Source organism: Eriocheir sinensis, unplaced genomic scaffold (assembly GCF_024679095.1).
Source record: "Eriocheir sinensis breed Jianghai 21 unplaced genomic scaffold, ASM2467909v1 Scaffold1011, whole genome shotgun sequence".
NCBI lineage: Eukaryota > Metazoa > Arthropoda > Malacostraca > Decapoda > Varunidae > Eriocheir > Eriocheir sinensis.
Window position 1 is genome coordinate 52,831 of NW_026110310.1, and position 72,089 is coordinate 124,919.

The window sequence follows — 72,089 nt, forward strand, 5'->3', positions numbered from 1 at the left end:
AGGGGGTTTGGAAAGGGCCCATTATGGTTCATCTTAATTATTAAAACTGCCACTGCTGCTGCTTTACACACACACACACACACACACACACACACACACACAATAGCGTGTGGTCAGGTCAGCCACAGTCGGATCCTAACACACTGGGCACTAATGATCCTGTTTGAAGCTCCGAAAAGTTCTGACTTCCTTGTTGCTTCATGTGCCCCGAAGCCTCGCCTCTGTGTTCGAATCCGGTTCATAGGGAGTTGGATCCAATTACTGCCTCTCGTCTGCTTTCGCGGCTCACTTAAGTTTTTTTTTTAAGCGTAACGAGTAAAATGATTATAATAGTAAAATGTAGGAGTGAAATTGTTATTATTGTAAGAGATTAATCAGGTAGAGATTGAGGAGTGTGGACACCATAAGCCGCCTGTCCTGCAGCCCCCAGACACCTGAGACGCCGAGGAGAAAGTGAAAGTGACGTGAGAGGAGGAGAAAGAGCACGAAAAAATATAGATTATAGAAACAGAGGGACAGAGGTAGTTTAGTGTAAATAGTAGTAGACAGTATAGTGATAGTAGTGACCTCAATGGTGTTACTATTACAGTACCGTACTGTTATTAGTAGTGTTTAGCGTTCTTTTTTATTTTCATATATTTTTGCATTTGAGTTGCTTCTTTTAACGCAAAAAAAACTTACTCCTATTGTTACTGTTTCGTTCATGATGCTGTTACCACGTGTTGTATTTCTTTTACTATCGTTACTATAATTGTGCTTGTTATTGCACCTTCCACGTATTAGCTTTATTAGCCTGCTGCTGTGAATGTGGCAGAATGAAATATTATACTTGAGCGTTTCTTTGTACTGAACCGACTAGATAATATTTAATTTATTGTATATGTAATTTTTAGAGATTGAAAGAAAGGTGTGACGAGATGAGGACAGGAAGAGAAACAGTACGATGAAGAGGTGAAGGAGGAGGAAGAGGAGAGAGAGGAGGAGGAGGAGGAAGGGGAAATGAAATATACAAAGTAGGTCGCTAAAATGGCACCGTAGAGAGAGAGAGAGAGAGAGAGAGAGAGAGAGAGCCGTCGCCCACTGGAGGTATTTGTATCATTGCCACGCCCACCGCCTCAGGTCTCTCTCTCTCTCTCTCTCTCTCTCTCTCTCTCATATAACAATGAGAGAACACAGAAAAAAAGGGAAAGTGGATGCCGCGCCAAAACATTCGGCCGGCAAACGCAGCCTTTGCGCCGTCACGGTGTTTACAATTAATTTAATATTCCCGTCTGGAGTTGTTCTGCAGTTGTCTGGAGTCCTTGCCCTCCCCCGCCTCGGCGGTGCTGGGGAGCGTCAGGGAGCCCACGGTCTCCCTGGCGAGCGTCGCGGGGCTCAGGGGCTCCGGCAGGGCCTCTCGGCTCCCTCGGGGCGTCCATGGCGGTGCCGTAGATCCCGAGTGTCCAGGGGCGGGGGGAGGGGAGTGCGTTTGGTGTTGTGTGTTGGTATGGGCGGGTCTTTTCTGGGGTGAAGGAGGTTCATTCGTATCAGCACACAGCACCAAGGAAAGGCGATTTCAGAACAACTCCACGACAGGGATATTACAGATAAAAACACCGAAAAAAAGGAAAATAAACAAAAAAAACATCAGAAATAGGATAATACAGGAGAGGAATTCCAGGAAATAGATAAGATAGAAGCACAGATGAGAAAAAGGAAAAAAAATAAAACAAAAACACAAAAATCCAGCATGAAGGCCTTTGGAGTGGTATATTTGTATGGGTGAGCCTTCTCTGGGGTGAAGGAGACTCAGCTGTAGCAAGATACGGCACCAGGTAGAGGCGATGTAGGTACTCTACACAACACTGTCACACGACAAATAAAGAAAAATAACACCGGAGACAGGATAATTCAGAAAAGGAATGCCAGAAAAAAGAAATCAGATACAAAACACAACATTTGCAAAACAAACAACTAGGATTAAGGACTTTGGTGTGGTATGTTGGTACGGGCGAGGCTTCTCTGGGGTGAGGGAGATTCGTCTGTAGCAGGATACGGCACCAAGAAAAGCCGATATACAGTAGAAATAACACCAGAAAAAGGAAAAAGAAGAAAGAGAAAACCAGCATAAGGAAAATACAGAAAAAAGAACACCAGCAAAAAGAATACGATAGAAACACAACATCTTAAAAAGGAAAAAGTCATACTCAACATTTTCGGCTCTCTATGGGATGCTGACCCTGACTTAACTGTCGGGGTGGGATGCTGGCCCTGACTTAACTGTCGGGGTGGGATGCTGACCCTGACTTAACTGTCGGGGTGGGATGCTGGCCCTGACTTAACTGTTGGGGTGGGATGCTGACCCTGACTTAATTGTCGGGGTGGGATGCTGACCCTGACTTAACTGTCGGGGTGGGATGCTGACCCCAGCTTGAATGTTGGGGTGGGATGCTGACCCCAGCTTGAATGTTGGGGTGTGATGCTGACCCTGACGTAAATGTCGGGGTGGGATGCTGACCCTGACGTAAATGTCGGGGTGGGATGCTGACCCCAGCTTGAATGTCGGGGTGGGATGCTGACCCTGACGTAAATGTCGGGGTGGGATGCTGACCCTGACGTAAATGTCGGGGGTGGGATGCTGACCCTGACGTAAATGTCGGGGTGGGATACTGACCTTTAAAGGAAGGAAAATGAGTTGTTGCGATGTCTTAGTTTTATCGACAAAGGAATCGACTTTTTGAGAACAAAGAAAGGATAACGAGTTATTGCGACGTGTTTTTTATCGACAAAGGAATCAACGTTTTGGAAACAAAGAAAGGAGAATATGTTTTTGAGTTGGTTTAGTTTATCAGTCCGTCATATAGTTAGTCGTCTCAAAGGCAGACAATATAAGTCCGCTAATATTCAGTCAGTCCGTCAGTCAGTCAGTCATTCCATTAGTATATTAGTTTGTCAGTCCAGCAGCTAGTCAGTCAGTCACAGAGTCATGGGCATTATCAGTTTGTCATATAGTTAGTCAGTCAGTCTGCCAGTAGGTCATTCTGTCAGTCAAATAGTTACTAGATTATTCGGTTTGTTTACCAATGATATTTTTTTCTTTTTTCTCTCCTCGTTTCCTTTCATTCTTGTTTATTGATTATATACTTTGTTTCATTTGTTTGTTGTTACTGTCGTTTCATATTTACTCTTTTTTTCTGCTATCTTCACCAACATCATCATCTATTTTTTCTCTCTTCTCATTCTTTTGTCTAGAAGACCATCGCTTTATCTTCTTTCCTCATCTTAAGCCTCTTCCTGTTCTCTTCCTTTATTCTTGTTATGTTTCAATGTTTCTTCTTCTCTTCTTCCTCCTCCTCCTCCTCCTCCTCGTCCTCCTCCTTATTGTAGTTTTTCTATACTATTGTAGTTTTTCTATACTACATGGTATTTTTTCTTTTCATGCCAGCCTCGGCTGGAGGGACTGGTGGGAGGGGAGGAGCCTTCGCCTTTGCTGTCGTGTGTCTCTGACTCGTAGACTACGTAGAGTAGATGGTAGAAACAACAAACAGCCTAGTTAGGACCAGGAGGTCTGTTGTTGTTTGCTTTTCCTTTGTACTCCTTTGTACTCGTCCTCCTCCGTGCACTGTAATCCTCACACTAATCATTTTTTCCTTATTTTCCTCTTTACCTTATTTTCCTTCACTTCCAATCTTTATCAGCGTCTCTCATCGCTTCTCTTCTATCATAACGTTTTCCTTTCTCATGTTTGCCTCGCAGAGATTAGCTTTTCATTATCCTCTTCCTCATTGTTATCAGAGTTTCCCTTGTACATTATCTTCCGTTATCCTGTTTACCTTGTTTAGCCACCCTCTCTCTCCCTCTGTTCTCTCCTTTGCATCGTTTTCTCATTATCCTCCTTCCCTCCTTCCTTCCCTCCTTTTCTTAATTCCCTTCCCCTTGTTTAGCCATCACAGTATCACCCTCTTGCTCACGTCCTCTTTCTTTCCCTCTCTCTTCCCCTCTTCATCACCTTTCCCTTTCCTCTCTTCCCCTCTCGCTGCCTTCCTTCTCTCCCTTCCCTCCCTCTTTCTTCTTCTTCTTCCTTTGGTGTTTGATTTCAGTTTTCAGTCAGATATATTCCCTTGCCTATTTTGCTTCTATTTCTGCTCTGTCTATCTATCAATCTTCATCTTTTATCCTACATTTCCCTCTTCCATATCCGACCTTTATTTCCCATTTCTTTCTTACGCTATTTTTTTTTTGTTCCTCCTTCCTTCCTTAACTCCTTCCTTCATTCATTAATTATTTTTCTAATTCTTTTTCCTTCATTCATTCAGTTCTTCATTCACTATTTTCTTTCATTATTTTTTTTCATTTCTTCCTCTCCCCCCCTCCCTCCCTCCCTTCCTTCCTGTCTTCCTCTCTTCCCCCTCCCCCCCCTCTCTCCCCTCCTCCCTCCCTCCCTTCCTTCCTTCCTTCCTTCCTTCCTTTCTCCCTCCCTCCCTCCCTTCCTTTCTTCCTTTCTTCCTTCCTTCCTTCCTTCCTTCTTTCCTTTCTTCCTTCCTTCCTTCCTTCCTTTCTTCCTCCCTCGTCCCTCCCTGCCGCACTTGTTACCTGTGCATGAGCCGCCTTAATTACTGCACCTGGCATTACCTGTTCTCCTCATCCGCATTAATCTATTGAAGCAGAAGTTTATTTTCTGTGAGTTTTTGTTTTGTTTTTCCTCATTCAGCTTTTTTGTTTTCTTTTTCTCATAATATTTTTTACGTTGCCTTTTCATATATTTCATCCTCTTATTGTTACTTCATTTTGCTCTCCCTCAGCTTGGTCTTCGATCTTTTTTTTTTTTTGCGTTACATTTTTCATTATTTTTACTCAAATTTCTTGGGTCACTGTCTCCTCTTTTTCTATGTTATAATTCATCTCTGTCTGGAGGATGATGATGAGGAGGAGGAGGGAGGGAGGGAGGGGCACCAAGCGAAATGAGAAAAAGAAGATAGCGTTGGAAACCACATTAAGATACCCCGTAACATTATAACGGTGCTCTCTCTCTCTCTCTCTCTCTCTCTCTCTCTCTCTCTCTCTCTCTCTCTCTCTCTCTCTCTCTCTCTCTCTCTCTCTCTCTCTCTCTCTCTCTCTCTCTCTCTCTCTCTCTCTCTCTCTCTCTCTCTCTCTCTCTCTCTCTCTCTCTCTCTCTCTCTCTCTCTCTCTCTCTCTCTCTCTCTCTCTCTCTCTCTCTCTCTCTCTCTCTCTCTCTCTGAAATAAATTTAAGTGAAAAAGACAGCAGATCATTATAACGAGAGAGAGAGAGAGAGAGAGAGAGAGAGAGAGAGAGAGAGAGATGAGACAGCGTGGCTTAACTTTTCTTTTTCCTTTTAAGGCGAAAGTAGAAGCAGGAGGAGGAGGAGGAGGAGGGGAAAGAAGTCGGAAGGATAAAAGAGAAAAAAATAGCAAAAGAATAAGGTGAAGGAGGCAGAGGAGGAGGCAGAGAGGGAGGAGGAGGAGGAGGAGGAGGAGGAGGAGAAAGAAGTAGGAAAAATAAAAGATGAAAAAATAGCAAAAGAATAAGGAGGAGCCAGAGGAGGAGGAGGAGGAGAAAGAAGTAGGAAAAATAAAAGATGAAAAAATAGCAAAAGAATAAGGAGGAGGAGCCAGGAGAGGAGGAGGAGGAGGAAACGGAGGAGGAGGAATACATAGGAGGAACAGACACCAGAAGACCTATCGGTCTATGGCGAGGGTGTCTGTTTACTACCGCTACTACTAGTAAGCTACGTGTGGTAGGACAGGACAGAAAAGATGAAGGCTCCTCCCCACCCACCTCTCCCTCCGGCAACGTGCCGGCAGAAAATAGTTAGAAGATAACACCATGTACCTTTAAGGAAGAAAGGGCCATGGAAATTTTACAGTAAAGAGAGAAATAAGAGGAAATTACTACCCTTAACTTACACTACTAGTAACCTAAGCTGTGGGGGAAAGTGACTTAATTACACAAGAACATAAGAACATAGAAATACAGGGAGGCTGGAAGAGGCCGAGTGGCCTACACAGGGCAGCCCCAGAATCCCCCCTAATACTCACGATGGGTGAGGTGTAGTTTCAGGGGCACAGATAGAGGCTTGATCCTCGTTTTACCGGCGGTACTAGGCACGCACCAGTACCCTGTCACCTTACTGCACCCACACCTCACTCCACCTGTCATGCGGACATTAACTGTTGCTTTACTCTATCGTTAACTTACGCTACTTGCAATCTAGGTTGTGGGGGAGAATAATATGGATTTAGGTTGAGGTCTTGCTGCAATCTGTCTGAAAACATGCGAAGAAGGGTCCGTATAATCTTATATCCCTAAAGTACTTATCCAATGAAGACTTGAAGCTATTGATACTCTGTGCCCTAACTACTGACGGTGGGAGTCTATTCCAGTGATCGACGACTCTATTATTGAGAAAACTTCTGCGCACCAATGTGTCACATCGGTTTCCCTTTAACTCCATACCGTTGCTGCGTGTTATTGTGTTGGTGTCTCTCTGAAATAGACTATCTGGGTTAATGTTGTCGAATCCATTAAGTCCCCTCTTACCCTTCGCTTTTTTAGGGAAAACATATCTAAACGCTTTAAACGCTCGTCATATTGCAAGTTTCGGAGCGCTGGAATTTGTTTGGTTGCTCGTCGCTGTATCTTTTCTAGCAAAACTTGATATTTGATATAGTTCGGTGACTAGAACTGAACGGCGTATTCTAGGTGTGGTCTTACAAATGCTAAATATAATCTCTTCATAAGTTCGGGTGATTTATAATCAAAGTTTCTTGAGATTAATCCCAACATCATATTGGCTTTTTTACTCGCTGCAGAACATTGATCACTCATTTTAAGAGTGTTACTGATCACCAAGATCTTTTTCTTGTTTTACTTCACTGAGCTCATGTCCTTGAATCTGATATTTAAAGTTAGGATTTTTTTCACCTGTGTGCATTACTTTACATTTATCTACGTTAAAACTCATTTGCCATTTTTCGCTCCAGTCGGCAAGTCTTATTAAGTCTGATTGAATGTTCTCGCATCTTTGACTGTTCATTACCATACCTCTTAATTTGGTGTCGTCGGCGAATTTGGCTACATTTGATAGGATATCAGTTTCTAAGTCGTTCACGTAAATTATGAATAGTGTTGGCCCCAGGACCGAACTTTTGGCCACGCCACTGGTGACGGGTTGCCAATCCGATGCTTCACCGTTAAGAACTACACGCTGTTCTCTGTCGGTGAGCCAGTCATGAATCCACGCACATAGATGGTCGTTAATACCGTGGGAACGCTGTTCAGAAATAAGCCTAACGTGAGGAACTTTATCAAACGTTTTCTGAAAATCTAAGTAAATTACATCATATGGGCTTCGGGCGTCCCAACATCTATAAACATCGTTGAAAAAGGTTAATAGGTTGGTAAGGCAAGACCGATTACTACGAAATCCATGCTGACTATCAGTTATCAAATCATTTGTTTTAAGGAAAGTGATCATTTTATCCCTGTTTAGTTTTTCGAATAGTTTAATTAGGCCAGACGTAAGGCTGATGGGACGATAATTACTGGCTTGTTTTTTATCTCCTTTTTTAAAGATCGGGGTAATATTGGCCTTTTTCCACTCGAGAGGCACACTGGCCTGTGCTAATGACTTGTTGAATATTAATGTTATGGGTAATTCTAGCTGTTGACTACTTTCTCTCAACACGCGAGGAGATAAATTGTCGGAGCCCGGAGATTTATTTGGATCTATTTTCTGCAGGTTCGCACGCACTTCGCTGATATCAATTTCGGTCAATACAAGCTTATGTTCTTCAGGGCCTTGACAATTTTTCTTTGGGGCTGGAATCGATGTCATGTTTTCTTTTGTAAATACGCTACTAAAGGTTGAATTTAGGATCGACGCCATGCCTTTATCATCACTAATCGTATTTCCACTTAAATAGTAGTGGGCCGATATTATTTTTAACAGTTTTCTTGTTTCTTATGTAACTGAAAAATAACCTGGGATTTTTCTTAGCATCGAGTGATATTTTCATCTCATATTCGCGTTTCTGTTTTCTGATTTTCCTTTCGCACTCTCTCTTGACATTGATGTAATTAGTATGATCCTGTGAATTATGTGTCAGTTTATATTTCTTATACAGTTTTCTTTTTTCGACGATGATTTTTTGTAGGTAATTATTCAGCCACAACGGTTTTTGATTATCAGTCCTTCGTGGCTTGAGTGGAATGAATTTATATACACTCGCTGTGATTTGTGCAGTAAAACGATTATACATTTCTGGAACACCGACGTTGTTGAGCAAATGATTCCAATTTACTGAAGCCAGTTCTCTTTTAAGTCCATAAAATTTGCCTTACTATAATTAGGAATTAAGAGTGAGTTTGCTCGTGCTTTTGTTTCAATATTCAAAGTACATCTTATTATGTTGTGGTCGCTGCTTGCAAATTGCTCGCCTACCTCACAGGCAGTTATGAGATGACTATCGGTCGCGAAGATTAAATCAAGAATATTATTTCCGCGTGTCGGCAAGGTAACAGTTTGATTAAAAAGTGAATTTTGTGCAAAGTTAATTAATCGCTCGTCTTCTCTGTCGCCAGAAAGTGCATTCCAGTTAACGGAGGGGTTATTGAAGTCACCGCATATTATTGCATTTTTATTTCTGATAACTCTATTTATCTCTGCGTAGAGATTTCCATCAATGTCTTCATTTGATTTAGGAGGTCGGTAAACTACGCCCAGAACATACTTTTCATTATTGATCGTTGCTTGTACATACAATGAATCATAAGCCTCTGTTTCGGCTATGTTTAGCTGAATGACTTCTAAATTATTTTTTACGGATATTATTACACCTCCTCCTTTTTTGTGTAAACGACACTTAGCAAACGCATTGTAACCATTTATAGCTACTTCACCTAAGTGATGTTTATCGCGCATATTTAGCCATGTTTCCGTGATCAAAATGAAGTCGGGTTTTTCAGTAATTGCATGTATTATCAAGTGGCTACGCTTCTGAATGATGCTACGGGCATTTACAAAAAAGATGTTTAATTTATTCGTCGAGTGTGCGCCATCTATCAACTGTCGTTTCACTGGAATAGCGCGTCAGACCTGACTATCCTCAATTACCCCTACCTCATCAACCACCTGCGTGGCTGTTGATCTCACTGCTACCTCAGTACCCCTCACCTGTGGGTCTGGTGACCTGACATCCTGCGCAGTACTGTACACCTGCGGCTTGACCTCACTATCAGGGTGTGGTTTCCTCCCGGCTAAGCCGGTAACTACCTCACCACGTTGCTGCACCTGTCTTAGCTCTTTCGAAATTTCCTCATCTAAAACTCTGCCTAGCCTCGCCTTGCCCACACAATTTAGATGAAGGCCATCGTTAGCAAACAGGCTTCTGTCCACAAACATGACTCCCTTACTACTACACAAATCCCTAACACGTTCGTTAATCCCCAGCATTCTACTGAGAATGAGGGAGTTAACATCATGGCGGGGGAGCAAACCACACACAACAGAACGTCTCCTGGTTTCTTTTAGTTTTCCGAGAAATTTCTTATATTTGTCTACAATTTCCTCTGATCTACCTTTCGCTACATTGTTTGTTCCTACCACGTAGACAAACATTGTCTCCTCTGAGGTAGTAGCGACTAAGTCGTCAACCCTCTCAGCTACGTCCTCAATTCTGGTTCCTGGGAAAACAACATGGCGACGCCTCGCTCCCTTCCTACAAAACTGACGGTCCTGCTGTTTAACTAAGCTGTCCCCGACAAGAACGATGCTAGGATTATTCCTAATTTGGTCTCCTAACACCTGAAACCTGTTTCTCGTCACGACCCGACTGTAACTAACATCTACTGCTACAGCCTTTTCCCCTTTTCTAACAGGCTGGAAGGAGTTTAATGTATCTACCTTCTTCTCTACTTCACCTACTCTGTCTTCCAATCTCTCTACCTTTTCAACAACCTTGAACTCTCCCTCCCCGACACTCGCACCATCTAAACCTAGCACCCCCTCCAGAAACTGTAATTTACTATCTAACGCTTCTAACTTAACACTTACCTTGTGTTCAGTTTCACAGAAGAAACACACAGTATACTCATCGTTCTCCTTGTTGACGAAGTCCTTCGTGAACTCCCATTCTGCAGGAGTGGCACGCATGACGAGTGGCGTAGGGCATCGTGACCTGCCTGCGAAACCTTGTAGGAGCGAAGAGCGATACACCTCTGTTCAGCAAGGCAACTGAGAGCGGAATGAGGAGGAGGAGGAGGAGGAGGAGGGGAAGAAAAAGAAGTCTTGAAGAAAGGACGAAAGCAGTGGTTGTCAGGGAGGGAGAAAGATACAGAAGACTAAGCAGCAGCAGTAGGAGGAGGAAGAGAGGAAGGAAATAAGGAGGAAAAAAAATCAATACAGGAAAGGATCAAGGAAGAGACGAAGAAAGAAAAGAAAAAAAATGACAGTGAAGCGCTTCATACGAAAGAAAATAATGGAAAGAGATGACATGGCAAGAAATATATAAAGAAGGAAAAGGCTGAAGAAAGTCCGATACAGGAGAAAGGGAAGAATAATGCGAAATAAGAAGAGGAAGAAATGATAGGAAAAGATGATAAGGTAGAAGGAAAAAATACAGAAAATATAAGTGCAAGAATCTTGTTGACATGGAAAAGAGACTGGGAAAGGAAAAGGGTAATGTGATAGTAAACATAAGCATCATAATGAAAATAATATGTAATAAATAAACGATAGTAGTAATGATGGATAAGGGAGACAGAAATAATTTAAGGGCCTATTATTTTCCCTATTTTCTTTCTCATTACATCTTTTTCATATTTCTCAGGAACGTTTCAGTTTCGTCTTATTTATCTTTTTTTTTTTTTTTTACTTTGTCTTTTATTCCTCGTTGTTCTCTCTCTTTTCATATACTTACTGTTGTTTTCTATTCTAAAGTCTAAAAGTCCTCTCTCATTCTCTCTCTCTCTCTCTCTCTCTCTCTCTCTCTCTCTCTCTCTCTCTCTCTCTCTCTCTCTCTCTCTCTCTCTCTCTCTCTCTCTCTCTCTCTCTCTCTCTCTCTCTCTCTCTCTCTCTCTCTCTCTCTCTCTCTCTCTCTCTCTCTCTCTCTCTCTCTCTCTCTCTCTCTCTCTCTTCATTTTATCAGTTTATCTTATATTTTCGCTCTTTCTGCCCTCCTCTCATAGTGTTTGTGGTCTTTCTCCTCCTCCTCCTCCATACGAACGATGAAAATGAAATGGCTACAATCTTAAATAACTTTTTCACATCCGCATTAACCGACGAAGATGACATGCTCATCGTAGAAAGTGACACTTTAAATACACTTGAAAAGATTAAAGTAAGCAAAGCTCCTGGTCAAGACAAAACTACACCTAGAATTTTAAAAGAAGTCCAACATCAAATTTGTAAACAATCCGCTCTCTATCTTTTTTAAAATCCATATTGAGCTGCACAAAAATAGTAACTTAATGATTTTTTTTTTTGTTGTGGGTCGCGATACGCTGGCGGGGAATAAATGGATGAAATAAAAAAAATCCCCCGAAGTATAAATAGAATGAAAATCGATGTATTTTAACTGAGCTGTTTCTTGTTTTTTTCCTTTTATATGTAATTTTTTTTTTCATTCGTTCATTATCACTTTCATTATTATTTCTTCCTTTTTCTTCCTTTTTTTCATTTGCTCACGAGGTCATTAACATTACGATCGTAGATGCAGTTGACGAATACAAATAAATATATTAGTTAATTAATAGATGGATATAAACCAGAGTAAAGAGTATACATGTACACATAAACAAACGCTAAATTAAAAATAAACCAAAAATATATAAATAAATAATGAACGGGCATATATGTTGCAAAAGTAATTTCCTTGATTACTCTCTCTCTCTCTCTCTCTCTCTCTCTCTCTCTCTCTCTCTCTCTCTCTCTCTCTCTCTCTCTCTCTCTCTCTCTCTCTCTCTCTCTCTCTCTCTCTCTCTCTCTCTCTCTCTCTCTCTCTCTCTCGATGACTGTTTCCATTCTCAGTATCGTCCGGTTTGTCTATCGAGGCATCGAGAGAGAGAGAAGTGGTGCGTTGGTAATGAGAAAAAAAGAAGAAAGGAGATCAACAGGATTTAAGTAGCGGGAAAGAAGAGGTGGAATAATAACGGAGAGGAAGAAGAGAGGAAAGAGGAGAAGCGGAAAGAAAAGAAAGACCAACTGAATGGACAGAAAGGTAGAGGTGCTGGAGAAGGAGGAGAAGGCGAAGGAGGGAGAGAGAGAAAACGTGGAGGAGAAATGAGGAGAGGTAGGTAGAGGCAAATTTGTATGGAGAGAAGATAGGGAGGAGGTGGAGAGAAAAAGGGAGAACATGCGTAAGGAAAAGGAATGGAATGTGGAGAGACGGAATGGAAGGAAGGAAAGGAGGAGGAAAGGGTTAAAGGGTGAATCTTACTGTTTTTTTTTCTTTCTTTAGTTTTGTTTTTAACTTTGTTTTGTATGTCTGTTCTTCCTCCCCTTCCTATTTTCTTCCTCTTCCCTTCTTTCCCATATTTTCCCATATCCCTTTTCTTCCCATACCGTTATTCACAGTATCCCCTCCATCCCTCCTCTCCGCCCCTCACTCCACACACCTCCCCTTCTTTTCCTCCCCTCTCTCCTCCCTCCCCGCTCCGTTCTTTATCCTCCCATAACTTGCATAACCTTTTCTCACACTTCCCCTTCCTTACCTTCTCTTCCCTTGTTCATCCCCTCTCCATTCTCCTTCTCCATCCATCATTTTCTTTCTCCTCTTTTCCCCTTTTCTTCTTCTCTTCTCCTTCTCTTTCCATTTCCCTATCCATCTCCCTATCCTCTCCCCTTCCATCCACTGCACTCCCATTATCTCCCATCCATTCCATTATTCTCTTTCCTCTCCTCCCCGTTTACTCCTCTTCCCCTTTTTCCTCTCCCACTCCTCCCCCTTTCTTCTCCTCTCCTAGCCCTCATCCTCATTCCCCCTCTTCCTTTCTCGGTTTTCTTCCTTTATATTTCCCTCTTCTCCCTTCGCCTCCGTTTACCTTCATTCCCCTTTTTTTCCCCACGTTATTCTCCCCTCTTTCGTCTTCCCTTCTTCCCCTCCTCCATTTGTTTCTTATTTTTCCCTCACACGTGCGGCTCTCTCTCCATTTCTCCTTCTCTCCCTCCTCCCTTCTCTTTACCTCCCCTTCATCCATCTCCTGTCTACTCTGCCACGCCTTATCATCCATCTCTCCCATTCCACCCTTTCCCGCCCCTGTCCTCCCCTCCCCTCCCGTCCCCGCCCCTAATCCGTCTCCCCTCCAGGTGCATAGCCATTACCTGAAGTGAATCACAAGTGGCCAGGCCGGGGCGATACTCAACTCCCCTCACCTGCACCCCATCACCTCCCCGCCACCCGCATCCCCATCACTTTCCCTCACCCACTCGTCCTACCCATCACTTCCCCTCACTCTCTCCTTCCCATCACTTTTTTCTCACCCGCTCGTCTTCCCCACCACTTCCCATCACCCGCTCCTCTTCCCCATCCCATCCCATCACCCTTTCTTCTTCCCATCACCCCCCTCACCTGCTCTCTTTCCCATCACTTCCCTTCACCCTCTCCTCTTCCCCTCACCCTATTCTCTTCCCCTCACTTCCCCTCTTCTCCATCCATATCACTTTCCTTCACCATCTCTTCCCATCATATCCCCTTACCTGCCTCCCATCCCATCCCATCACCCTTTCTTCTTCCATCACCCCTCACCTGCTCTCTTTCCCATCACTTCCCGTCACCCTCTCCTCTTCCCCTCACCCTATTCTCTTCCCCTCACTCCCCCTCATCTCCATCCCTGTCACTTCCATTCATCTTCTCTTCCCTTCACATCCCCTCACCTGCCTCCCATCACTTACCCTCACCTGCCTCCCATCACTTCCCATCAACCATTCTTCTCCTCATCACTTCCGATGATTTGTTTTTATGATGATTTTTTCGTTATGACTTTAATTTTCTCTCATTCTTTGCCGTTTCCTCTACTCTCCTCCAATTTCTTCCATTTTATCCTTCATTTCCTTCTGCGTTCTCTTCTGCCCCTATCTGTGACACATTATCCTTCTTCTCTTTTCCCTCATTCATTTGTTCTTATTTTTTCTTCCTCCTTCCCTCCTCCTCTTCTTCCCATTCCCCTTCCACAGTGAATTCTGTGACCAGTTTCAGGCTGAACACAAAAGGGAAAGGGGAAGAGAGGAAAAGGGGAAGGGAGAGAAAGGGAAAGGGAGGGAAAGAGGGAGGGAGGGAAAAGGAGAGGAAGGAAAGAGGGGAGAGAAGGGGATGGGGGGAAGAAAGAGGGCAAGAGAGGAAAGAGGGAAGGGAAAGGGAGGAAAGAGTGGAAGGACGCCTAAAGAGGGAGGAAGGTATTGCTGCCTATTGTTGGCACGAGAGAGAGAGAGAGAGAGAGAGAGAGAGAGAGAGAGAATTCAGATGCTGTCTCCTGAAGCAGGCTGGGTAATAAGTATCTCCCTTCTCTTCCTCCTCCTTCTCCTCCTCTGCCTCCTCCTCCTACTTTTCCTCCTTCTCCTCCTCCTCCTTCTCCTCCTCTGCCTCCTCCTCCTACTTTTCCTCCTTCTCCTCCTCCTCCTTTTCCTCCTCTGCCTCCTCCTTCTACTCCTCCTCTGCCTCCTCCTTCTTCTCCTCCTCTGCCTCCTCTTCTTCCTCCTCGTCCTCTTTATTAGGAAGATAATTACCGTTCATTTCCGTCCGCTTCACTATACATACAGGAGGAGGAGGAGGAGAAAGAGGAGGAGAAGGAGGAAGAGGAGGAAATGAAAGAGAAAACGAAAGAGGAAGTGTAAGGAAGAGAGAGAACCAGAAACAGGAGGAAGAGGAAGAAAAATAAGGAGGAGGAGGGAAATTAATGATTGGATAGTATGAGGAAACAAAATTGAAAACGAAGAAGAATACAATACCGAAAGAGAGAGAGAGAGAGAGCTTTCATTCGTCAAAGGGATAACCGAAACCTGTTGGGCAATAACAAGACTATCAGCCGACGGGAAGTGATGGCTTGAGAGAGAGAGAGAGAGAGAGAGAGAGAGAGAGAGAGAGAGAGAGAGAGAGAGAGAGCAAATACAGACAAAGGCAGATACAAAGAACATTAAAGAAAGTCGGAAAAATACAAATAAAAAATGCATCATTAAGAGAAATAATATAATAGCCACGAGTAACCTTCCCTGAATATCTTGTTTTTATCTTTGAACGAAGTAATTAATCAAATAAGTTATTTTCAATAAATGCAATATTTTCAACAAAACAACACTAAGGATACAAAACAACAATGAGGAAAAAAAATATTACCACCAGAAATCTTCCTATAAACTGTAAGCACTGCGAAAAGCAGATGATAACATTAATTAAACACCAAAACAATCACTGTAATGAAACTACAATGAAGTACACACACACACACACACACACACACACACACACACACACACACACGCAAATACACACATAAAAAAAATCCAATATCACCCGTAACTTCCCACAATCTTCCTTTTTTTCCCACGATCTAAGTCCTTACATAAAAAAAATAATTATATCCACCAATAATTTTCCCTCATCTCCCTCTATTCCCAACACTGCATCACCCTATGGGAAAAAATTCTAGAAGCACCGATAACTTTCCCATAGTCACCCTTTTTTTCCCACGCCTCTTCAAATCCGCGCGTGAAAAACAAAACAAAAAACATAAATCCTCCAATTTAAAAAAAAAAAGAATATCGCCTTCCCTAAGCTTCCAACGAGCGCTTTTTTGTAGCCTTCATCCCAGCGTCACGTCCTGGGTCGGCGGTGGGTGCGGGTCCGGGTTCGGCTCCCGCCTCTCCTCGTACACAGGAAAGGCGGCGGGAATGTGATGGCCACTTGTGCTCCCTTGAAATATTGATCTTCCTGGGGCGAGGACGGAAAGGGGAGATAGTGGGGGTGAGGGGAAGGAAGGGGAGGAAGTAGGAAGGGTAAGATTGTGGTGGTGGTGCGGTGCAAGAGGAGGAAAAGTAGTTAGAGGAGTAAGATGATGCAGAAAGGAGGAAGAGGGGAGGTGAAGAGGAGATAGGAAGGAGAAGAAAGAGAAGGAGGAGGAGTACAAGAAGTTTAGGGTTAAGTGGGAGGAGAAGGAAGGGGAGGAGAGCTTGGAGACTGAAGAGAAGAAGAGGAGGAGAAGAAAGAAGAAATATACGGTTAAAGGAAATTAGATTAAAAAGAAACGTTTAAAAAGAAAAGGAGGAGGAGGAGGAGGAGGAGGAGGAGGAGGAGGAGGAGGAGGAGGAGAGGCGAAAGAACATGACCATAAACAAGAGCAAGAGCCCAGAGGAAAACAATAACGAAAATCGAAGAGAGAAAGAGGAAAACAGTTGGAAGATCAGCAGGAAAGAAAAAATAGTAGAAAATGAAAAAGGAATAAAAGGAAGAATAAGGGGAAAAAAACAGTACTTCTATCTCTTTCTATTTCTTTCCTTTTTTGTCCCACTCTCTCCCTTCCTTATTCTGGTTCGCCCTGTTCTCTTCTCGCCTCCCTCCTCCCCTGATAGCTCCAGCGTGCTCCCTTCACCTTCCCCTCCCCACACCTGCTCCCTCCCCACCTGTGTCCGTCGCCCACCCTCCGCCTCGCCTCACCTCAGAAGCATTACAGGGACATGAAGGCTACTCGTGGAATTTTTTTCTTTGTATTAATTTTTTTTTCAGTCGGGTGGTTTTGTGGTTTATATTTTAACTTTTTTTGTATCGTATTTCCTTTTGGCCTTGATTATGATTGTTTTTTTTTATTTATTTTCTTGTTTTGATGTCTATATTTCTTTCCTTATTTTATTTTTTTCAATATTTTTAGTTTTTTTCTATGCATTCTTTTTTAATGTGTTGATACTTTTTTTTTTTGTGTGTGTATTTTTTGTTTGTTTCCGTTTAGCGTGACTGCTTTCATATATTACTGTGTTGTCTTTACTTATTACCCGCTTTGTTTTCTTCCTTCATCCACACAGTGCCATCGATACATAAACGCGTCGTTGCATACTTCTTTCTTTTCGGTTCCGTCTGCTTTGTCTGTTCCTTTTTTCTCTTGTTCTCTATCTTTCTCTCCTTGCATCTGTCTCTTGTATCGTATGTGCTGCATCCCTCCCTCGTGTGTGTTGGTCGTGTTGTCATTATTGGATCATCACCGGCCCGTTACCTTACTACGTTATCGTTATATTGCCCTTCATTGCGTCAACTTATAGTCTCATTATCTTATTTCTTCCATCATCCTTTGCCCGTTTACCTGATAATTGTACCGCCTTGATGTCCTTTCCCGTTTTTTTTGTTTGTATGAATATGAGGTTAAAAGTGACTGGCCAAAACAGGCGGAGAAATAAATATCAAAGCAGTACTGAAGATAAAAAATATATACTCGTAATTAGAGAAAATCGAATGCTATAGAAAAGATAATAAATGAGATAAATCAGAATACACTCAACAAACTTAAGGAAAATGTTGAAAAAAAGAAATTGGCAACTGAGCTTAGAAACTATTGGAAAATGTGGTAAACTAAAAGAAAGGCCAACAAAAGAAAATGGTACAGACGAACAGAAAACGGAGATAAAAGGGGAAAGTTGATGTCTAAATTTATGTTGGCGGCGCTTTGTGTGGCTGGCCTCCGTGGTGCAGCAGCAGGAGTAGTATCAGTATAGTAGTAATAGTAGTAGTAGTAGTAGTAGATTGTTATCTAGGTAGCATTGAAGATTGTAATAGTTGTGGTTAGAATAATCACCAACACAACACCTCCCTAACTTAATAATAACACCGGCACATATAAGTAGTAGTAGTAGTAGTAGTAGTAGTAGTAGTAAATGTTGTGATAGTTGCAATATGGATGCTCTTCCCTCCCTAAGACACCTCCCACCTAACCTCCCACTAACACCTCCACACCCTTAGCTCGTTACGCCCCCGCGCGGGTTTAGCGGAGACAAAATATGTAACTAATCCAAGTCGCCGCCGCCTCCCGCGAAAGATTAAACCCGGTGAGTAATGACCAAATAAACCACGGCGGCCGCGGTGCGCCATCAGTAAGTGGCGGGATATTAAATCAGCGGCCCGGCGGCGAGGAATAGCAGTGATAACAGCAACGAGAACGCGAGGGATATTGAAACCCCAAGTCTTGAAAGAGCAAACATCAAAAAGAGTAGCAGCAGCAAACACACGAACAAACAACAAACAAGCTACAAACAAGCAGAGCAACGAACATCAAGAAAACGGCAAACAACAAATAACATACAAAGACAAGCAGCAGCAGCAGCAGCATCAATAACATCAACGAGAAAAACAGTGAGACTGAATCCTTAAGTCTTTAAACAGCAAACAACAAGAAGAAAAGCAGCAGTGACAGGAGTACGAGACATCAGCAGAGAGAAACAACAGCAGCAGCACTACCAAGCAGGAGATAATAATACCAGCAAAAAAATAGGTCGTTAATATTATTTCTACAATCACATAACAAAGTAACATTTTGGTTCCACACACTTAATTAATTAACCAGTTTTTGCTCCCTTTGCACAAAGTATCATTGTAACCATTTATGTTTCCCCTACACAAAATAAGGTACCCATTATCTCATCCCCTTACACTAATAATTAACCGTTTCTACTCTCTTTTCCCGTGCCCAAATCATGTAGCCATTTTTTGCTCTCCTTAAAAAAAATTAATTCAACATTTCTGTCCCACTACATATATTCAGATACTCATCATTCATCCCCTTATAGATCACCAAATAACCATTTCTATCCCCCTTATTCAAAACAGGTACCTATTATTTTATCCCAGTACACAAAACCAACTAACCATTTCATCCCCTTTTCTTTCGGCAGGATCAAGGATGAAGGAGGGCGACTAAATGAAGGAAAAATGAGAGAGTAAAAAGCTCTTTACTGGAGCGTCTTAAGGGAAGCGTGTCTACAGGTCTTCGGCGTCACCAGCTCAGCGAGGTGAGTGACTATTAATTTTGTCTGCGTTGGGGGGGGGGGGGGGGGGGAAGGAAAGGAAAAGGGAGCGGAAGAGGAAGTGGTAGGGGTGGGTGAAGGTGAAGGGGGAGGGGGAGGAGGAGTTGCGTAATAATGGGAAAAAAATTAACAGGAGGAGGATGAGGGGGAGGAGATGGAGGAGGAATTGCGTGATAATAAAAAAAAAAATGAACAGAGGGAGCAGAAGGAGGAGGAGGAGGAGGAGGAGGAGAAAAAAAAACGATTATAAGAAGAGGAAGAAGTGAAGGTGAAGGAGAAAGAGAGATAAGAAGAATAAAGGCTAGAATAATTCATTAGGAAAGAACAGAAATAAAAAAAAGAGAAGAACAATAAAAAATAAAGAAAAGAAAGTGGTTCCCCCTTCCCCCCTGATGCTTGGGGGGGGGGGGGGGGAAGCGTATCAACCCTCGGCTCAATACTCGTCCACTTAGCACCGTCGTGTCTGGCGGCGAGGAGGCAACTTTCCACGGCCTTGCTTCTGCCTCTCTCCACACTTGCTCCGCCTCGCCGCCCCCAGTGCCTTAGGGCCATATCATTAAACATTGCGTCGGCCAAGCGCACACATTCGACATGGGCTTCCCAGGAGTTGTGAGCGGTTCCAGGGGTAGTTTTATGACCATGGTGGGAGTTTGACATGGCTTCTGTACCATGGACTCTAAATACACTCATGAGAACGCATTTTACCTCTTTTTTTTTTTTTTTTTGGATTTTATAGATAATAATTTTTGTGTATCGAGAGCGTCTATGAATACCGACCTTGGTTACAAATCTGGAGCAGTTCGCGCATGACGTCACATGGTTTTGCTCCGAGGATTCTGCCTCAACGCTCCTTGTTTCCGTTGCCTTTAACTTGCGGCCTATTTGTCACACATGAAACTCCCCTCTCCGCTTTGTCTTTCTGCCTCTTTCTTACCACTCTGTTCCTCTTCACTGTGTCTCCTTGGTGTTTGTTTCCTTCTCCACTTCCTCTCCTCTCTTCCTTTCCTTGCTTTTCTCTTCTTCTTTCATGTTTCTACTTCCTCCTCCCCACCCCACCTCCTTCCCTTTTCCTGCTTGCTCCCTCCCTTTTTGGTACTTATTTTTATCTTTCCTATAATTATTTTTCCCTTGCAGCTTTTGGCACACATCTTGTTTGCTTTTAGTTTTGTGGGATAACTGTGCCCCCCCTGTCCACGCCAGGCACCAGGTTTTGCTGTGTTGCCCATCTCGGTGCGGAGTCCAGTGTTGTCAGAAGCAAAGTAATTTTAATGCTGCCCCACTGACCGTCTTCTTGTATGTTCTCCAGTACCTCGTCTGATGGTCTGTGGCGGGTCTGTTGGTGCTGGGCTTTCTTTGTCTCCTCGCCTCACTCCGTCGTTGAATGTCGCTCCCTTACTGCTTCTGTTTCCTGCTCCCTTTCTTTCTCTACCTCATCTTTGCCCCCTCTCTTGCCTCTTTTTGTCTCTCTCCAATTCCTCCTCGCCTTAATGTTGTCTCTCCTCTCCCAAACTGTATTGGTCAGCATTAACCAGACCTCATCTCTATTATGCGGCTCAGTTCTGTCCCCTTTACTACGGAATGGACACCAGTATGTTAGAATATTTGCAGAGGAAGATGACAAGGGACTCACGAGCTGGAAATATTAAATGTGCATTCTCCGGAAAGGCGAAGGGCGCGTGGAGGCTTGTTCGGAGTTTATAAATGGGTGAAGGGCTGCAATGAGGGTGATGTCAATAAGTTTCTGGTGGTAAGAGATAAAGGTAAGACACTTAGTGATATGTTTAAATTGGATCAATTCATAATCAACAAGGATGTGGACTAGTACTGGTTTACCAACTGAGTGGTGGATGAGTGGAACAAGTGTGGCAGTCACGTGGTGAGTGCCAACAGGACCTTTAAAAAGAGGCCAGATACATTCTTAGATAGTGTGGACTTTATATCCTCTTGCGGACTCCTTACGTTCCTATAATCTCACGTTCTTATATCTGTGTTACATATCCTCTCCCCCAGTCCGAGCCTTTCCTCTCCATCCACTCCTTCCACCCACAAGAACTACCCGGCCCTCGTCTGTAAGTGCCAGATCCGTCCTCAAACACATGTAGCTCTCCCTTACACGGCTTTGTATCCCACGGGTCTGTGTCTCACGGCTTTCTCTCACGCGTTTGTCGCAGCAGTCCAGAAGTTCCCGTTGACATGTTATATGGCCAGAGAGTGAGGGAGGGAGGGGGAGAGAGAGAGAGAGAGAGAGAGAGAGAGAGAGAGAGAGAGAGAGAGAGAGAGAGAGAGAGAGACTGTGTCATATGAATTCCAGGTATGGTGCGTGGTGAGTAAGAGGAAATGCGTGTGTGTGTGTGTGTGTGTGTGTGTGTGTGTGTGTGTGTGTGTGGCTGCCTGCGTGCCTTTGTGCGTGCGTGCGCGTGTCTGCTTCTCTCTCTCTCTCTCTCTCTCTCTCTCTCACACACACACACACACACACACACACACACACACACACACACACACACACACACACACACACACACACACACACACACACACACACCTTGACCTTGACTTCTGCTCTTGACCTTGACAGCGCCACGCCCCTCTCCCCTAGCAACAAACCCTCACCACACCTCGTTCCCCTTTCCTTCCTACCCTTCGCCCTCTTCCTCCTCCTTCATTTTCCTTCCCTCCCTTCACAATCCTTTCTATCCCCGCCCCTCCTAGCCATTTCCTCTCATTTCCTCAACTTCCTCTTCATTCCATCCATAGTAAATTTGTTGTCCCCTCTTCCTCCCTCTCATCTTTCTTCTCCCCTTGCCCGCTTCTTCCCCTCTTTCCTCTGACCCTCGTTCTTGCCCTTTATTTAATCTCAATCAGTCACTAAAACAAGACATTTTTCAAGTATGTATATGTATTTTTTGTAGCCATATTTCCTCGTAAACCGTCTTTTAGCTTTTGACATTTTTGTTTAAGATCAGAAGACTTTGTGTTACATGTATTTTTTTAAATATTTCTTTTCGTCTTTTATATAAGTATATAGGAAGAAAACGAGGATATCGAGAAGAAGAAGAAGAAGAAGAAGAAGAAGTAGAGGAGTGAAAAAGTAAGATAAAAAGAAAATGAGCAAGAGGGTGACAACAGGGACCAGAAAGATGACGGAGATGAATAAGGAAAAAGAAAAAAAAGGTTTAAGAAGAAGAAGAGGAGGCATGAACAAGTTACGATAAACTTACACCCTTCCCGTACTTCAATCTGCTCCGCCGGTCACCAAATTGCCAGACGAATTGAGTAAATCACCACAACAGACAGCCTCGTTATAAGCCAATTTGCTCCCTGGTGCCTGCTCTTACATGTGTCCGTGTTTCCTCCTCCTCCTCCTCCTCCTCCTAAGACTTGGGTCAGTGTGTTGAATCTAAAAAAAAAAAAAAAAAAAAAAAAAAAATCCATTTTTTTCGATGTCATTCAAGATATGACGAGGAGGAGCAGAAGAAGGAAAGGAAGACGAAAGAAAAATGAGAAAGAGAACAAGAATAATAAAAATATACGAATAAAAAGAAAAAACGGAATACAACTCAAAAAAAAAGAAAGAAAATAAGAAATAAAACGAAAGAAGGAATCAATAAAAGTAAGAGAAAATGAAGCAAAAAAAAAAAAAGACGATGAGTAGGAGGACAAGAATACGTGTAAGAGGAGGAGGAGGAAGAGGTGGAGGAAGAGGAGGAGGAAGAGGAGGAGGAGAACGTCAATGAAACCGTTGTCAGTTATGGGAAGTGAACCATCTTGCACTGTGTGACGAGAGAGAGAGAGAGAGAGAGAGAGAGAGAGAGAGAGAGAGAGAGAGAGAGAGAGAGAGAGAGAGAGAGAGAGAGAGAGAGAGAGAGAGAGATAGAGAGAGAGAGAATAGGAGAGATGGAGAAATGAGGATGAACAATGAGAATAAAAAAAAAAGGAGGAGAAGAGAAAGCAGAAAAAGAAGAAAAACTAGAAAATGTGAAGGAGGAGAGAGAGAGAGAGAGAGAGAGAGAGAGAGAGAGAGAGAGAGAGAGAGAGAGAGAGAGAGAGAGAGAGAGAGAGAGAGAGAGAGAGAGAGAGAGAGAGAGAGAGAGAGAGAGAGAGAAGATGAGGCAGAGGGAGAGAGGAGTGCGGGCAATTGGGGAGAAAAAAAAGAAGTGTAGAGGAGTATAAATGTGCAGATGGAAGGAAAGAAATGAGATAGAGGAGAAATGGAGAGGAAAAGCATTAGAGAAGAAGAAGAGAGGAGGAGAAGGAAGAATAGTCAAAGAAGGAAGGTGAAAAACGAAAGAAGGGAAGGAGATAGAAGAAAAATCGAGAGGAAAAACAAAGATAAAGAAGATCAGTGCAGAAGGAAAGAAGGGAATAAGGTAGGAGGAAAATGGAGAGAGGAAGCACTGGAGAAGATGGTAAGAGGAGAGGGGAGAAGAGTAAAAGAATGTAGGAATGGGTGGTAGAAAAATAGTGAAAAGCATTGGAGAGGAAAGAAAGAGGAAGAAAAAAAAGATGGGAAAGGAGGGCTGAAGGTTGTCACGGGAATGGCTGCTGCTGTAAATAGGAATGTGTTTTTTGTTCTTTTTTTTTTTTTTCTTTCCGTCGCTTCATCACTTCTCCCTGACGCGAGTGTTGCGCCCTGATTGATCACCGCTTGAATGTGCCGCCGGAACATTTTGAAATTACCTTCGCCACCACCACCACCACCACCACCTTCACTTTCATCACCACCACCACCACTATTTTCACCATCAACAACAACCACAGCACAACCACCACCACTACCAGCAATACCCCATTCACTGCTACAAATATCATCACCTAAATTCCTTTCATCACCATTTTTCTTCACTTTGCATACCTCCATCGACGATATCTATCTCATTATCATTATCAATATAATTACCATTTGTATCACCCCACCATTATCATAATTATCACCACCACCACCTCTGCTCCACCTCCATCACGACCCCTGTCAACACCACCACCGCCACCAGTATCATCATCACCTCTAATAATATTGTCTATCATAATCGTCATCACCATCATTATCACCTGCACCAACCCACCCACCACCACCATCACCTTCATCATCACCTACAGTCCTACACCAACCCACCTACCACCACCATCACCAAAATTATCCCCTACACCAACCCACCTACCACCACCATCACCAAAATTATCCCCTACACCAACCCACCCACCACCACCATCACCATCATCATCACCTACACCAACCCACCCACCACCACCATCACCATCATCATCACCTACACCAACCCACCCACCACCACCATCACCATCATCATCACCTACACCAACCCACCTACCATCACCATCACCATCATCATCACCTACACCAACCCACCCACCACCACCATCACCATCATCATCACCTACACCAACCCACCTACCATCACCATCACCATCATCATCACCTACACCAACCCACCCACCACCACCATCACCATCATCATCACCAACACCAACCCACCCACCACCACCATCACCATCATCATCACCTACACCAACCCACCTACCATCACCATCACCATCATCATCACCTACACCAACCCACCCACCACCACCATCACCAAAATTATCACCAACACCAACCCACCCACCACCACCATCACCATCATCATCACCTACACCAACCCACCTACCACCACCATCACCATCATCATCACCTACACCAACCCACCCACCACCACCATCACCATCATCATCACCTACACCAACCCACCTACCATCACCATCACCATCATCATCACCTACACCAACCCACCCACCACCACCATCACCATCATCATCACCTACACCAACCCACCCACCACCACCATCACCATCATCATCACCTACACCAACCCACCTACCATCACCATCATTATCACCTTCACCAACCCACCCACCACCACCATCACCATCATCATCACCTACACCAACCCACCCACCACCACCATCATTATCACCTTCACCAACCCACCCACCACCACCATCACCTTCGTCATCACCTACACCAACCCACCTACCACCACCATCACCAAAATTATCCCCTACACCAACCCACCCACCACCACCATCACCATCATCATCACCTACACCAACCCACCTACCATCACCATCATTATCACCTTCACCAACCCACCCACCACCACCATCACCATCATCATCACCTACACCAACCCACCTACCATCACCATCATTATCACCTTCACCAACCCACCCACCACCACCATCACCATCATTATCACCTTCACCAACCCACCCACCGCCACCATCACCATCATCATCACCTACACCAACCCACCCACCACCACCATCACCATCATTATCACCTTCACCAACCCACCCACCACCACCATCACCATCATTATCACCTTCACCAACCCACCCACCGCCACCATCACCATCATCATCACCTACACCAACCCACCCACCACCACCATCACCATCATTATCACCTACACCAACCCACCCACCAACACCATCACCATCATTTTCACTACCACTATTACTGTCACTACAATTACTACTACTACTACTACTAGTACTACTACTACCACCACCACCTCACAGTATAATACAAAACGGAAGATCGTCTGATGAAATGAACACACACACAAAAAAAAACATGCACACAGTCCAATCCAATGCACAGTGGCGGACACATGAAACAGAAACACCTGAGCCACCCGCGCGGAGGTGTGGTGCTCTCTGGACATGGTGCCACTGATGAGTATGAAGCTTCACCAGGTTTGCTTCGATCAGTCGCTGGGACGAATCGAACGCGGTTATTATTGCTGCTTCTGTGTAGGGTCGTTGGTGGTGTGTAAGCCATGTCCCGCCTGACAGTGCAACAGCATTTGGTGACTATATCAAGAAAATGTCTTATATTCCACAATATATTCGTAATTTATTCACATGAAACACATGCTTCGTAATCGTGACTCGACAACCCTCACGAACCATGATATTTTCCGACGGCCAGGATAACAACCATTATAACATTATCATCGCCTATGATAACAATCAAAGAATTGCCGTGACCACCTTCTACCTGACGGTGAGTCTGAAAACGGCAGAACTCTCCCACTGACGCAATAATATGAGAGATGTTGCTACAGGAGGAGGCAGAGCGGGGCCTCGGGGTGACAAGCAGGAGGGTGTTGGGAAGGGGAGGAGTGAAGGAGCAAGGGACGGTGGACTTGGTAGGCGACAGGAGCTACGTTGGGAGGGATAGATTATAAGTGATAACAAGGCTGAATTATTGTTTCATGGAAATACTGAATTTTCGTCAGACCCGAATCATTATATATTATAATTTACTAGCATGGTTTATATGAATTCGTAATACTTTCTACTTCAGAATGAATACTTCATGTGCTAATACTTATGGCTCCTTTAGTTTGACAGACATTACACCTGTTGTCATAGGCGCTACGAAATAGTTAGGCAGGCAAGCCTAGCAGGCATATAACTGGTTGAGTGTGACCACCCTGAGAAAGAGAGAGTGGTAGGGAAAAGTGAATCATACATGTGGAGAGGATACTACAACAATATGAATAATTACTACTACTACTACTACTACTACTACTACTACTACTACTACTATTATATAATACACCCTTGTTACAGTGGAGAGAACGGCGCACGACATGAATTGATTTTCTTCTTGTTCGTTTCCCTAAACTCTTGAGGTGACGTGTTTGCAGGAAGGGAAAGGTTGCGACACAAACGTTTGCCGAGTCTGGCGTGAGTACTTCAACAGCCCGTCATCGTCATCCATGTTGCCAGGAACTTGGACATTTCATACATACAAACCAATCACAGGGAAGCATTGCAAGGCGAAATTGCTGCGTGGAAGGAAGCAGTGCAGGGACAAGCAGGAAAAACGTGAGCCCCATGGCGGCAGGGTTCCCGCTTTCCACACCATCTTTCATTCACATCTCACTTTCACAAACTGTGACAACGGCTTTCACCGAGTAGTTAAAATATTTTAATATACGTTCCCAACGCCTCCAAAAGTTCTTAACCCGAACCTTGAGGCGGACGGGAATGTTTCTTGCGCGGGGTCCGAAGAGGAGGAGGCTGCCGGCCCCGGCCCAGTCGAGGAGCAGGCCGGCGACACCTTCGCGGAAGGGGCCTCCTCCACTGCCCCCTCGTCCCGAGACATTCCGTTACTTAGACGCCCGCGAACAATGCGCCCGTAAACGATGCGAAACACGTACACAATGCGCCCGTAAACGATACGAAACACGTAAATAATGCGAAAAACGTACACAATGCGCCCGTAAACGATGCGAAACACGTACACAATGCGCCCGTAAACGATGCGAAACACGTAAATAATGCGAAAAACGTACACAATGCGCCCGTAAACGATGCGAAAAACGTACACAATGCGAAACACGTAAACAATGCGAAAAACGTAAACGATGCGAAACACGTAAACGATGCGAAACACGTAAACAATGCGAAACACGTAAACGATGCGAAACACGTAAACGATGCGAAAAACGTAAACGATGCGAAACACGTAAACGATGCGAAACACGTAAACGATGCGAAACACGTAAACGATGCGAAACACGTAAACGATGCGAAACACGTAAACGATACGAAACACGTAAACGATGCGAAACACGTAAACGATGCGAAACACGTAAACGATGCGAAACACGTAAACGATGCGAAACACGTAAACGATACGAAACACGTAAACGATGCGAAACACATAAACGATGCGAAACACATAAACGATGCGAAACACGTAAACGATGCGAAACACGTAAACGATACGAAACACGTAAACGATACGAAACACGTAAACGATACGAAACACGTAAACGATACGAAACACGTAAACGATACGAAACACGTAAACGATACGAAACACGTAAACGATACGAAACACGTAAACGATACGAAACACATAAACGATGCGAAACACGTAAGCGATGCGAAACACATAAGCGATGCGAAACACGTACACGATGCGCCCATAAACGAGACGAAACTCGTAAAGTAGAGGACTCGGCCAAAAAGAAACACGACTCAGCACAAGAAACACAAGACTCAGCACACAAAACCCTAGACTCAGTCACCTCAAATAACCCAAAACGAGGTGGGTGGGTGAGTGGGTTGGTGGGCGGGTGTGAAGGGGGAGGGGAGGGGGGATAGGTGGGTGGGTGTATTGGTGGGTATAGGTAAGGAGGGCAGGAGGAGGGGAGGGGCACGGAGGTTCGCAGTGGGGTAGGTGTATGCTAGCTACCTTCCCGCTCACCTCCCTGCCTACCTACCTCCCTACCTACCAGCCTGCCTACCACCCTCCCTCGCTCCCTGGCTCTCTCCCATCACGCCTGCCTGCCATCCTACCCGCCCACTTGCGAACCTGCAACATACCTCCCTCAAAACACACTGGTTGGCACACAAAAACACAGCCCAAACGAGGTGGGTGGGTGAGTGGGTTCGTGGGGGTGTGGAAGGAGAGGGGAGGGAGGGGAGGGATATCGGTGGGTGGGTATAGGTAAGGAGGGCAGGAGGAGGGGAGGGGCATGGAGGTTCGCAGCGGGGTAGGTCTATGCTAGTTACCTTCCCGCTCACCTCCCTCCCTCCCATCCTTCCTACCTACTTACTTCCCTACCTACCAGCCTGCCTACCACCTTCCCTCGCTCCCTGCCTCTCTCCCACCACGCCTACTTACCATCCTACCCACCCACTTGCGAACCTGCAACACACCTCCCTCAAAACACACTGACTGGCACACAAAAACACAAGACTGAGTCCCTCAAAACACACTGACTGTCACACAAAAACACAAGACTGAGTCCATTAAAAACACACTGACTGGCACTAAAAACGAGCGGGGTCCGAAGAGGAGGAGGCTGCCGGCCCTGGCCCAGTCGAGGAGCAGGCCGGCGACACCTTCGCGGAAGGGGCCTCCACCACTGCCCCCTCGTTCCGAGACATTCCGTTACTTGGACGCCCGTGAACAATGCGCCCGTAAACGATACGATACACGTAAACGATGCGTCCGTAAACGATGCGAAAAACGTAAACAATGCGACCGTAAACGATGCGAAAAACGTAAACAATGCGACCGTAAACGATGCGAAAAACGTAAACAATGCGACCGTAAACGATGCGAAAAACGTAAACAATGCGACCGTAAACGATGCGAAAAACGTAAACAATGCGTATTTATGATATTCGTTGTTATTATTATTATTATATGTGTTCCATGTGGTTCACAGTTGTAAATATGGCACCTATGTGAAATGTTTTCCTCGTTTTCTTCATAGTTTCTGAAGGCCGTGTTAAAGAAAACGGGACACTGGCCGTGGCTTGCTGCGCTCACTCAAGGTCAGGTCAAGCGTAAACACACACACACACACACACACACACACACACACACACACACACACACACACCTCTTTCCACATGCAAACTCTTTCACTATGTAAGCACTTTTTCATATTTTTCCTTACCATCATACACTAAACCTTCCACTTCCTCCTCCTGCTCCTCCTCCTCGGCTGTGCTTTTGTGTAAACTCGGCTAAACTCTTTTTCTCGACTCTTTCTAATTCCAAAGTTTATCTCGCGGCTTTGAAACTTTTATTGAAGGCGAAGTCGGGATAGTGGTGTGGCGAGACGCGCGGAAGGCTGCATGCAAACACTTAGGGCAGGAGGAGGAGAAGGAGGAGGAGGAGGAAGAAAAGGAGGATATCTAGTAAGGGGAAAAAGAGAAGAAAAAGGATAAGCAGCAGAATGAATGAGAAAGAAGTAGTAGGCTTAAGGAGGAGAAGGGGGAATAAAGGAAGAACAGGGGAAAGAAAAGTGAATGAAAACAGAAGTAAAAGAAAGAAAAGGAAGAACAGGCAGAGTAGGACAAAAACGAGGAGGTGTAGGAGGGATTAAAATCGAAAACTAATGAAGAAAGGAGAAAGGAAGGAAAAGTAAAGAAGCGCAAAAACAGAAACCCAAAATCAAAAGCAAAGGAAAACGTCATAAAGGAGGAACAGGAGGAAGAGGAAAACAAAAGAAAAGACGCAGGAGGAGGAGGAGGAGGAGGAGGAGGAGTTGGTGGTAACGAAGTATATAAGGATTAACACGAGGACCATTTTCTTTACGGTTATTGAGGCGAGAGAAAGAGAGAGAGAGAGAGAGAGAGAGAGAGAGAGAGAGAGAGAGAGAGAGAGAGAGAGAGAGAGAGAGAGAGAGAGGAGAGAGAGAGAGAGAGAGAGAGGAGAGAGAGAGAGAGAGAGAGAGAGAGAGAGAGAGAGAGAGAGATGATTTTTAAGTTTGACCTGATACAAAATTTGTTGCCCTTCTCGCCGCGCTGAATCGAAAGTTGTGAAAGAGAGAGAGAGAGAGAGAGAGAGAGAGAGAGAGAGAGAGAGAGAGAGAGAGAGAGAGAGAGAGAGAGAGAGAGAGAGAGAGAGAGAGAGAGAGAGAGGAGAGAGAGAGAGAGAGAGAGAGAGAGAGAGGAGAGAGAGAGAATTTTGACAAAATGCTTTTTGGAGGTATTTCTTTATAAATTCTCGTCACTTTTCCGAAACTCAATAATGATTCATCTCGATAACCGATGCCGCGCTTGCTCATTACGCGGTGCCTGGCGGGGCTGACGCGGTACTGGCGCAGAAAATGAACGCTGAACTGTGAACCAAGGGATGACTCTTATTAATTAAGAAAATATATATATATATATATATATATATATATATATATATATATATATATATATATATATATATATATATATATATATATATATATATATATATATATATATATATGAATAATATGCCCACATGCGTTTCATAATTTTTTTACGTGTTTGTTATTTTGCACAAACCTGCTGACAGACAGAAAAACAAGCAGACAAACAGACAAACAAACAGCACCGAAAACAAACTTCTTGTTATATTGGGAAAAAAATACATCAGTGAATTTAATGTGATTTTGATTATTTATAGCTCATTTAACTCCGTTATAGAAATGGTATAACAAGTTCGCAATAACGAAAAAAATAATTTGATCTTCAAAAGTCCGCTATACTGTCTTCATCATTCTAAAGAAAATTAATATTAGATAAAAGATATTGAATTCCTCATGTGCTTGTCGCTAATACTCGTGTCAAGGTGTTGTGTTACCTTCCTGCCAGACGTGTAATGGCGAGCATGGAAAAGCTGCAGCAACATGTCGAATGGAGCATAACAAAAGGTGATACAGAGTGTGAGAAATTGCTGTGTGGCTGTGTATTACTTTGCTCTTCTTCGCTTCCAAAACATGAAGGATAATTACGGTAAAAGAGTGGACCGCTCGGCGACAACGGGGAACAGGATTGGATAATGTTATGAGAAAAGACGGTACATTAAAGTGCAGCCTGGCGATGCCCCAGTCAGTTAATCAGTTTGTCAATCAGTTCCACTTCATTTCCGGAATATGAACGATCATTTTGTTAACTGTACACTCATAGCAGCAACAGTTGGTGAGTTAATGAGAAATGAGCTAATGGACAGGTGAGAAAGTATGACTAGCGTAAGCACAGTTACCTTTCCTTAATGACTACCTCAGGGTGTCATCTCGCGGCTTACCTGGAAAAGGAGAACGGACATATGTAAGTGTTATAAAGGTCACTTTCCTTATATATATATATATATATATATATATATATATATATATATATATATATATATATATATATATATATATATATATATATATATATATATATATATATATATATATATATATATATATATATATATATATATATATATATATATATATATATATATATATATATATATATATATATATATACATACATATATATACAAAAATATATATACATACATATATATATATACATATATATATATATATATATACATATATATATATACATATATATATACATATATATATATATATATATATATATATATATATATATATATTACGTAGGGAAGTAGAGCAGGAAAAAGTACAAAAAAAAAATAAAGCGAAAATAAGTGAAATAAAAAGAATAGTAAAGGAAAACGAGAAAGAAAAAAATAGCCTGATAAAAAGTAGAAGTACTGAAAGAGATGATGAAGGAGACAGGAAGAAAAGAACAGGAAGAAGGAAGAGTAGTTGGCGGTAGAGAAAGAAGAGATGATAAAATAAATGTGTGAAACTTATGAGATGGGGAAATATAATATATCAAGGTGGTGGAAGATTGTGAGAGTGGCAAGTACTGATTTATTAGTAGGAGGAGGAAGGAGGAGGAGGAGGAGGAAGAAAGAAAGGATGATAGGAGTAGAGTGAAGGAAGATAGATAGAGAGAGGACGGGAAGGGAGAGTAAGAGAATGGAAGAAATGAAGGGAGGGTGGAGAGGATGAAATAGGGAAAGATAGGATGAAAAAAAGGAAGGGAGAGAAGTAAGAGGGGAGATAAAGGAAAGGAAGATGAAGGAGGTGGGAGATAGTGAATGGAGGAGAAGGCAATGTGGGAGAAAACTAGATAGGAACGGAGGAGAAGCAAGGAAGTACCAAAGGTGAAGAGGAGAGAGGATAAAAGGAAGGAAGGGAAGGAGGTATGGGAGAAAGAAATGACAGGGAAAAGGAGACTGTGTGAGAAGGGAAAGAGGAAAGAGGTGAGAGGACACCAAAGCATAAGGAAAGAAAGAGATATAGATAGAGAACAAATGGAGAAAAGAGGAAAAAAGAAGAAGATTGGATGAAAGGAAGACGATACGAGGAAGAGTATGGATGAAGTAAGAACAGAAAGAGAAGGGGGGAGAAGATCGGGTAAGATGAAAATGGAAGCGAATGGAGGACGAGGAGGAGAATGAGGAAGGGAATCAGAGCGAAGGAGAAGTGAAAAAATAAATGAGATAAATGAAAGTGAAAAAAAGTAAAATGTAGGAAAGAATAAAAGAAGAGTAAAAGAAACAAACAGAAGGAAGAGGGAAAAATGGAACAGGAGGAAGAGGAGGAGGAGGAGGAGGAGGAGGAGGAGGAGGAGGAGGAGGAGAGAAGAAGAAGAATACGTCAATAAAGTCAAAGTCAAGTCAAGCAGGAGTGGAAAAAGTAAGAACTGAAGAGCAAAAAGAAAGTGGAAAAATATAGTGAAAGAGGAAGAGAAGCAGAGAGAAAAAGGAAGAGGAGGAGAAAAAGAGAAGAGGAAGAGGAAGAGAAAAATATAGTGAAAGAGGAAGAGAAGCAGAGAGAAAAAGGAAGAGGAGGAGAAAAAGAGAAGAGGAAGAGGAAGAGAAGCAGAGAGAAAAAGGAAGAGGAGGAGAAAAAGAGAAGAGGAAGAGGAAGAGAAAAATATAGTGAAAGAGGATGAGAAGCAGAGAGAAAAAGGAAGAGGAGGAGCAAAAGAGAAGAGGAAGAGGAAGAGAAAAATATAGTGAAAGAGGAAGAGAAGCACAGAGAAAAAGGAAGAGGAGGAGAAAAAGAGAAGAGGAAGAGAAAAATATAGTGAAAGAGGAAGAGAAGCAGAGAGAAAAAGGAGGAGGAGCAGAAAAAGAGAAGAGGAAGAGGAAGAGAAAAATCAAACGGAAGTAAAAATATTAAAATGAAGAGTAAAATAGTGAAAAAATGTAAGACTGTAGGGAAGAGGAAGGAAAGCAGAGCGTAAAAGAAAGGAGGAGGAGGAAGAAATAAACAAGAGGAAGAGGAGATAAAGAAAGGAATAGAAGAGATTAAGAAAAGAGTAAGGGTTATATAAAGGAGGAGGAGAAAAAAGTGGAGGAAGAATGAAAAAAAAAGAGGAAGATGAAACTAAAAAAGGGAGGGAGGAGAGTAAAAGAAACAAGAAAGAGGAGGAGAAGTGGAAGAGAAGGATGGAAAAAGGAGAGGAAGGAGAGAGAAGAGGAAAACGTCGATATTGTCACTCCAGCCGCCGGGAAGGTGACGTGGCGGGGAGGGAACGTGAAGGGAAGTCGCTGCTCAGGCTTTATCGAGGCGCCGCGGAAGGTCGGTTATTATTATGACTACCATTATTATTATTATTATTATTATTATTATTATTATTATTATTATTATTATTACTATCACCTAACTCTTCCCTTCCCCTTCCACTTTCTCTTCCTCGTGTTCGTCTTCCTTTCATTTACTTTTTGTTTTGTTTTCTTTCTCATTTTTATCATCATATTCCCTTTGCTTTGCTGTGGTTGTAGTATTAGTATTATTATTATTAGTAGTAGTAGTCGTAGTAGTAGTAGTGGTAGTGGTAGTGGTAGTAGTAGTAGTTGTAGTGGTGTTGGTGGTGGTAGCAGTATGATCATTATCACTATCATCATTATTATGTTCGCGTCATTAGATAATGTGCCATCATGATATTTCTGCACCAGTGGGAGGATTCGGAGCACAGCAAAGCCATTAATTAATATTTAGCGTCGACGCCATATTTATCAATTTACTTTATCCGTATTTATTATTACTATTAGTTTTAAGAGTTCAGAAGCTTATCAAATGTCGAGGATCGTCGTGTTTATAATGAATTTCCTTCCTCTCTCTTCCTTCGCTTCCCTTCCCTTCCTTCCCTTCAGTTCACTTTATTTTTTTATCTTTCTTTTACTTCCTTTCCCCTCCCTTCTCCTTTCCTCTCCCCTCGTCACTATTAGTCTCCTCCCTTCTCCCACTTCTCAAGGATCCCATTCATAACCCTCCATCTTTAATTTCCCATATCTTTCTTTCTTCCCACCCCCCTCTTCCTCCTGCTCCTCCTCTTCGCCTCCTCCTCTTCACCTCACTTCTTTCTTCTCACATCGAAACCGATCATTATTGTACTGGCTCCTTCCTCCACTATTGTCTCGTCTTGTGCCTCTTCTTTGTTTTCTCCTGCCCCTTCACTTTCTCCTCCTCCTTAACATCATTATCGTCATCATCGTCATCATCGTTTCTCGTCTTTCTCCTACTCTTGTTCTTCAGCCTCCTCCTGTTCTTTCACCCATTTTGTTCATATATATTTCTTCTTCGTCTTCATCCTTATCTACCTCCTCCTCTACCTCCTCCTCCTCCTCCTCCTCCTCCTCGAATACCCTTTGAAGGAGATACCCTCATTATGAACTAAAATTTGCCCGTCTTTATCTTCTTATCATTGTCCTTCTTCCTGTTCTTCTTCGTCATCTTCTTCTTCTTCTTCTTCTTCTTCTTCTTCTTCTTTCTTTCTTTCTTTCTTTCTTTCTCTTTCTTTTTTTCTTTCTTTCTTTCTTTCTTTCTTTCTTTCTTTCTTCTTATTATTATTATTAAAATTTCTCCTCCTCTTTTCTTCCTCCTTTCATCATAACCGCAATCACTACCTTCTGTCAATCCTACGGTTCTTCAATAAACTCCTCTTCCTCCTCCTCCTCCTCCTCCTTCTCCTCCTCCTCCTCCTCCTTTTCTCTCTCCATCTTATCTCTCCCTTTGTAAGATAACTAAACAAACAAAACAATCGGGAAAAACGAAAAGCGATGAAAAAGGAAGTCAAGGAAATCGAAAGAAACAGAGTGGAAAGGAGAACAAAAGGAAATGAAAAAAAAGAAGAAAGAAAGGGAGATGAGAATGGGGGTAAAAGAGGTCAGGAACACAGGCCCAATTCACCTCCCCGTGTGACTCCCGCCGCAAAGGGATCCAAAGTTGACAAAACCCGACCAACGCGACACGACCCACCGGCGGAAGAACGGCACGAACCCGCCAGGAAGAGGACAGGGAATTTCTCTCTCTCACCAATTTAATAAACGTGAGGGCGAAGACAGTCATTGGATCTTGGAAATTCCTTGAGAGAGAGAGAGAGAGAGAGAGAGAGAGAGAGAGAGAGAGAGAGAGAGAGAGAGAGAGAGAGAGAGAGAGAGAGAGAGAGAGAGAGAGAGAGAGAGAGAGAGAGAGAGAGAGAGAGAGAGAGAGAGAGAGAAGAGAAGAGAAGAGAAGAGAAGAGAAGAAAAAGAGAGAGAGGAAAGGGGGGGCAAGCCACCACACATTAAAACGTCATTCAGTATTTTGATGTCTAGAGATGGTGTGCTAATCATCGTCAGCACTGATTAACAAGGGACGGGGAATGGGGCCGAGGAGGGTAAAGGGGGGAAGGAAGAGGAGGAGGACGGATAAAAAGTTAGTATGCAAAACAGTCTTGTGTCTCGATAATTCGACTTTTATCTCTTTTAGCTTTTTTTCATTATTTTCCTTTTCTTTCTTTGTCATGGAAGAAAGTCGTTGCGAGTCAGTCATGGCGAGAGATTTACCGTTGTTGTTTTTGTTATCGTTGTTGTTGGGTGTTATTGTTCTTCTTGCTCTTGTTAGTGTTACTCTTGTTTATGCCTATGTAATGATACTAGTAGTAGTAGTAGTAGTAGTAAGTGTATCTTTTATCTTTCTGTCTATATCTCACTTACCTTCCTTTATATTTTCCATTACACTTTTAAACCCGCGCACGCGCACACACACACACACACACACACACACACACACACACACACACACACACACACACACACACACACACACACACACACACACACTTCCTCCCTGAAATACAAAACACTAAAAATCCATCTTTGCATCGTGTATCCCAGGCTTTTTTTCCTTCATTATATGACCTCATTAATCATTCCTCTCCCTCCGCCTCGCTTCGTTATAATTATTCCCGGATTTGTTTTTTATTTATTTTTATCTCAGTTCATCTACTTTTTTTTCTTTTACGTTGATCATCATTTTTGCCTCGTCGCATTTGCATTTATCATTGTAATAATTATGTTGTCAGGGGTTTTGTATTAATTATATTTATATAGTACTGTTTGTGCCGAGAGAATGAGGTCAGTAAAGCGGAAGGTTCGTTTAGTGGTGCGGGAGATAACGGAAATGTAGTGGTGATGTTGATGCTGCTACTACTGCCACTACTACTACTACTACTACTACTACTAATAATAATAATAATAATATTACTACTACATAAATGATACCTCCACCCATGTTTATTTTCCCGACACATAATCATGGAGGGCTCCATAGCTTGGAGGTCATTAGCCCCAACTCTGTTCACTAATGACTGTGGCATCCAACCATATCACTAATACTACCTGACACTAAATCACCTATCATCTATTACGTCCAGATCCCCCTTTCCTTCCCTACTCAAGTCACTCCCGACCCACCCTAATGTCACTCTCCACCACTGTGGCTTCATAGTCCATATTGGAGATGTTGGTGGCTTTTGGGCCAGAGTGTCTGGTGCCCCTGAGACATAGGATGGCCGACCTGAGCAGGGAGAACGAGAGGCGACACCTCATCCAGGCGACAACGTGACTCCTTGGCTGATGCTTCTTTTCTGAGATTAGTTCCGCGAGGCGTGCGTAGAAGCATTGGGCCCTGGGACCCATCCCGCCGGATGTGGTGAAGACGAGGGGGGTGAAGCTGCCCTGATCCACATGTTGGATTCTTTCACCGTATGCCCTTGTCTTCTGCTCGTTCCTGTGGTGGGCGGCTTGGAGGGGCAGCTCACGGTGACAGGCAGCCATCGGGTCGAATATGCGGATGTCCATGAACGCCCGCTGTCCGCGCACCCAGAATCCGCGGGCACTTACATCAACCCGTGCCTCCTGTGAGGTATTGGCTGTCCTGTACCGAAGGTGTTCGCCGTCCAGGGGAAGCAGTGCCGGCTCGGTAGTGACGTCTTGGCATACCTCCCCGAGCATGCTGGCTGTCAGATCCCTCACTTCATCGTGTCGAATGCAGACGAAGCCTCCTTTTTTACATGTCACGGTGTGGGTGACATCATTTGGTGATCCACATCCACAGAGATCAGGCAGTCCCTCAATCGGCCAGCCATATCTCAGAGCAATGGCGTCGACAAATTCTTGTTTGTTGAGGCTGAAGCCCTTTGCTCTGATTGGTAATGACGTTAGCCAGTTAGAGGCGCCTGCCTCCCGTGCTGTGTGTATTTTTCTACCCATTTCTGTGGACAGGTGGTGTGTAAGACGGTCCAGCTCGTCTTTTTGAGCCTGTTGCCTTTCTTCTGAGATTTTTCTTTTAATTTCTCTTATTTCTGTTTGGTCTATCTCGCCCTCTGCCTCCTGAGCGATGATCCTGTTGATGAGTGACCTGGTAATGCTGATGGAGTTTTGGTTCTCCTTATCTGCCAGCTTCTCAGGGTTGGTGATCCCCATCCCACCCAGTCTTGGGGGAAGTGCTAGATATCCCTCTCCTCCTCCCCCAAAGCATGAGATTTCACCAGCGCCGGCAAGAATACATTCTTGACGGCATTTTCCAGTGGTCGGAGGAGTGGACTGATGCCGGGGATGGTGCGCATCAGGAACGTCCACCGATGTTGGATGCCGTGGGTGTACACTGAATAGGCAGCGTGTGGCTCAGTCTTGGCAATGGCAGACAAAGCTTGTATTTCCTTCACCCATTCAGCTACTTTGTCTCCCACGTACTCCTTCTTATATACCTCTGTCCCGATCACTGCACCTAAGTGTCGTTGTCCGTCTTTTGTCACAATGACGCCACTTCCTCTAAAAGTTTCTGCGGCATGGTCATAATGTTCAGGTTTGACAATAAGGACAGACTTGGTGGCGTTAGGGATGTATCCTATCTCAGGGCCGGCGGTGTTCACAGTGTCCCACCACCCTTTTAAGTCTGAGATTTTACCAGCACCTGAGAGGTCATCCGCATAAGCCACCTGTTTCACCCGTGTTTCTGCGAACGCGATTTCATTTTGGAGGACTGATAGGCCCAGGGCGTACATAGCCATGGCTATTGGGTCACCTTGTGTTGTTCCCTCAGATGATTTTAACACTTTCACTTTTCCACTTTGGCTATTTATGTATAAGTCGGTCGGGTATGTATAGGTATTTTCGACATACATAACTAAGCTAGGGCACTTGGTTTTAATGTTGTGTATCATAGTCTTTCTATAGTCTACTATTACTACTACTACTACGGCCACTACTACTGCTACTACTACTACTACTACTGCTACTACTGCTACTACTACTACTACTACTACTACTACTACTACTACTACTACTACTACTACTACTACTACTACTACTACTACTACTACTACTACTACTACTACTACTACTGCCACTACTGCTATTACTACTACTACTGCTGCTATTACTACTACTACTACTACTACTGATTATAATAACGATACTACTACTACTACTGATTATAATAACAATAATAATAGTAATAATAATAATAATAATAATAATAATAATAATGATAATAATAATAATAATAATAATAATAATAATAATAGTAATAATAATAATAATAATAATAATAATAATAGTAAAAATAATTCGTAATCATTTTATCAGTGCCAAGAAAGAAAAATATTAGATACATTGGTTGCATCACTGACTTCATGAGAGAGAGAGAGAGAGAGAGAGAGAGAGAGAGAGAGAGAGAGAGAGAGAGAGAGAGAGAGAGAGAGAGAGAGAGAGAGAGAGAGAGAGAGAGAGAGAGAGAGAGAGAGAGAGAGAGAGAGAGAGAGAGAGAGAGAGAGAGAGAGAGAGAGAGAGAGAGAGAGAGAGAGATGGCCGGAAGTTAAGCGCCTTAGAGAGCATAAAAAGAGAGAAAGAAAAGATTTGGAATAAAAGAAAAGAGACAAAACAATGAAGTGAGTGGGAGGAAGAGAGAATATGAAATGAAATAAAAGGCAGATTTCTCTTCCCTTTACCTCCATCCCTCCCTCCCCTTCCCTTCCCTTCCCTTCCCCTTCACACACTTACCTTGCTCCCCTTCCTCACTCATAATCCCCCTTCGCCTTCTTTCACCCCACGAATCTTCCCCTCCCATCTGCTATCCGCTCCTCCCTTTTCTGTTATCAAACTCTTTTATTACATTCCTTTCTTTCCTCTCTCCTTCTCACTCCCTTTTTCCCTCCGCATTCCTTTCCTCTTTTCCCTATCCTCTTTCCCTCCCTGTCTCTCCTCTCGTCACTTCCCTCCCCCCTCTTCCTCCTTTTCTTTTCTTTCCTCTTCCCCCTATCCACATCTTTCTCTCCCCTTTTTTCCTCCCACATTTACTCCTTATCTTTCTTTTTCTTTTCTCCTTTCCTCTCTTCTTGTCCACATCCCTTATTTTCCTCCCTTTCTTTCCTCTCTCCTTCCCATCATACCTACCCCTCATATCCTCCCCTTCTTCCCTCTCCCCTTTCCCTCATACCTACCCCTCTGTTCCTCCCCTTCTTTCCTCTCCTCTTTCCCTCCAACCCGTTCCTCTTTTCCTCCCCTTCTTTCCCCTCCCTTTCCCCTCTATCCTACCCCTCTTTCCCTCTTCTTTCCTCGCCCAGTCTTCTTTGCGTCCTCCCTTTCCTTCCCTTCTTTCCCCTCTCCATTCCCCTCCCACCTCCCTCCTTCCCTCCCATCCCTTCCTCCTTGGCTTGATGGGAACAGAGATTCCTGGAGACCGTGAAGGGGCAGCCGCTGCGTTATTTAGTTCGGAGGGAAAAAAGGGGAGATGTTTCATCGTCTTTTTATTACCTCCCAGTATTTTACCGCCGCGTGGATTTATTTTATTGGTTTATTTTAGAAATGTGTAGGGGGTGGGGGCAGTGGGGCTCCGGAGATGTGTGGTGTCTGTATGTGTGTGTGTGTGTGTGTGTGTGTGTGTGTGTGTGTGTGTGTGTGTGTGTGTTTCGTTATTTTATTTGTTTATTTATTTATATTTTGGTGGGAAAGAAGGTGTGGAAGAGTGTGAAAAGTGATGGAGATTGAAGGTGGTGAATAATTATGATTTATGAGGAGGAGGAGGAGGAGGAGGAGGAGGAGGAGGACGAAAAAGAAGAGGAGGAGACAGAAGGAGAGGAGTTGGTGGAGGAGCAGTGGGAAAGGAAAGAAGAAAAAGAAGAAGAAAAAGGAAATTACACAAGCTTAGAATAAAGAGGAGATATAAAGAACACCACAAACTAAAGATGACAAGCAGAGGACAAGAAGATAGAAACAAGATGAGAAATAATAGATGAGCGTGAAGGAAGACGAACATATACATTGGATTACGCGAGAGGCTTACGGAATCTCTCTCTCTCTCTCTCTCTCTCTCTCTCTCTCTCTCTCTCTCTCTCTCTCTCTCTCTCTCTCTCTCTCTCTCTCTCTCTCCGGTGGTTCATTGTGTTGTTGAGTTGCGGGTCGCTGCTTCCCACGGCTTTTCATTTCCTCCATTGTGTTGCTTTATTTTAGTGTGTGTGTGTGTGTGTGTGTGTGTGTGTGTGTGTGTGTGTGTGTGAACCTTCATATATATTTTCTGCTCTGACCTACTTTATCCTATTTTATTTTCCGCTTTCTCTACAATTTTCCACAATTAATTATACCTCAACTAGTTTTATCGTTTTTCCCTTCAGTATTTATTTTTGTTTTGTTTTTTATACTTTTACTTCACTTGTCTCATTTTTTTCCTAAGTGACTGGTGAAAAGGTTTTCGGTGGTTCGCGGTCTGAATTACCAATGCGGGTTCTGTACCCGGCCCTTCTATAATACCCGTTGTCTGTTCTAATTTTTTTGTTAGTCTGTCAGTTTTTCTCTCTGCGTTTCCTTGGTGTTTGTTATGGGGAATTTTATGAGAATGGAGGACGGTAGTTATAATGTAGATTTTATCCTGCCTGCTGCTGCTGTGCCATCGCCTAGGAAGGTTGGTTGGCTGGAGGAAGAGCAGCCGGCACTCGTGCATTGCTATCAAGGGTGTTTATGAGCTAACAACATATTGCTCGGTATCATCAGACGCTTCTGCCTCACATCAACTATCTCCAAAAACTAAACAGCGGATTATTTGGGTTCTCATGAGTTTCTTTTTCATGTTCATGGTGAAGAAGCCTTCTCAGACTACCACCAGGGTCATAAATCTAGCTGTGGAAATGCCCTAAACTCTTACGAAAGCCTTGCCTAATGTGTGTGCTTGGGCGGCGAAATGTTTTACGAATATGACCCTTTGATACTTTTTGCCGTGTGAGGGTCTTGTACATTTATGAAGGCTGTATCATGTCTTACTTTCCTTCTGTTTCGGCTGCTTTCGTGTTCTTCGTCTTCTTATTCTGGTGTTATGTGTTTTCTGCTATTCATTTTTATTATTTCCTTTTTCTTCTTTTTTCTTCTTTCTCTTTTTGCTTGTTCTTGTTCTTATTCTTCTTTTACTCCTCATCCCCATCTCCATTTTCATCCTTTTTTTCATTTTTATCGTCCTCCTTATCTTTCCCTTCCTTCTCCTGTTTCTTCCTTTTCTTATTCCTTTTCTTATTCTCCTCCTCCTCCTCCTCCTCCTCCTCCTCCTCCTCCTCCTTTTCCTCCTCCTCCTTTTCCTTCTTCTTCTCCTCTTTCTCCTTCTCCTCCTCCCCCTCCTCCTCCTCCTCCTCTTCCTCCTAAACGTATGAGCTTGTCAATAGATATGAGTTATCACCTCGATAAAATGTGTATATGAGGTGTGTGTGTGTGTGTGTGTGTGTGTGTGTGTGTGTGAGTGTGTGAAGCAAATGGTCATACACACATATAGAGAGAAATTATCGCTTCCTACACACACAAACACACACACAAACACACACACACACACACACACGCGCGCACTACTTTATTAAGATTATATTGAAAATTACTCTTGTTTTTTGTTCCTCTAAATCTTTCTCTCCCTTCCTCCTCCTCCATCTTCGGAATACGAGCATTTGAATCTTTCGTCTTAATATTTTTATCTTGTTTTTTTTTTTATCACTGAAGTTATAATCATCCATAATCTCTCTCTCTCTCTCTCTCTCTCTCTCTCTCTCTCTCTCTCTCTCAGTTAGGAGGGGGTCGAGAGAGAGAGAGAGAGAGAGAGAGAGAGAGAGAGAGAGAGAGAGAGAGAGAGAGAGAGAGAGAGAGAGAGAGAGAGAGAGAGAGAGAGAGAGAGAGAGAGAGAGAGAGCTTTGTTGACATCGTTAAAAGTACATAAATCTTTATGCCAGAGATGGAAGCCAGACAGTGTCTTCTTTTATGTCTATTGTAAATACGAGAGGCGTGTATATGCAGGCAGACAAACAGAGAGGTCTGTCTAATGTGGCATTGTTGCATTCTAATGTGCTGGGAATTTCTTCCAACACAAAAAATTCCCAAAATTGAACTCCTTTGCTATAATGTTGATTTTTTTTCCTAGGAGTGATTTTCCTTAAGTAAATCCATCTTATTCCTGAGACTTCTCAGGCTGATGCAGTAACCTTCAGTCCAGCCTCCTGTACACGACTATGATTGCGACGCCGCTGCCCGGCTGTGTTGTGTAATGCCTGGCCTCATGTATCACACAGACAGACAGACATTAAGAAAGACAGGAAGACAGGCGGGCAGACAACCGGACAGACAGACATACAAAAGTTAAGCACAGGTCACGCGTGTTTTGCTGTCATTTTTGTTCCCAAAGTTTTGAGTCTTCATTGACAAGTTGCTCATCACTTTTTTTTCTATTTTTTTTGTGTGTATGTGTGTGTGTGTGTGTGTGTGTGTGTGTGTGTGTGTGTGTGTGTGTGTGTGTGTGTGTGTGTGTGTGTGTGTGTGTGTGTGTGTGTGTGTGTGTGTGTGTGTGTGTGTGTGTGTGTGTGTGTGTGTGTGTGTGTGTGTGTGTGTGTGTGTGTGAAGAGGGGAGTGTGTGTGTGTGTGTGTGTGTGTGTGTGTGTGTGTGTGTGTGTGTGTGTGTGTGTGTGTGTGTGTGCCAAAGCTTTACACTTCTTGACAAGGGACTCAGAAGCAAGAACAGAAAAGCTTCCAAATGTTTTCGTCCGAGCTGTACTTTCCTTGCCCTTATTGTTTCATCGTGTTTCATCGTGTTATATCGCGTTTCATCGTGTTTCGTTTTGTTCGGAATCTGAAGTCGCACACGGGGGCCGCAGAGGCATTTCGTCAGGTGATAAAATGTGTTGATACAGAAAAAAAGAAAATTGTATGAAGCAAAAGTGTTACTCGATTTCATTTCGTTCATCGCAAATTCAACTATGGTAAAAATATTATTCACGAGTGGCTTAAAAGGCAGCCAAGAGAACATCTGTGTTGCCACTGCTAAATATAAAACCAAATAGAACAATAATAATAACGTTCCATATACTAAACAGACAAAGCAATTAAATCCCAGACTCATCTTGATTATGTTTGTTGATTTTTTGTTTGTTGATTGTGTTTGCCGTCCACTCACCAGAGGACGGACTGGAATGGGGAATTTTTCGCTGTAATGAATTATTTTGTTTTGTCGTTTCATTGCACGGTTGATCGTCACTCAGTTTGTCATTTTTTACATGACGTGAACCATTCGTTCGTTTCATATAAATTGCATTGGTGATTATTGCTTTAGCTGTAATTACCTTTATATATAATTTTCTTTTCCTTTTTATCCTTCCTTCGTTTCTTTCTCCTTCGTTTTCTTTTTAATCTCCTTAATTTTCTTTGTTTTGCATCCTATTCTATTTTTGTCACCTTTTCATCTACAACTCTACATTTTTAATATGACGAGCATTTCTAGGGATCAACAAGGAAAACACAATTCCCCCCACCCCCCCACCCACCCACACCCACACACACGCAAATCACGGCACACTTCCCATTCCATGACAACTTGACATTTGGCCGCGGGACTTTACACTGATCTTGGTATTGACGCGTCCAACAGAGGATGGCTGATCCCCTAAAGACTGAGGGCAGGGGTGGGGGAAGGAGGGAGGGGAGGCAGATAATGGCGGACCAAATTAGATCACCACCTGGACGCTTCAAGTCTTGGAAGGCGAGGAGGCAATTCACCCGAACAGGAGAATCCAGGAGTCTAAAAATTGCTCCGCGCGTTCCAACTCCAATACAACTCCTGGACTTAGGTTATTGCGCTCCTGACCTGCTTCTTCATTTTTTTTCTTCTATATTTAATGCCTTCAGGATAGGCCTGGAAATAAAGAGAGACGGACAGGTAACATTTACTTGTTTTACGGGTGGGGACAGGTAATATAATGAGTATACTAACATGGCCTCAGAACAGGTGGAAGGAACGAAAGCTAGAAAGGCCGGTAATGGATATCAGAGGTGAGTTTAGTAGTAAGTTTAGTCATATTTCTATGTTATTAGTAAGGGTATTAGTAAGATTAAAGGGTAAGTTAATTAGACGAAATACAATCAAAATTATCAGATAGAAATAGGTGTAGGATTTAAACACGCAAATTGGTAGATAGACAGGTAGGTAAGCAAGGTGTGGTAAGGTGTAGCAAGACGGACTGGTGAACAGACAGGCGGATAGAGAGGCGGGAAGACAGACAGAGACAGACAGAGAGGCATTTAGATAAGCCCCATACATACATACATACATACATACATACAGGAAAGCCATTCACACACGGAGAAGCGAAATTAAAACAAATAAACCCTCATAGCTATTCCATATTCAGCATTCAAACATACATTCATACGAACATACATACATACATACATACATATATACATTACTGAGGTTTGGCTATTGGAAGCACATCGCTTTTGGCAGTACACACACACACACACACACACACACACACACACACACACACACACACACACACACACACACACACACACACACACACACACACACACACACACACACACACACACACACACACACACACACACACACACACACACCAGGACTGCTTAACGTTCCAGGAATGCTGTGACAGAGAAACAGAAGAAAAAGAAAGAAGGAAGGGATGAAGGGAATGACGCGGATAAGGGGAGGAAAGAGGGGAAGAAAAAAAGAGAGAGGGAGAGAGAGCGAGAGAAAGAAAAAAAAAACATGCTGGAGTTGGGAAGATTATGATCAGCAAAGCAAACATATGAAAAAGAAAAGTGTGTGTGTGTGTGTGTGTGTGTGTGTGTGTGTGTGTGTGTGTGTGTGTGTGTGTGTGTGTGTGTGTGTGTGTGTGTGTGTGTGTGTGTGTGTGTGTGTGTGTGTGTGTGTGTTTCTTAAAATTTGGTATTAACAAACAACCGAAAAAAATGTTAAAGCTGGAAAGCAACAAACGGGGTCATGTATTTTATCTTTTAGTCTCTCTCTCTCTCTCTCTCTCTCTCTCTCTCTCTCTCTCTCTCTCTCTCTTAATCAAGGGTATAGCACGAAGAGGAAGTGGGTTAGTGGTGAGGTACAGGTGGGGAATAGGAAAGACAGTAGGAGTGTACAGTTGTATGGTGTAGGTTCGTTAGTTGTTCTGGTGTAGTTATTGTTTATCGGGCACCTTATTTGTATACCCCCGGCGTGCTGTCGGGGGGGGGGGGGTTGATTTGTGTGTGTGTAGAGAGCTAAGCTAAGCTATGGTGTCACTTGTGTGAAGTGATGTGTGGGCGGCTGTTCTCGTAGTTACTTCAAGCTGCGCGGAAACCAGGGGTAGACCAAGTTCGTGCTACCGTCAAGCTCCTTGACGTGGGTGTAGTTCACGTCGTCTTGCTGGTCTAGTTTCTCCCATATCCTGCCGGCGGCCTCCCGTAGCCTTATGCTGACTAGTTGTACTCTGACTCTGCGGCGTTGCGCTGCTGTGTTTTCCGTGTACGGGTATTTCTGTCCGGTGGCAAATCTCAGGGCTTTGTTCTGCAGCCTCTGAAGCTGTAACATCTTGGTGTGGGAGACCTTGTGTGTCGGGGTGGGTGAGTAGTCTTGTATAGGAAGTATCTTAGTCTTTATTAGATATAGATTGAGCCGCTCTGTGAAGAGACAAAATTTGTTTAGAGATGTGAGGGCTGTTTTAACTTTCTTAGTTTTACCGTTGATATGTTTAACGATCAGGCCGGTGGATGTCACTTTGTGGCCTAATATCTGGCATTGTTTTTGATGGGAGATGGTGTTGCCCTGTATTTGTATGTCATTTAATTTTTTCCTGCCGAGTGCGACCACAGCGAATTTGTCTGTTTTCTTTTTCTTTTTTTTTCTTCTTTTTTTTACAGCTAAGGAGACAGTTCAAGGGCATACAGAAAAAACACCCCACTACTTACTGCTCCTAAATAGAGGTCAAAGGAGTGTCCATAAGGAGAGGTCAAATTCGGGAGGAGATGTATCCTGATACCCTCCTCTTGAGAGAATTCAAGTCGTAGGCAGGAGGAAATACAGATGAAGGAAGATTGTTCCAAAGTTTACCAGCGTGAGGGATGAAAGAGTGAAGATGCTGGTTGACTCTTGCATAAGGGGTTTGGACAGTATAGGGATGAGCATGCGTAGAAAGTCGTGTGCAGCGGGGCCGCGGGAGGGGGGGAGGCATGCAGTTAGCAAGTTCAGAAAAGCAGTCGGCATGAAAATATCGATAGAAGATAGAAAGAGAGGCAACATGGCGGCGGAATTTGAGAGGTAGAAGACTATTAGTATGAGGAGGAGAGCTGATGAGACGAAGAGCCTTTGACTCCACTCTGTCAAGGAGAGCTGTGTGAGTGGAGCCCCCCCCACACACGAGATGCATACTCCATACGCGGGCGGACATGACCCCTGTAAATGGATAGCAACTGTGCGGGGGAGAAGAACTGGCGGAGACGGTACAGAACGCCCAGCCTCGAGGAAGCTGATTTAGTAAGAGATTAGATATAAAGTTTCCAGTTGAGATTTTGAGTTAAGGATAGACCGAGGATGTTTGGTGTTGAAGAAGGTGATAGCTGAGTTTTGTCAAAGAATTGGGAATAATTGTTTGGAAGATTGTATTTGTTTTGATCTTCCACTTTTTTTCGAATGTGTTGAGTCTGTTCGCCTCCTGCACGACCAGGGCGTCATGGTGGTCTAGGGTACCGTTGGAGGTCACTATTTGTGTCGCGTTGTCAGCATAATATATATCCATACAGCTTCTATTACCAGGCCGGGGCATGTCAGAGGTGTAGGTGATGAAGAGCGCTGGTGATAACACGCTGCCCTGTGGCTCCCCGCTGTGCAGGGGGAATGGGGAGGATATTGCTGACTTGACCCGAATGGAAGCTGAGCGCTGATCAAGGAAGCTACATAACAGTTTTTCCGTTAGCTCTGGCAGTCGGAGTTGAAGTATTTTGTATTGCAGGCCCTGTAGCCAGACTTTATCAAACGCTTTGCTGATGTCGCGTTGGATAATAGTGCAGTTTACTCCTTGTCCTTTAGTGAGTGTTACTTTTTCGCTGACGATGGAGATGGATGACGTAGTGCTCCTCCCTGCCCTGAAGCCATACTGGGACGGGTTATTAAGGTTATTTTCCTCCAGGTGACACCTGAGTCGTAGGTTGATTATTCTTTCGAAGATTTTCACACACACACACACACACACACACACACACACACACACACACACACACACACACACACACACACACACACACACACACACACACACACACCTGTACACGTGCCTCCAGGTGTCGCCTCTGCCTGGGAGTGTTACTGTCATGGCCGCTGGAATACTGTCGCAGCTGTCCCGCGCCGTGACGGACGCGACACGACGTCGAGTGGCGGGCTAGGGAGGGCTTGAAATATGACATAATGGAAAGGTTGAAAGAATATAAGGCAAAAATTGGTTTACTAACAGGGTTGTGGATGAGTGGAATAGGCTTAGCAGTCATGTGGTGAGTGCCATTACAATTGTCACATTAAAAAATAGATAAATTAATGGACAGCGATATTAGGTGGGGTTAGATACACGGGAGCTTAGGTTCAAAGGAGCTGCCTTGTACAGGCCTACCGGCCTCTTGCAGACTCCTACGTTCTTATGTTTTTATGTTCTTATGTTCTTATAAACAAGGAGGGAAGGCAATGATGGACGTGATAACATAACATGGACTGCTGCAGGACGTAGAGGAGAAAGCTCAAGGGCAAAAAAGTCTAAAAAAGGTAGAGTAATGATAATGTGATTCTGAATGGAAGAATTTGTCGTTAAGATGACCCGCCCAAGACGAAAAATTAATAGAATGAAGAAAGTACGAAAAGAAGAAAGTAAAAAAAGGTGTGCAGAGTGGCGCGCTCAGTCCTTCATTTTTTTTTACTTTCAACAACGAAAATACTGAAAAAAAGTATGATTAATACGAATAAATAAGTAAATAAATACACTGAAGTATAATACAGAAAGTATCAAAAAACAAGAGAAAAGACGTGTGCACAGTAGAGCGCTCAGTCTTTCAACTTTTTTTAATCACCAAAGAGAATTCATGAAGAAATGATATACAGAAAAATATAAAAATAAATCAGTATATATCGATAAAATATACAAGTGCGAAAAAGAAGTAAAAAACAAACAAAAAAAAACAAACGTGGCCATGCAGAGTTGAGTGCTCAGTCCCTCAACTTTTTTTTTTCGCTGTCAGCAAAAAATTTCAAAACATGAAGATGGACGTTGTAATGAAATGGAACATTAAAATTGTCTCGTATAAGAAAAATGCATAAAAAAGAAATACAAGACAAAAAATAAAAATAATTACAGGATAGAAAAGGTCATAATCAAGCAAGGTGACACATGACAGGTGAATAATGTACCAGGTGACCTTAATTAGTGATGCATCTTCCTGGAAATGTAACCCTAAATTTTGTATGACCTAAATTACATACTGGATCATTATCAGGGCAGCGAAATTACACATTATTGCAACTGGTTTATTGTTACACCCGACGAACTATTCCCAGCCGACACCCTCTCCACCTCCCCTTCCCTTTCCTTCCCTTCCTTTCCATTCCAATCCAATTCCCTTCCCTTTCCTTCCCTTCCTTTCAATTCCAATCCAATTCCCTTCCCTTTCCCTCCCTTCCTTTCCCTCCCTTCCTTTCCCTTCCTTTCCCTTCCTTTCGTTCTCCTTGAAGTGTGAGGCAGAAAATCGTCAATGCTATCACCCATCCATCATTATCTCTCCAATTAATTTGCAGCATTCTCTTTCTCTATATCGTGATTTACCTGACTTTGTTGATTCATATTCGCCTCGGAGTATATTTGGTCATTCATTTTTTTCATCTTGCATCGTATGTCGTCGTGCTTGTCACATACTACCATTTCGCATTCGCCTTGGAGAATGAGGCGAAATGTCATCAATGCCTCGCCCCTTCTTGTGATTAAACTGGGTCATTCGTGTTCCTCACTTGCTCCTTTTTTTCTTCGTTTTCGTCATACTTTTACTGCTTTTTTTTCGCCTTGGAGTGTGAGGGAGAACATCGTCACGGCATGAGGCCACAACGAGGGCGAAATTAAGAGCCTCGCAAGTCCTCGGCCTCGGCCTCTTCACCTCCTCGCGTCACAACTCTTAATTAAGGGCGACACACTTTAACCACGTCGAAAGCGAGAACGAGAGCCCACCCGTACCCCTCCTCCTCCAGCCCTCGCCCTCTTCACCACGCTTCACTCTTAATTAAGGCCGACACACTGTAGCCACGGTGAGAGCGAGACCAAGAGCTCACACGTTATCTTCCACCTCCTCGGCACCTCCTCTCCGGCACAGGCTTGAGGGCAACACGCTCAGACCACGCCAAAGGACTAGACCAGAACGCCAGCCATGCCAAGCCCTCGCCCTCTAGCGCCGCGCGGTGAGGGTGAGGGTCAAACCCATTTGCAGACCTTACTCGCGCCGGTCGTCACTGTTCCGTCAGCAGGCAAATCAAGGCCATATGGAGCGTGTGCACCCATTAGACGCTCGGGGCCCGCCATTACCCCGCCCGACGCCGCCTCTTCCGACCTTACATCACAGCGAGGGCTACGCAGCGCCGCCGCCTCGAGGGCCTGGCGAGCCGCCGCGGTGCCGGGGCGTGTCTGGGACCGGACTGAAGATTGGAGAACGGCTTGTGTGGGGTCGGGATAGGGGGTTGGAGGGGTGGGGGATATTTGGGTGTTTGGGTGGGTATTGTTTGGAGGGGTCAAGGATGTTTGGGAGACGGGGGTGGTGGTGTTGTGTGTGTGTGTGTGTGTGTGTGTGTGTGTGTGTGTGTGTGTGTTCGGAACAGTTCGTAAGGGTCTGGGTGCAACTTGAGACATTAAGCTGACAACAAGACTCCTCCAGACTTTGGCCGTAAAAATTGAAGACCGCGAGTCTTTTTTTTTTGTGTGTGTATTCGGATTAGCTCATAAGGGTATTGGTGCAACCTGAGACATTAAGTTGACAAGATTCCTCCCGACTTTGCCCGTAAAAACTGAAGGCCACGTGTGTGTGTGTGTGTGTGTGTGTGTGTGTGTGTGTGTGTGTGTGTGTGTGTGTGTGTGTGTGTGTGTGCTCTCTTTTCATCTGCTCATGAAAGATTATAATCAAAGAACACCAGGAAAGCAACAGTTACCAGCACGGCGGAGCGAATTAACAATTTACAGACGCGGGAGTTCATTTTTCCTCTTGACAAATGGTGGCAAACTCATGAAACATTTACGAACTTACAACGAGTTTGGGGGAAAAAAAAGGCGGGGGATGGAGGTAGGGTAGGGTAGGTTAGGGGAGGGGAGGCTAGGATCGTGTAGGGGACAGGAGGGGTGGGGAAGGGGAAGGGGAAGAGGGAATAGAGGGTACTTTCGCTCCGTCTGACTTGAGTATTAAAGATTGAAGAACATGTTTCGAGAGACAAGAGTTTTAATTTTGCTGCGGCAGAATATAAAAAAAATGGAAGCCCTTAAAGAAAAAGGGCAGAACAAAACGAGACACTCCTGCTCAGACCAACTTATGTGAAGATTAATCGAAATCCCTTGAGGAACCGGAGGATAAAGGGGTGGGGGGGGGCAAGGGGGACAAGGATGGCTACGTAGGATGGGCAAGGGAGGACAAGGATATGTAGGCAAGTGTGGGCGAGGGTGGAACAGACTGGGGAAGGGTGGGCAGGTGTGGACATGGGTGGTTACACGGACTAGGCAAAGTGGGGGAGGCATTGGTGGGCAAGGGAAAACAATGGTGCGTAAAAGAGTGTAAACAGGGTGGGCAAGGGAGGTCAAGTGTGGCTAAAGGAGGGTAAACAGGGAGGACAAGGGTGGGTACGAAGGGCGGGTACCTCTGATCGGCATCAAGTTGTAAATCTGGTAACTTTAAGAACCGCGGAAGCACGTGTTTCAGAACTCCAGAGGATGAAGACGAGAGAGATTCCTTCAGCTTTTGGGTCAAGAAGAGTAAGGAGGAGGAGGAGGAGGAGGAAACATGGAAACATGGACTAGCAGGCAGCAGAAAGCCTGTTGGCTCATTACTAGGCTGCCTGCGTTCAGTGATTCAATCAATCCGTTTGCCATAGGAGTGGCTTGCAGGGAAGGATTAAAGCACTTGTGTATCTACTCTTGGGAACGTTCAGTTCACTCCCGTTGCAGCAAAGTGGCGATCAATGCGTTTCTTGAAGGAGTTGATGGTCTCTGCGCTAACCACTTCTGCAGGAAGGCTGTTCCAGTGGCGAACAACTCTATTCGAGAAATAACTCCTGCCGATGTCGGTATTGCATCGCTTTGCTTGAATTGTTTTTCCGTTGTTTCTTGTTCTCAGGTTGGTTTGTAGCGTGAAGAGTTTGGAGTGATCAACGTTGCTGAGCTTGTTCAGGTACTTAAAGACTTGTATCATGTCTCCCCGCAGGCGTCTCTTTTCCAACGTGAAGAGGTTGAGTCGCTCGAGTCGCTCTTCATAGGGCTTCGTCCTCAGTGATGGTATCATCTTCGTGGCGCGGCGCTGTACTCTCTCAAGTAATTCAATGTCTTTCCTGTAATTAGGAGACCAGAATTGCACGGCGTATTCCAGGTGGGGCCTTACCAGCGAATTGTTCAAGGATAACATAACTCCCGGCGTCTTGTATTCGAAGTTCCTCGATATGAACCCAAGCATTGTATTGGCTTTCTTACAGGCGGACTTGCAGTGTTTTATTTGTTTCAAGTCACTGCTGATGGTGACCCCGAGGTCTCTTTCCTCTTGCACAACATGTAGTGGTTCGCCACCCATGTGGTATGTGTGGTTGCTGTTTCTGGATCCGATATGCATTACTTTACATTTGGCAGTGTTGAAGGACATCTGCCATTTTTCTGACCACCGAGTGATCTGGTCCAGGTCTCTCTGGATAATTTTGCAGTCTGCCGTTGTGAGGCCCTTCCCACCCACCTTTGTGTCGTCGGCAAATTCTGAAAGATTGGATTTCAATCCTAGTTCTAGGTCGTTGATATATATGATGAAAAGTATGGGTCCCAGCACTGACCCCTGTGGCACTCCACTTGTGACCGGGAGCCACTCGGAGGCCTGTCCGTTGAGTACAACTCGTTGTTTTCTTCCAGTGAGCCAGTCCTTGATCCACGCTGTCAGATTGCCGCCTAATCCCGCCGACTTGAGTTTCTTGAGGAGTCTTTCGTGTGGCACTTTGTCAAAGGCTTTCTGAAAGTCTAGATATATAACATCGCTGGGGATATGATTATCCCAGTTTTCATAGATACCTTGGAAGAAGTCCAATAAATTGGTTAAGCATGAGCGCTTGTTCCTGAAACCGTGCTGAGCATCGGAAATGATGTTGTTGTCTTCAAGGAACCTAACGAGTTTGTCTCTGATGATCTTCTCGAGGATTTTCCCGCCACAGAGGTCAGGCTGATTGGTCTGTAGTTTAGGGCCACACTTCTGTCTCCCTTTTTGTAGATCGGAGTTACATTCGCTTGTTTCCAGTCTTTTGGGACTTTGTTTTGTTGTAGTGACAGATTGTAGATGGTGGTGAGTGGCTTGGGGATTTGCTGCTTGAGTTCCTTGAGCAGCCTGGGTGACAAGTCGTCGGGTCCGGTGGACTTGTTTGTCTCGAATTTGTCTAGGTACTTCTTCACATCCCGTTCTTCGATTGTGCCAATTTCTAGGGGAGTGATTCCCATCGGTGGGGTAGGGCTCTCGGGTACGGACTGGGTATTCTCGACCGTGAATACAGACGCGAAGTTTCTGTTTAGGATTTCGACCATTTGGCTACTGTCCTGTGTTAGTACGTCACTCTCATCTTTTAAGGGACCGATATTGCTTTTTGTCTTCTTTTTGGTTCTTATATACGTGAAGAACTTTTTCGGGTTGGACTGTTAGACAGCTTGTGTGTGTGTGTGTGTGTGTGTGTGTGTGTGTGTGTGTGTGTGTGTGTGTGTGTGTACCCGAGCACTGAGTTTGTGCAAAGAATATACTAAACAAGGGAAGGGAAGGGACAGGAACAAAACGGAAGGGAAGGAAAGGCAAGGGAAAGGAAAGGAAGGGGTGGGAAGGGCTGGGAATAGTTCGTCAGGTGTATCAAGAAACCAGTTGCAATCATGTATAACTTCGTTGACCTGATAATGATCTAATACTTGATTAAGGTCTTACAAAATCTAGACTTACATTTCCAGGCAGAAGCAACACTCTGTTTAAGGTCACCTGGCACCTGGAGAACGAAATCACGTAAAACAAGATGGCAAAAAAGGAATGGCCCAATTTAATCTGAGATACTATGATGCAGTGGAAATATTCCGCCTCACACCTGAAGGCGAGCAAGAATAGTGACAAAGTGATAAAAGTAAAAATCAATGAGTAAAAAAAAGTAAAGTGAGAAAAGTATGGTAAGAAAAAAACAGAATGCCAACAAAGAATGGACCAATTTTACCGAAGAAGACGACGACGCAGTGACAACATTCTAACAGGTCGCGCATGTCGCAGTAACATTGTGATCATCGTAAACAGTAAATTTATCAAGGTCTCGGCACACGCAGAACACATATTTAGTTCAACACACACGCCGTTCAGGACTAGTTCATGAAGTGTGTTTGTTGCCCAGCACCCTGATGAGTCGCTAATTGGCGCACGCGTGATCAGAGAGCCTTGACTGGAGATTGAAACCTGTTCATAATGAGCCTGTGACGAGGTTCAATAGCTTTAGAATATTAATGATAGCCAATTCGGTGTAGATGACCTCCCTTTTGGCCACCCTTCTCGACTTTCTTCTACAGGAGCAGTGCTGGCGGCCTTCAGTGTTACTGTTTATCTTTGCCCTTGAGCTGCTTCCTTTACTGTAACAAATAAAGTAGAAGATAAAAAAATGTCAGCTTTCAGAACGTCCCAGTTTTCTTGTTTGTTTGTGGCTGAGAACGTAACTCTACCCGTTCAACTTTCCGACAGGTGTGCTATTAAATTATAACTCCCTACCTCTTTTGCCTGTTTGTTGCTAAGATGAATACATCCCGACCTGTCTAATCCCACCATTTAGGAGTGTTTAACTCTGAAACTCACTTGCTTTGCTTGTGTTTTACAGTTGACACAGCCCCACCTGTCGAACCTCATCCACTCAGGTGTGTTAAATCAGACACACATTCTTTGTTTGTTGCTAAGACGAACACAACCCCACCTGTCTAACCTCATCTACTCAGGTGTGTTGAATCAGACACACATTCTTTGTTTGTTGCTAAGACGAACACAACCCCACCTGTCTAACCTCATCTACTCAGGTGTGTTGAATCAGACACACATTCTTTGTTTGTTGCTAAGACGAACACAACCCCACCTGTCTAACCTCATCCACTCAGGTGTGTTAAGTCAGACACATATTCTTTGTTTGTTTGTTGCTCATCCACTCACGTGTGTTATTTAGGCACAATCCCTGTCTTGAGGTGGAAGGCGATCTCACCGCCGCCACTAGACCATTAACCATCACCACCACCTCCATCACCACCCTCTCTTTCATCATATTGATTACCACTCCTTCACTATCCTCACCACTATCACTTCTCCAAACACCACCACCTCAATCCCGCCGCCACTAGACCACTAGACGAAGAAAGGAGGAGGACGAGGGCGAGAAGGACGACGAAGATGAGGAGGACGAGGAGGAGAGGAGTATAGGAAAATAATTCTGCCTTGGCAACGGGAACAGAGGAACATCAAGTGGCGGTGCAACATTAAAGGAACGTCACCACGTCCAGAGTGTTGCGACTCGTGTGTGTTGCGAGGTGAAGGACGCCTGACACCACTGACACCGCCTCTATCACTCCTCATTTGGCTGCTACTTTCTTCCTCCTCCTTAATCTGTCCTTGCTCCCTCCCTCTCTCTCTCCTTCCCTTACCCTTATCCTCTTCCTTCACCTCTTCCCTATGTCCTTCCTTGCTTCTTCCTTTCCCTCTCCTCTGTCCTCCTCTCCTCTCATCTCCTCCCCTCTCCCTTTCTCTTACCCCCTCCCTTGCTTCCCTCTGTCCTGGAAGCTGTAAAGGTGACAAGCAGGTGTTATATGGGGGGAGGGGGGGAAGAGGCGGAGGGGGGAGGGGGTCGTCTGGATGCTTTACCAACACTAAAATGGTCTTTATACTGTCAGGTCCAAAGAGGTGTTATGATGGCAGTAACACTCGCCTTTACATGCTAACACCGCCATCACCGCTGAAGTGTTACTGCTGCCACTAACCCTCACCACCACCACCACCACCACTGCTACCAAAATGTACATACACTAACTCCATCATCACCACTAAACTGATCCCACCACCATCACGACGATCTTCATACTCGCCTTTATGTGCTAACTCCATCGTCACTAAAATTTTACCACCACCATCACCACCACCATTAGGATCTTTACAGAATCCTTCATCACCACTAAAATGCTAACACCGTCACCAGCACCATTACCACCCTTATCATCATCATCATCAAGGTCTTCCGGTCACCACCATTGCCAACAAAACAAACATGAACACCACCACCACCACCACTAAGATATTAAGATCACCTTCACACCTGCACCCAAAACCACCAAGTAACACACCATCACCACCATCAAGCCCTCATTACCATCATCACTCTGACCTCATCTTCACTCACCACTAACTCACCATTAATCTTCAAATCATCACTAATACGTCACACCACCACAAACACTCCTGTTTTTAAATCTCAATCACCACCTTTTTTTCCACAACTCTCACACTCTCACACCTTAAAGAAGGAGGATGAGGGGGAGGAGGAGGAGAAGTAGGGTGGAAGGAGAAGAAGAAGAAGGGTGGAAGGAGGAGGAGGAAGGTGGAAGGAAGGGAAGAGGAGGCGGGAAGGAGGGTTGGAGGAGGAGGCGGAAGGGAACACCCCTCACACGCACGCCGTCACCTCTCGTAATGTTAAGCTACAAACGCCATCAAACATTTTCCTCGCCAACTCTTGTCACGGACTTGGCCTTTCCTCGCACCGCCTCGCGCGCCGCTCCAGGCCCGCCGAAGTACCTCTCCCGCGGCCCAACGAGCCCGTCCATGGCCGCCACGGCCTCCCTCACGCCCGTCCCCGAAGAAAACGAGGTGCGCCAGGTTTACCTCACGCTGGTCTAAACAAACAAGGTCACACACAGCCAAGTGACCTCAGCCTCCTTATGCTTGTCGAGGAAAGAAAATGACAGACCAAGTACTTTTCCCTCACTTTCACTTATTTAATGACAAAGTTAGTGGTTCAAAACCCTCACGTCGGTCTAAGAAGTCAAGGTCATACACAAATAGCCAAGCCATCTCAGTCTCCCCTTAAGCTTGTAAGGGATGAAAGACCCACCAGGCTCGTTTCCTTTTACTCACTGGTTTAATAATAAAGAGCTGAATCATAATCCTCAGGATGGTTTAAGAAGTCAAGGTCACACACACACACACACACACACACACACACACACACACACACACGCCACTCCGTGGTGCACCTGGTAGAGCGCTGCGCTGCCAGGTTTCACGGTCTGACAGGGCGGCGGACGTGGAGTGCAAGGGATCAGGAGTCTGCTATTGATCATGTGTTAGTGGATGGGAGAATGATTGATGTGGTGTCTGATCACAATATGCTGGTGGTGGAATGTGACCTGTGTGCTAGGAATGACAGAGAAGTGAAGAGGGAAAGAAATGGAGGTTAGATGGGAAGATTTCCAGGTAGACCTGAGGGATTTAGACTGGATGAATGGAAGTGTGCATGACGTGGATGAAGCCAACAGTGAGTTTGTAGGGAATGTAAGGAGAGACGCAACTCGTCGGATTGGGTACCTGAGTACGAATGGAAGGAAGAGAAAGTACAAGCCGTGGTGGTATGGGAAACAGATGCATACAAGTACCTGGGTGTATGGATGAGCCCGAGCGGATGTGAAAGAACAAAGAATGAGAAGATTAGTCTAGTGAATCAATGGGTGGGCCGTCCGGGAAGTGCGGCAAGAATGAGAGCATGTAAGTATGATGTGCTGAGAGAGGTGTGGAGGAGTGTAGCAGTGCCGAGTGTGATGTATGGGATGGAGGTGATTACATAGTGAGTCGGAAATAGATAAATTGGAAGTAGGGCAAAATAGGATCGGTAGGTTAGCTTTGAATGCACCAAGGTATACAGCGGTGGAAGCTTTGAGGGGTGATATGGGGTGGAGTACCTTTAGGGAAAGATTTAGGAAGGCTACCCTTAGATATAAGGTCAGATTGGAACGAATGGATGACGCAAGACTGGCACGGAAGGTTTACTTGTGGAGTGTGCACGAGAGCAAATGGATTAAGAACTGCATGAGAATGGTTGGTGACAGTGGTTTGCGAGTCAGGTGGGTGAGCAGAGAGGATTGATTGATTGATTTAAATAAGGCGCCGCAACAGCCAGGGGTGAGCAGAGAGGAAGGGAGGCGTTTCTTTGAATGGAAGGTGACTGACAGGAACAGTGAGGGTCTAGAATGGGATGTGAGAAAGTGGAAGAGAGAGATAGACAGTGCAGTGAAAGGTGACGGTCTGAGGAGGTGGAAACATGCGATGGAGCGAAAAAGTACTTTGGAGTGGTACAGGGTGATGTTCGATCAGACCCGCGCCTCGCTCAAGGATCCGGAAAAGGGTTCGAAGTGACTCGTCAGTTGCTTTCCACTCTCAAGAAAGTCTGAATTACCCTCATTTATTCAAAGTTTAAGTAGTGATCAGACTCACTGGGGCAGGTGTATGTAAAGAGTGGTGGGTATCATGACTTACTGATTGAAAACTGATTAGCTGGTAAAACCTCCCGCCTCGCACTGGTCTGGTCAGCAGGTAACCACTCAACCTAGCCTCGCCCCGCCGCCCGCCACGCAGCCGCCGCGTCTGCGCACACCACCAAGGCGACGCTGGGCTGTTACGTTTTTGTTTCATGTGACTTACTCAGTATTCTGCCTTTACTAATAATCCCATCATATTCCTTCACTCATACTTTCACTTAGAGTCAAAAAGTATCACTGTATACATTCCTCATTATTTTTCTCCATACAGTGCTGAGGGAAAGTTACCATTTGTTTAGGCAAGTTAAGCATTAGAAGCGAGCATTTTCTATCACACTAAACCTCGCGTCACCCCGCCTCTGATTCCTGTCCCCGCCCTCCAGTGACCGGTCAGTCAGTCAAGTGTGTGCGTGTGCTTGTGTGTGCGTGTTTGTGGCGAGTAATCTGCGCCGAGGATGGAGTGGCGAGTGTCGACGGGGTGAGGTAAGCCAGCCATCAAGTGTTTTAACAGAGCCATCAGCGTCAGGAGCTGCTCGGCGGCGTGCAGTGTGTGGAGCCAAGCGATGGAGTGTTCGGGCAAGTACCGCCAGCCTGAAAGGGTCGCCGGGACACTGTAGCCCGCGTGTCTGGGTCCGCCTTCCTTGTGTGAAGCAGATACATACGACTAAGATATGCAAGGGGCGAGTTGCATCAAGTTATCATCATGTTAATTAATCACAAGCATAAGATTCCATTACGTGTGTTCAGGGTCAGGCGCTCCACTCTGCATCGATAAGGCTTTGGAATAGTCGCTATTTACGGTGTTACAGATACACACGATTAGGATAAGTAAAGGTGAAGAACGTGAAGGAAGAAACATTGAAACTAAATTAAGGCGTAATTATATAAACAATTGGATATCATGTATAGAGTAAGATATGCAGTAGTTAAGGTGTCAGCATATACAAAATAAGGTATAGGATACAGTGATTCAGCTGTCATCACGATTGTTGTTGATGTTGTTGATGATGTACTTCGGTGTTGTGTGGTGTATACTGTTTTTACGTCGTTCTTTCGTTATTCTCTTTCTTTTCATTTTTCTCTTTATTTCGGTGCATATTTTCAATTTTCTCTTGCTTCTACCTTCTGCCTCGTATTTTTATTCACTCTCTTTTCCTTGCTCTTTCTCCCCTTCTTCCCTTTCTCTCCTTCGTCATTTTCCTTCGTTCTCTTATTTTCTCTGAATACTTCGCTCCATATCCATTTCCTTTTCCTTCCACCTTCTTTCTCTTTTTTCACTTTTTCCCTTTTTGTTCCTCTCTATCCTTCTCCCTTTGCTCTTCCCTGTATAACTTTTCTTCCGTCTTTATCTTTCTTTTTATCTTTTTCTTGTCCTTTCCCATAATTTTTAATGTTTTATTTTCTTTGTGTTTTATTTTATTAATGTTTGTGCTGTTTTTTTTTATTAAAATATTTATTTCCTTTATTAATTTCCTCTTTCTCATCATTCACTCCATTCATTCATCCTTTCTTCCTGCTTGCTTTCTTCCTAACATCTTTCCTGTTTACCCTCGCTCCTTTCTTTCTTCCTTCCTTCTTTCCCTGAATGACACAACACAAAAATTTAACAGATTCAGGATATATTTCAACACTTGCAACACTTCCACTTCCTTCCTTCCTTCCTTCCTTCCTTCCTCTCTTCCTCCCTTCCTTCTTTAGTGGCCTAATATGAAATGTCTTATGCTACCTGAAGAAAATGAGATAAAGATGATCAAGCCGAATGATGTGAATAATTTAAAGGAAGGAAAGTGGAAGGAAGATCATTTATTAAAATAAAGAAATGAAAAAATAAGAGTAAAAGCTGTAATCAGTTTTCTCTTTAATGATGATAATGACAGCTGCAGCAGTAGTAGCAATAATCACTGAGTCATGGCCTCGTTTGGCATCCTTCTTTCCTTTAATTAGGAAGCCATGCTAAAAATGCTGCAGAGAGAGAGAGAGAGAGAGAGAGAGAGAGAGAGAGAGAGAGAGAGAGAGAGAGAGAGAGAGAGAGATTTGATTAATTTATTACGCCGTGAGCGTCAAACAAGTATACAAAAGTTGTGGTATACAGTAATTTGGAGGCAGGACACAAGATTATTGGTAAATGGACAAAATATAGATGCGAAAGTTACATTGGAAATAAGATATCAAATAGTTAGCACACACACACACACACACAGACACACACACACACACACACACACACACACACACACACATATACCCACACACAAAACATAGAAACAAAGTCCTTCAGTACCCACCAAAGTGAGGATATTGCACAAGAATCTCGTCCAAATTGTCATCTTTTAACAAATATTTACAAATAGCAATCAAATCTTGGCCCCGCGGCATCAGGTGTCGAACAGCTGTACAATCTAAGCAGTAGTGGCTGATGGTGTTGGCTGCCGGAAGGTCACATAGTCTGCACGAGGAGTGGTGGGGCACATGTGACACCTGCCAGTCACCCAGCCTCAGTCTGGCACTCTACGCGTCGCACCATGAGGCCGAGGCGAGGACAGTTGACAAAATTTTCAAAGTGTCGTATAGAAACACTGTCACCTCGTTCAGCGTTTCTTCGTTCCACTACTAAGGCCTGTGAAGCAGTGTTCAATATACACGTATAGCATTGAAGAGAGAGGCAGGCGCATTAGGATCGCGTGGCACAAGCAGCCTTTGCCAGGCTGTCTGCAGTTTCATTTCAGCGAGTCCAACATGAGAGGGTATCCACAAAAACTATCACAAGAGAATAATCGCGGGCCATGGCTAACTGATAAAGTATCCTATTCACTACACTGAGGCACACGGGTCGCGGAGAGGAGAGCGCATGAAGCGCCGACTTGGAGTCGCAGGCAATCACACCATTCAGTCTTTCCTGAATAAGAAGAGTCACGGCATCCAGGAGGCCATTAAGCTCACAATAGGTAGAACTAGACGCATTGGCGAGTCTGCGGCCGGCCCACCTGCCACCTCCTGGCGGGCCAATGGTGGGAGAGAACACGGCACACGCTGCACTCCCATCTGGCTGCACGGATCCGTCAACGTAGAGATGAGGAGAGAACAGTATTGAGAGAGAGAGAGAGAGAGAGAGGGCCGTTTCTGCAGAGAGAGAGAGAGAGAGAGAGAGAGAGAGAGTGGGGGTAGAGTAATTTATTATTTCTTTCCCTCACTGGACGAGAGAGAGAGAGAGAGAGAGAGAGAGAGAGAGAGAGAGAGAGAGAGAGAGAGAGAGAGAGAGAGAGTGGGGGGGGGTAGAGTAATTTATTATTTCGCTTTCCCTCACTGGACGAGAGAGAGAGAGAGAGAGAGAGAGAGAGAGAGAGAGAGAGAGAGAGAGAGAGAGAGAGAGAGAGAGAGAGAGAGAGAGAGAGAGAGAGAGTACCAAATAATACCCAAACAATTCCTTCCATTATTCTGCTTTCACATTTCTGCCTTTTTCTTCCTCTGATCCGACATTCTAAGATAAGAAAATAAAATATAACTGAATCTCCTTTACCATTTGTTCTCCGGCTCAAGATTACCGTGTGTGTGTGTGTGTGTGTGTGTGTGTGTGTGTGTGTGTGTGTGTGTGTGTGTGTGTGTGTTCGTCTACATCACAAAAAAATAGATATACACTTGTAAGGGATTGTTTTTATTCAGGCAACATTGCTAAGATAAGGCGAAGGTAACGTTAGTTTAGTATACGCTTACAAACAATGATAATATAAACTTTTCTATGTATATACGTACTTGCAACACACACACACACACACACACAGACACACACACACACACACAGTCTCGCCGTCGCCCCAGCACGCAACTCACGGCACTCGCAACACACAGAAATTTCTCGTGTGACGCTTGCAGCACTGAGTACGTAAGGCGAGGCTATTTGTTCTTCATTTCACCTTCCAGCCTCTCTTGTTTCTTCCTTTCCCTCTCTTTTTTCTTAGTTCTTCCTCTCTTCGTCCCATCTCCTTTTCCTTTGCTCTTTTCTTCCTTCCTCTTCATGCTGGCTTCCTTCTTTCCTACCTTCCCTTCTCTTCTTCCTTAGTTACGTCAATTTTTCCTTCTTTCCTTCCTTCCTTTCTTCTCATTTATATTCTTCCCTCTTCCTTCCTTTCTCTCTTCCTTGCCTCCTTTCCTTGCTCTCTTTATATTTTCCATATTTGCATTTTCTATGTATTGCTTTACTTCTTTTCGTTTTCTTACCCCTTTCTTTATTTCCTTTTCTTTCTCCTTTCACTCGTTATCGTTATTTTTTATACCCTTTCTCATTCTTTATTCCCGTATGTTTTTTTCCGCCCCTTCCTTTCTTTCCTTTCCAGTGACTTACTATTCCTCATATCTTCCTCTTTCACTCTCTCTGTTTTACTTTATTTTTTATTTTTTACTTCCTTACGTTCTTTCCCTTCCTTTTTTTCCCTTTTTTACTTGTATTATTTCGCTCCCGTTCTTCCCTCATGCCCTTCCTTCATGGTTACTTCATCCTTCATACTTTCATCCTTTTTCACTCATCCCTATCATCCATCATTCATTGTTTCCCTCTCTCCTACCTTCCTTCTTTACCTCCTTCCTTCCTTCTCTTTTCCTTCCCTCCTCCCTTTCTTCCCTCCTCCCTTCCTTCCTTCCTCCTCCCCTTCCTTGCATGACACACAACACAATTTCAGGTCTTCACAGATTCGCTCTATAAAGTAACACTCGATTTCCGGAGGTGTTGCAGTGTTGTTTTCTCTCCTCCTCCTCCTTCTTCCTCTTTCCTCCTCCTCCTCCTTCTTCCTCTTTCCTCCTCCTCCTCCTCCTCCTCCTCCTCCTCGCAACACAAGATTGGCGCACTAGCAACACCAGTTTGTTGTTTTCCAGGTGTTTCTTGCCTCGTTTTTCTTTTCGTTTTCTCGTTTTTCTTTTGCTTCACTTCTCTAACTTTTGGTGTGTGTTTGTTCGTTTATCTGATTGTTGCTCTCTCTCTCTCTCTCTCTCTCTCTCTCTCTCTCTCTCTCTCTCTCTCCCCCATAAGCGCACGCGAGCAGAAAACGTGTGTGTGTGTGTGTGTGTGTGTGTGTGTGTGTGTGTGTGTGTGTGTGTGTGTGACTGATTGTCTGTCTCCTTGCATCCGCCATTTCGTTTGTTATGCGTTCTTATGCGTGTCAGAGAGAGAGAGAGAGAGAGAGAGAGAGAGAGAGAGAGAGAGAGAGAGAGACAAAACCACACACCCGACAAATTCTCCCACTCACTAAAAACTGTTCCCAGTGTTTCCTTCAAGTGTTGCTCCACTGTGTTCCCGCCACGCTAATCCTTGCTGACCAATGGTGCAGGAGGGGAGGGGAAGGGATTGAGGGGAGGAAAGACGAGGGGAAGCGGATCACACGGGGAAGGGATGGAAGGAAAGAGGACGGAAGGGAAGGGGAGGAAAATGAAAGGGAAGGTGAACTGATGGGAAGCGGGAGGGAGGCGAGGGGAAGAGGGAAACCCTAGGGAAGAGGGGAGGGGCGGGAATTAGAGAGGAGGGGAAGGGATGGGACCAGAGAGGAGAGGAATGGAGGGAAAAGGAAAGGAGGGGAGGGGAGGCGAGGGTTAGAGGGTCACATGAGCACATGGGTAGGAGTGAGGGGAGGGAAGGAGAGCGGAGGGAAGGGAGGGAAGGAGAGCGGAGGGAAGGGGAGTAAGCGGAGGGGGAGTCTAAGGGCGTACTTTCGTATTCCTTGTGGCAGCGTGTTGGGGACTGAAAGTGGAGACAGGAGGAGCAGCGGGACTGAAAAGTGAAAATAATAAGTAAAAGAAAGAGTAAAAATATGCACTTGTGGCTTATTTGGTTTAGGAAATAGGTGAGAAAGCAATTTTAAGAGGAAACTATACGTATTGCTTACAGTATTTCAAAGTAGATGGCATTGGAACACTTGTAAGAAAAATAAATAAATGCAGCTCGGCGGGGCTTGAAGGGAGTGGAAACTATCAGTAAGAGAAGAAATATGAGTAAAAAAAATGTAGTGTTAGCCGACGTGGATTAGGACATAGGTCGCATTAGAACACTTACGAGGAAAAGGGAATATAAACTGCTTGCTTATTAGAAAGTAAGCGGCATTTGAACAGTTATTAGAAAAATGAAAGAAATGAAAAGCTGCGTGGTGATGGAGTTGAAGAGAGAAAAATATAACGCAAAGAAAAAAAAAAAAGCACTGGGGAACGGGTCTTCTTAAGTTAGGAAGCAGGTACCATTAAAATATTTGTAAAGGAAAGGAAATACATAGTTTATTTTTAATATAGGCGACATTTGAACACCTATCGAAGATGATAAAAAAAGATAGTTAGTGAAATGAAAGAACTAAGGATGATATGCACGTTGAGTACTTACGTTAGGAAGCTCGTGGTATGCGAACATATTAATTGTGCAGGAATAAGATGAAAGTAGCGTAATAGTGTGACTGAAAGCTAAAATAAAAATACAGCACGCTCTAAGGTTGCGTGGATTAAGAAGTGGTGTTAGCAATGATCCATTAGATACTGAAAGAACGGAAAGAGAAAAGAATTCGAGCTTACTAAAATTACGAAATGTGCGGTATGAAAATGGTTGAAGGCGCGGCATGAGTTAGAGGACTCATTATATGAAGTAAATGGCACGAAAACGTACTGAAGGTTGTAACGAAAGACCAAAGAAAAGGAATTGAAGGAATACCTTAGATAAAAGTAAGGAAAAACAAGTAGAAAGGCAAAAAAATATGCAGCGAAAAAGTGTGAAGAAAATATGAGGTATGATAAAGGAGGGAAAGACCAAGGCAGCAAATGTACGGAGGAAAAGAAGACGAGGAAGGAAAGAATAATAGACAATATGGGAAGAAAAGTGAAGAAAAGTGAGTAATGATAGACAATATGGGAAGAAAGGTGAAGAAAAGTGAGTAATAATAGACAATATGGGAAGAAAAGTGAAGAAAAGTGAGTAATAATAGACAATATGTGAAGAAAAGTGAAGAAAAGTGAGTAATAATAGACAATATGTGAAGAAAGATGAAGAAAAGTGAGTAATAATAGACAATATGTGAAGAAAGATGAAGAAAAGTGAGTAATAATAGACAATATGTGAAGAAAGGTGAAGAAAAGTGAGTAATAATAGACAATATGTGAAGAAAAGTGAAGAAAAGTGAGTAATAATAGACAATATGTGAAGAAAAGTGAAGAAAAGTGAGTAATAATAGACAATATGGGAAGAAAGGTGAAGAAAAGTGAGTAATAATAGACAATATGTGAAGAAAAGTGAAGAAAAGTGAGTAATAATAGACAATATGTGAAGAAAAGTGAAGAAAAGTGAGTAATAATAGACAATATGTGAAGAAAAGTGAAGAAAAGTGAGTAATAATAGACAATATGTGAAGAAAAGTGAAGAAAAGTGAGTAATAATAGACAATATGGGAAGAAAGATGAAGAAAAGTGAGTAATAATAGACAATATGTGAAGAAAGGTGAAGAAAAGTGAGTAATAATAGACAATATGGGAAGAAAAGTGAGTAATAATAGACAATATGTGAAGAAAGGTGAAGAAAAGTGAGTAATAATAGACAATATGGGAAGAAAAGTGAGTAATAATAGACAATATGGGAAGAAAGGTGAAGAAAAGTGAGTAATAATAGACAATATGTGAAGAAAGGTGAAGAAAAGTGAGTAATAATAGACAATATGGGAAGAAAAGTGAGTAATAATAGACAATATGTGAAGAAAGGTGAAGAAAAGTGAGTAATAATAGACAATATGGGAAGAAAAGTGAGTAATAATAGACAATAGGGGAAGAAAGGTGAAGAAAAGTGAGTAATAATAGACAATATGTGAAGAAAGGTGAAGAAAAGTGAGTAATAATAGACAATATGGGAAGAAAAGTGAGTAATAATAGACAATATGGGAAGAAAGATGAAGAAAAGTGAGTAATAATAGACAATATGTGAAGAAAGGTGAAGAAAAGTGAGTAATAATAGACAATATGGGAAGAAAAGTGAGTAATAATAGACAATATGGGAAGAAAAGTGAGTAATAATAGACAATATGTGAAGAAAGGTGAAGAAAAGTGAGTAATAATAGACAATATGGGAAGAAAAGTGAGTAATAATAGACAATATGGGAAGAAAGGTGAAGAAAAGTGAGTAATAATAGACAATATGGGAAGAAAGGTGAAGAAAAGTGAGTAATAATAGACAATATGGGAAGAAAAGTGAGTAATAATAGACAATATGTGAAGAAAGGTGAAGAAAAGTGAGTAATAATAGACAATATGGGAAGAAAAGTGAGTAATAATAGACAATATGTGAAGAAAAGTGAAGAAAAGTGAGTAATAATAGACAATATGGGAAGAAAGGTGAAGAAAAGTGAGTAATAATAGACAATATGTGAAGAAAGGTGAAGAAAAGTGAGTAATAATAGACAATATGGGAAGAAAAGTGAGTAATAATAGACAATATGGGAAGAAAGGTGAAGAAAAGTGAGTAATAATAGACAATATGGGAAGAAAGGTGAAGAAAAGTGAGTAATAATAGACAATATGTGAAGAAAGGTGAAGAAAAGTGAGTAATAATAGACAATATGTGAAGAAAAGTGAAGAAAAGTGAGTAATAATAGACAATATGGGAAGAAAGGTGAAGAAAAGTGAGTAATAATAGACAATATGTGAAGAAAAGTGAAGAAAAATTAGTAATAGAGAAAGAAGGATGCCTAAAATATGAAGGTGATGAAGAAAGAGCAGAAGTGATAAATATGTAAAGAGAAAGAAGAGGAAAAGAGGAAGGTGATAGATAATATGAAGAAGAAGGATGAAGAAAAATCAGTAATAGAGAAAGAAGGATGCCTAAAATATGAAGGTGATGAAGAAAGAGCAACACTAAATATATCAAGAGCAACAAAAGGAACAGGAGGAAGGTAATAGATGATATGGAATAGAAAGAGGGAGAAAGAGAGGATGAAAGGTTTACAAGATATGAAGATGGTGGAGAAGAAAAGGAGCAGAGGAGAGAAATATATCATGATAAAGATGAGGAAGAGGAGACCAATAGATAATATGGTGAAGGAGGAGGAGGAAATAAGCTGCAAGAGGAGCGAGAGAGGAAGGAGGCTGTAAGAGATATAAAGGAGGTGGAGAAAAGGGGGAAATAAATAAATAGATAGAGAAGACAAAAATGGAGAAAATAGCTCATACAGAGAAGAAGGAAGAAGCAGCGAGAGGAGGAAGAGAGGGACAAGGTGTATAAGATATGAAAGTGGATGGAGGAAGGAAGAAGAGAGAGAAGGAAGCGAACAAGGATGAATATGATGATGATGTTGCAGGAATTCCTAGGAGATGAGGCAAGAAATATAGAAAGTTAACGAAGAGGAATAATGATTTACGGCAATGAAAATAGTGGAAAGAGAGAAGACGAGGAGGGTAATGAGGAGAAAGAAAAAATAGGGAAGAGAGGATTAAACTGGCTGCTTCAGACCCACCCCAAAAAACACCTAATTATCTTTGCCTGGCCGCCGTAATTGCCGAAGTTGACCTCATGAAAAAAAAAAGGAGATTGTAGGAAACCGAAAACAAGGGAAGGCAGAATACGAATTGCCGTCTGTAATAATACGTACTGTTTATTTTTTATTAGGTGCCATAAATAAAAGAAAATTGTAACTTAAATGCATCATATATTTTTTTTTTATTTAAAGCGAACAAAAAATAAATTCGAGAAGGAAATACTAACAATGGATCTTTTTTTTGTTTGTGGGTCTGACTTTTCGTTTTTTTTTTTTTTTACTTTTTTTTCACATTGTTTTGCGTTTTCTTTGTGTATTATTTTGTTTGCATTATCTCCCTTCTTTGAACCTTCGTTGTGTTTCTTTTGTATATTTGTTGACTTATTTGCTTGTTTGTCTGTTACCATTTTCTTTTTCATCGTTGGACTTTTATTTCCATTTCGTTCTATCATTATATTTTTATTCTGTTGTTTGTGTCTTTATTTTGTTTTCATCCATCTTGAGACGTGCTTGTTTTAATTTGCTTGATTGTATTTCTTTCCATCGCTTGTTTCTTCTCGTTTGTTGATGGGTTTTTTCCATGTTAAACATTGTGTATTTGCATTCATGCTTATCTTTGTGTGTGTGTGTGTGTGTGTGTGTGTGTGTGTGTGTGTGTGTGTGTGTGTGTGTGTGTGTGGAAACTTTTATTTATTCATTTTAGAACATAAGAACGTAAGGAGTCTGCAAGAAGATTTAATTTTATTTTATTTATTTAGATTCCTTTTTTTCACTCATTTCTTTCCAACGCCAACCTATTTTTTTTTTCTTTTTGCCCACTCGGCGAGGAAAAGTCGTATTCATGAGGCCGTTACGGGAGGAAAGGGGATGAGATTACTTTTCCTCCTCCTTATTGTTTTCTCCTTTTTTTATTATTTTGCACTTCCCGAGTGAAGAGTTGAAACGGTGCCGCGGGAAGGCCTTCAGGAGTAGTGTGTGTGTGTGTGTGTGTGTGTATGTGTGTGTGTGTGTGTGTGTGTGTGTGTGTGTGTGTGTGTGTGTCTCTCTCTCTCTCTCTCTCTCTCTCTCTCTCTCTCTCTCTCTCTCCCTTTTTTCCATTGCAGTAAACGTAAAACAAAACAAAAATATAAGTAAACAGATCCAGCAGCAGCAAAGTGTACATTTTTCGCACTCCATTATTCTCGTCTCTTCTCTTTATTATTCACTCGCCGCTCATTCATTTATGCGGCGCATCAAAATAGCACCTCACTCGCGTCTCTTTTTTTTTTTTTATTAGCACGGACGTTTTTTTTTATCTAACGCTCAAAGTAATAGGACGCGGCGGTGTTGGACAGAGAGAGAGAGAGAGAGAGAGAGAGAGAGAGAGAGAGAGAGAGAGAGAGAGAGAGAGAGAGAGAGAGAGAGAGAGAGTTACTTATTCATCTACCTACTTGTTTGCGAATTCAGCCCTTGATTTATTCCTGTTTGCCTGTTTTACTTATGTACGAGACCTTGTGTGTGCGCGTCCGTGTTTGTGTTTGTGTGTATATTCCATTTGTATTCTTTCATTTTGGTCCGTTTTTCTAAAGCCACTAACCTTCTCTTTCTCTTTATTACAGGTAAGTCTTCTGTTTACCTTCCTGGTGGTTTGTCAGGTATGGAGGTCAGTGGTTGTAGTAGTAGTAGTAAAAGTAGTAGTAGCAGTAGTAGTAGTAGTAGTAGCAGTAGTAGTAGTAGTAGTAGTAGTAATAGGGTAAAAATAAGAGGAGGAGGATTATGAGAAGGATGAAGCGGATATACAGGTGGAGGAGATGTAGGAGGAGGAGAAGCAAAAGGAGGGGGAGGAAAGGGAATAATAAGTTGAATAGTAGTAATGGTAATTCTGTCACCATTCCATTTTTATCAGTTACCATTATATCTATTCTTGATGGGGAAATTAAAAAAAGCACACATTTAAAACTCAAAGTATAGCTCTGGTAATTGTCATCATTCTTTGTGTGTCATTCCTGCCATTACTTCTAATTCTGTCGTAATATAAAGTATAAACCCGAACATTGCACGCATATAAAACTCAAAGTTTCCGTCATAACCATACATCGAGGACAGTCAGCTCCTAAGGGACCATAATAACTTTGAGAGCGACAAGTTAAGAAAGGTGTTGTGTGGAGTGGGTGTATAGTATGGGGTAAGATTAGGGGGGAAAAGTATGGCCGTATTTTTAAATGCTTCGGCGCTGCAGCACACACATTTGACAAGGCTTTCGTAGGGGTTGTGGGCATTTCCTTAGGTAGTGTTATTGCCCAGGCGGTAGTTTGACCCTTCTGTACTATTAACCTAAAAAAACACTCATGAAAACCCGATTGATCTCCTTTTCGGCGTAAGGAAATAATTGATGTGAGAGGCGGAAGCGTCTGAGAACACTGACCACAGTAGGAGTCCCGGGTAAGAATCGGGGTCTTAAGAAGGCAGGTAGAGGTGAGAAGAGGGGAGATACACACTTATGTTCACTTTGCGTCGGCGCTCATCTCCGTCTCTTTGGCCCAGGTGTAAGTGCAAAGGGAAGCGAGTTATGGTCAGGATGGGGAGCTAAGAAGACAGGTAAAGGCAATAGAGGGGAGTACACGCTAAGCTGCACGTTACGTCGGTGCTCATCTCCGTCTCCTTAGCCCTTGAGTGTGTGGTGATTAAGAACTCATTACCCCGGGGACACAGAGCAGGTGCGACATCCGGGTTGCCACAGTGTAGCCCCCCCCATGTTTGCCCAAGTGCCCATTTATCGATCAGCCCGAAAGGGAGGACGAAAGTTGCTTGGGAAAGGCTTTGTTTTATGTAAGAAAGAGAGGACGTAAAGAGAAGGTAGGAATGAGCCTCTAGAGAGTTACTTATACATAAAAATCTACGTGCAAAGCCACAAAGCGTATTCTTAGTGGCCAGTGACGAAGCTTTTAATGGCGCCTGTATCAAGTATTTAAGGAACGGAATACCGTTAAAAGAGAAGACAAAGGTACCAGTAGCCCTCATAAAAGGTACTTACTTAAAAAAAAACTTTTCGCGCGAAAACCCACAAAACGGACCTGAAGTGACCATATACCTACTTTTACGAACCCTTTGTCCGTCACATAATGAGCAATTGAAGCACATAACAGAGAGGGGAAGGGACGGAGTATACTATAGAAAGAAAAAAAAGGTAAAGGTGTAGAGGTAAAGAGAGACTGAAAGATATAGAAAGGTAGAGAAAGAAATAAATGTATGGTATAGAAAGAAAGAAAGGGAAAGTGTAATACAGAATGAAAGAAAAAAAGTAGGAAGGGAGATATAAAAGTAGGAGAGAGAGAGAGAGAGAGAGAGAGAGAGAGAGAGAGAGAGAGAGAGAGAGAGAGAGAGAGAGAGAGAGAGAGAGAGAATCATAAGAGCCTGGAGAAAGGAAGAAGGGAGGAAAAAGTGTAACAAAGAAAGAAAAGGCATGGAATGGTGAAAAAGAAGAAGGGTAGATATATAAAAGGAGAGATCGAGATAGAAGTAATAGGGGAGGTCGTTTAAAAAAGGAGAGGGATAGATAAATAAATAGATATAAAGAGATATAGGAATAAAGGTTAAGAGAAGCAAAGCAGAGAGGGAAAAGGAAATCAATCGAGCGCAGACCCATCAAGGAAATTTTTGTTGCCCCTCACGAACCCATGAGTCATTTTAAGGCGCTGAGAGGCGAGGGGAAAGAGGAGGTGATGAGGGGACTAGGGGGAGGCGGTGACGGCCACTCCCTGCAGATTACCACCTAACTGGTCCTATCCTAACATTAACGTAACCTAAACTAATCTAGCCTAATCGTAACCTAACCTAGCCTAGTATAACGTA

At 43.4% G+C, this 72,089-nt stretch overlaps 1 protein-coding gene across 1 annotated transcript; it reads right to left on the bottom strand.

The window, feature by feature from the left end:
* Nucleotides 1-26,641: 26,641 nt before the first annotated feature.
* LOC126988936 (uncharacterized) lies at nucleotides 26,642-28,614 on the bottom strand. Its single transcript, XM_050847362.1, has 3 exons — nucleotides 28,588-28,614; nucleotides 27,276-28,259; nucleotides 26,642-27,176 (listed from the first exon to the last, which is right to left on the bottom strand). Exons 1-3 carry the CDS (start codon nucleotides 28,612-28,614, stop codon nucleotides 27,174-27,176), a joined length of 1,014 nt encoding a protein of 337 aa, XP_050703319.1. The 3' UTR covers nucleotides 26,642-27,173.
* Nucleotides 28,615-72,089: the final 43,475 nt, after the last annotated feature.

What these genes read in the sequence shown, in the direction of transcription:
- LOC126988936 (XM_050847362.1), bottom strand. Translation starts at nt 28,614, where the DNA reads ATGGGAGGGAGGGAGGTGAGCGGGAAG. An exon ending in GGAGGGAGGTGAGCGGGAAG is followed by an intron (nt 28,260 to 28,587) that starts GTAACTAGCATA and finishes GAAGGTAGCTAG; the next exon opens with CATACACCTACCCCACTGCG.